Here is a 72,089-nt window from a genome sequence, read left to right as displayed (position 1 = left end):
CAGCCCAGTTTCGGGATCCCACTTGATTTTAATTGTTAAAATCGGCTTGTAAATAATTTATATATATATATGTTTCGGAAATCAATAGTTTTCTGTTTTGACTATCGAATGAAAAATTCGTTTAAAAGTTTGTTTTTACCAAGTTGTAAATCAAAGTGTTAAATGAATTGAAATCAAAATAATTGGGACATGCATAATCAACGTTTTATATGGTTATATTAATCTAAGGATTAATATAAAGATACAAAACGATTAGAAGTAAAATTAGATGAAAGTTAATTTGACGAGTTAATGTGATTAACCTAAATATTACATAAGCCGGTTATGTAATCAACCAATTAAATTTATTTAATTGAGTCTATGCATGTTTGGAGTTATGGACATATTTGAACCCTCTTTTAGTCTTTTGGTATTTTTGAAATAGGGCATGCGCGTCCTGCCTTTCTACTATCTATTGTAATTTCTCATCTCATCTGATTCCCTTCAATTCAATTGAAGTTTTCTTATAGTAGTATAGAAATTAATATGTAATTTCAAGGCGCCATGGAGAAGACGGAGGACCTAAAGAGAAATATGTAATAGTTAGTATTTCCTTAGGTTTGCCCCTTTTATTCCGTCTCTGGCTCGACGGAATAATTTAGATGATATGTCCATAACGCCAATGTATGTATGTCTGATGTATGCTAAAGAAAATCAAGACTAAGTTAGATTATGAGACTTAAATAAAATCCCTCGTTAAAAAGTTAAGTAAATAAGCAAGTTATTAAAATCGGTTCCCCCTCCCTAATATTATAATTCAGCCGGCAGTACTGGGGGCCTTTGGGTTGTTGGGTAAACTCAAGCTCGGGGTCTTATGGTAACACCTGGATTATCGAAAATCGTTCTTTCATGAATATGGGGTAATACTTAAATTAGAGTATGATAATTGGATGGGCAAACTCATGTTGTCATAAACTAATGGGCAAGATGGTTGGGATTAATATGAATGACATATTAGTTACTAATGTGGTTAGTAACCCAATAACCTGGGAATCACATTCGAGATGTGATTGATTGCATGAATCTACCTAACAAATGGGACTAGCTTGTTGGCTAAAGTCAAGGCGAAATCTCAGGAGTTAGGATCCTAGCTCACTAAAGGATTTGTGAAATTCTTCGAATTAATATGGAGGGTTATTAATTTGGCAAAATAGTGGGAGCAATCTGAAATAAATTAAAAGACCTATAATTTTAGATTGATATACTTTAAAGCAAATGAATGACATACGTTTACTCTTTCTCACTCTCAGGTTTTGTTTAAACACACACTCTTAAAATCATGACTAAAACCAATCTGCAAAACATTCTTACCGATAACAAACTGAATGGTTCAAACTTCACCGACTGGTTTCACAACCTCAAAATTGTTTTGAAGTTCGAGAAAATTGGGTATGTACTTAATACATCGATACCCCCTGTCCCTGAAGATGATGCTCCCATCGAGGAAATTGATGCTTATCAGAAGCACAAGGCTGATGACGATCATGCCGGATGCATCATACTTGCATCGATGACATCGGAATTACAAAGGCAATATGAGGAGATGAATGCCTATTCCATCATCATGCACATAAAGGAATTGTTTGGGAAACAAACCAGGTGCGACCGCTACGAGATATCCAAACTGTTATATCGTTGCAGGATGCAAGAGGGCACATCAGTCATGACACATTGTGTCAAGATGATTGGCTACATTACCAAACTTTCTAGTATTGGATTTGCGATGGATAACGAATTAAGTGTTGACTTAATTCTTCAATCCCTCCCAGAAAGTTATTCACAGTTCATTATGAACTATCAGATGAATGACTTGCAAACCTCTCTTGAAGAGCTTGCAAACATGCTCAAGTCAGTTGAGCCCAATATGAAGAAAGACAAGACCATACCGGCTCTTGTAATTGAGGGATCGAAGAAAAGGAAAGGGAATTTTCCCAATCCTAAACATCCCAAGAAAGGTAAGAAAGCTGTGTCCAAGGGAAAGGAAGTGAAGAAGCCCAAAGGAGAATGCCACTTCTGTGGTAAAGACGGGCATTGGAAGAGAAACTGCAAGGAGTATCTAGCCACCCTCAAGAAGGGAAAAGGCGGTGCTTCTACATCTGGTATGTTTTATATTGAAATAAATACAGTTTCACTGTCTGAATCTTGGGTACTTGATACCGGATGTGGATCTCATATTTGTACGAATATGCAGGAGCTAAATCAGACTAAGGAACTAAAGAAAGGAAGCATAAACTTGCGAGTGGGAAATGGAGCAAGAGTTGCCGCCCTCGCAATTGGAGATTATGTTTTACCTTTGCCCTCTGGGCTTGTAATAGAATTAAGGAATTGTTTATACGTTCCTGAGATGTCTCGTAACATTATTTATATTAGCCGTCTTGTTGACGACGGTTTTCATATTTCAATAAAGAACAATAGTTGCAATTTTTATAAAGATTCGATCTTTTATTTTTCAGGAATATCACAAAATGGGATTTATGTGTTAGATGATAAAACTCCTGTTTTTGCAATTGATACCAAAAGACATAAGACAGATAATTCAACTTACTTGTGGCATTGTCGTTTAGGCCATATAAACAAGAGACGCATGCTAAAGCTACATTCAGATGGGCTTATAGATCCAATCGATCATGAATCATTGGAAACATGCGAATCATGTTTAAAAGGTAAAATGACAAAGACACCCTTTAGCAATAAAGGTGAGCGTGTATCAGACACTCTAGGACTTATTCATACAGATGTATGCGGTCCTATGTCAGTCCAAGCAAGAGGAGGATTCAGATACTTCATAAGCTTCATAGATGACCATACCCGATATGGTTACGTCTACTTGATGAAGCACAAATCAGAAGCTTTTGAGAAATTCAAATGCTTCAAGAATGAAGTGGAAAATCAATTAGAAAGGAAAATAAAGACGCTTCGATCCGATCGAGGTGGCGAATATCTTTCAGATGATTTTCTGAATTATCTAACTGAATGTGGGATATGCTCACAATGGACACCTCCCTATGCACCACAACACAATGGTGTATCCGAGAGGAGAAACCGTACCCTATTAGATATGGTACTATCCATGATGAGCATGGCCTTACTTCCAAAGTCGTTCTGGGGCTATGCCTTAGAAACTGCCCTCTTCACCCTGAACCGAGTACCAACTAAATCCGCTAGTTCCACACCATATGAATTGTTCGTTGGTAAGAAACCCGTGTTCTCATTTATGAGAGTATGGGGTTGTTCAGCTTTTGTCAAACGCATTACGTCCGATAAATTAGATTCTAAATCTGATAAATGTTTCTTCATTGGATATCCCAAATAAACCATGGGGTATTACTTCTATCATCCAGATGATCAGAAAGTAATAGTATCCAGATACGCAACCTTTTTAGAGAAAGAGTTTCTCGAAGAAACACAAAAGGGAAGCATGATTGAACTCGACGAATTTCAAGAGGAAGAAACACCGACTGAAACAACAGAAGCGGTTGAGGTACTCGAAGAAGTCCCATTAGATGAGACTCCAGTGGCACCTATTCGTAGATCACGAAGAGTTCGTGAACTCCCAGTTAGATATGGTTTTCTAGTGGGAGATGATAACGAGGTTCCCGTGTTAGACGACGAACCCGAAAACTACGAAGAGGCTCTTACTAGTCCAGATTCTAAAGCATGGCTTGAGGCCATGGATTCTGAAATGGATTCCATGTATACTAACCAAGTGTGGACTTTGGTTGATCCACCCGAAGGGATAATTCCCATTGGGTGCAGGTGGATCTTCAAAAGGAAGACTGACATGGATGGAAAGGTTAGCACCTACAAGGCTAGGTTGGTAGCGAAAGGATATCGTCAGAAACAAGGTGTTGATTATGACGAAACCTTCTCTCCTGTTGCTATGTCCAAATCAATCAGAATCATGCTTGCAATTGCCGCTCATTTTGATTATGAGATTTGGCAAATGGATGTGAAAACAGCTTTCCTAAATGGAAACCTGCTTGAGGATGTATACATGATGCAGCCTGAAGGTTTCATATCGAAGGATGCAAACAAAGTTTGCAAACTTCAGAGATCCATTTATGGACTCAAGCAAGCATCGAGAAGCTGGAATAAGCGTTTTGACGAAACCATAAAACAATTTGGTTTCGAACAAAATTACGAAGAAGCTTGCATTTACAAGAAAGAAAGTGGGAGCTCTATAGCATTTCTCATACTATATGTGGACGATATACTGTTAATGGGAAATGACATTGCTCTATTACAGTCGGTGAAGGTATGGTTATCCGGTAACTTCTCAATGAAGGACCTTGGTGAAGCAGCTTATATACTTGGTATAAAGATCTATAGAAATAGATCGCGAAGACTGCTTGGTCTTTCACAGGCTACATACATTGAAAAGGTGCTAAATCGGTTTAGCATGCTTGAATCGAAACGAGGTAACTTACCCATGGTACATGGAGTAAAGTTAAACAATCATCAATGTCCTAAAACTGATGATGACAAACGACGCATGGCTGTAGTCCCGTACGCTAGCGCGATCGGTTCGATTATGTATGCTATGCTATGCACTAGACCTGACGTAGCGTTCGCGTTATCTGTAACGAGTCGTTAGCAAGGGAATCCGGGAGACGAGCATTGGATTGCCGTCAAGAACATTCTTAAGTACTTGAGAAGGACTAAAGATATGTTCTTAGTGTACGGAGAAGGAGATCTGAAAATTGAAGGATTTTCAGACGCTAGTCATCTCACAGATGAGAATGATTTTAAATCCCAATCAGGATACCTGTTTATCCTGAATGGGGGCGCGGTCAGTTGGAAAAGTTCCAAGCAGGGAAGCGTAGCTTTCTCTACGACCGAGTTAGAGTACATCGCTGATGCGGAAGCAGCAAAGAAAGCAGTTTGGATTAGAAAGTTCATTACAGAACTAGGTGTGGTGCCTGACATTGTCAATCCCATTACTCTGTACTGTGATAACAATGGAGCCATTGCGCAAGCAAAGGAACCACGGTCTCATAATGCATCCAAGCACTACCTAAAGCGATACCACATCATTAGAGAGATTGTGGCTAGAGGAGATGTGAGAATAGAAAGAGTACCTACAGAGGACAACGTTGCAGATCCGTTGACAAAGCCTTTAACCCAGAAAGTACATGATCATCATTTAACTTCTACTGGGATAAGTTTTAGAAACAATTGGCTTTAGTCCAAGTGGGAGTATGTTGGGGTTTAGTGTCCTATAGACAATTGTTGCAGGATACAAACTTAATGTAAATGAATTGTTCTTTATATCATTTGTTTTAATGAGATATATGTTTTATAACTATATAAAGGCAATCCCTTTTAAAGCACTAAATAAAGTCTAATAAAAGGAAATCCGTAAGTTTGTTTAAAGTGATTATAAAGTGTTCATACAAGCATGAAGTGAGACAAAACTTTATAATAAACTAATAAACTTAAAACCACCCCAAGTCAAGTGATATGTTTAGGATTGATATATCACTGTTGAGACTTGTATGTAACAATGTCTTCTGTCCGACAGAAAGCTGATCTCACAAACTTCATATATATAGATATCTGGACAGTTACATAGATCCGATGAAACGTCGTTCATTAGGATTGGGGATCCGATTTGAGATAACAGGATGGATAGATTCATCCTTGTCACCTGTTCATCTCATTGGTATTAATAGGTATAAGTAATCCTCAGACTCAAAGGAATGTTAATTGGTCATCCTGAATTACTGAATGTGAGACTTTGATCCTGCGGTCCCACGATCCTTAACAGAGATGACTCTGGGGTGTGAACTGCAAAGGTTGGGTGTCACAGGAAGTAATGTCAGGGTAGTTATATATTGGATTGAGCATTTATCACTCCCGATTAATGGGAGATATATCCAAGGATCGCTTGTGGAAGACTCGACTCTAAATCCTTGCAAGGTGATAGCTTAAGACTTGAAATACAGATTTCACTTAACCTATCTATTTGAGTTGACTCGACCTGTACAAGTAAAACGAACGTCTCGCTATATGTGACTTGACATCATCCATAGTCATAAGATTCAGTTCAAGGATATAGTTGATAAAGGATCGAATTATACTGTAACTAATATGGAAGGGTTAACGACAGAATCAACCTGTCTTCTTAACGGACTCTGGGGGAATGATTACAGACTTACCAATAACATACTCAGTACATCATTCCGTTATGCAAGGATTAAATATAATTCTTGAAGAAATTAATTTAATAGTTGCATATAGCCAGAAGTAGTAAGAACCTAATGGATCACACATAAGACTTGGAACCAAAAGAGAGATGGATGTCATTAATAGATGGAAGCCCAAATGAGCCCAGTAAGGCCCATTTAATTAGGGGAGGCCGAAATTTGTATATAATAAGTTAGGAATTATTTTAATTCCCTTAATCCTAATTTGATTAGGTTTGTGAACTAAATTAATTAAGAGAGATAATTAAATTAGGAGTTTTAATTAGATTAATATACTCCTATTATTATCCAATTAGGTTATTTATTATTATCCTAAATATATTAGATATATTATAAGATAATAATTAGGAATCCTATTCCGAATTGAATTCCTATTAAGTAACCTATTCCTATCTAACTAGGGTTTAGATACAAGTTATTATATATACCCCCCTAATGTGTGAATTTCGACTAATCCCTAACCCTCCCCTCTATGTGACTTTCGAAACCTACATCTAGAGAGAGAAAAAGAATTCGCATCCCCTAGTTCGTGGACAAGAATTCATACGGCTTCCGTCGATTGATTAATTTCATTCATCTCCTTTTCTCTTTGATCTTGTGTTGGTTAATTAGAGGCAATCTATTTTGGTTGCATCTCATAAGGGTTGATTCTATCTTAACCTCACCGTGTTATACTTCGTGCTTGGGATCTCGGAGAAGAATTGTGGGCGCTTCTTTAACAACGGTAGATTGTTCTTCAAAAGGTATTCCTTCTTATCCCTCTTTATATGAAATAACGATTAACGGATCCTATGGTTAAAAGGAAGTAGGCTAAAATTTTTATATTTCCGCTGCTATACCTTAGCCTAATTTCCAACAATCCCCCCCTTGGAACTAACTTGTCACGTTATAAGGGACCAACAAGTGGTATCAGAGCCTAAAAGCTCACTGTGCAAGGTTTAACTACCTTGAGCTGATCCCCACTATGGCTAAGAACAGCACTCGGTTTCTCCCAGGAAATCTGACAACTCAGATTTTGCCTGAGGGTCTGTCCATAACTCGACCTCCTCTATTCTTCGGGTCTAACTATACCTTTTGGAAGAATAGAATGAAAAATTTCATTCAGGCAACAAATATGAGTGCATGGCTATCTATAGTCCAAGGCCCATTTGTTCCTGTTGAAACTATTGATGGCCAAACGGTTGTCAAAGCTGAGACTAGATGGACAGAGGATGATCTCAAGAAGCTACAAAATCATGCTTCGGCTATAAACATGCTTCACTGTGCTTTAGATGCTGCAGAATACAACAAGATTTCAGGTTGTGAGTCAGCGCAGGAGATTTGGAAGAAGCTGGAGGTCACCTATGAAGGAACCAACAAGGTGAAGGAATCCAAGGTCAACCAGCACATGAGGTTGTATGAGCTGTTTGAAATGAATGATGATGAAGGAATCTCTGACATGAACGCAAGGTTCACAAACATCATCAAAGAGCTCAAGAGACTTGGAAAGATCTTCACTGAGGAAGAGCAAGTCAAGAAGATTCTTAGGAGTCTTCCTAAAAGCTGGCAAGCAAAGAAAACTGTTATTGAGGAAGCTCAAGACTTAACCACCTACAAGTATGATGAACTCATTGGCTCGCTGCTGACCCACGAGATATCAATGAAGAACTTCGAGGTGAAGGAGAAGTCTGAAGACAAGAAGCAAAAGTCTCTCGTCATGAAAGCTGACTCCACTGATGGGAGCTCAACAGATGATGAAGAAATGGCTATGTTCACTAGAAAGATGAAGAGGCTGTTTAGAAAGAACGACAAATATTCTAAGAAGCCTTATAAGAAGTTTGATAAGTACAAAGCTGAGTCCAGCGACAACAAGTACAAGAAGGACAACTCAAAGCCCATTACATGCTTTGAATGTCATCAAACTGGCCATATCAAGTCAAGCTGTCCCACGCTGAGGAAAGAAAGAAAGAACAGTAAGAAGGCAATGGTGGCAACTTGGAGCGACAGTGATGAGTCTTCATCATCAGAAGCTGATGCCACTGAGTCAGCAAAGATTTGTTTCATGGCTGACGAACTTGCTGAGCCATGTGTTTCTGAGCATGCTGACCCCTCCATTGCATCTGACGATGAGGAACACTCAACTGAGGTAATGTCACTACCCTTGCTCAGAAATGAAATGGTTAATGCCCTGAGTGACCTCTACACACTTGTCAAAAAGTGTAATAAAAAGGTTAGAGTACTCAACAGGCGATGTGACGAGGTTGAGGAGGTCAAACTGAGTGACCTTCGATATATTCTCCAGGACACTTCAATTTTGCATAGTAATGTAGACATTATGCAAAAGTTTGTCTCTGAGGTCCAATCAGATTCTAAGAAACTGAGAAAGGATGTCACATCAATTCAGAACCAACTTAAGGTTCCAAATAAAAGAAATATTCCTCTAAACACTGAGTACCGAAGTACTAGTCAGCAGAGATGGAATCCTCAGCGGAATGTCCAGTGTGACTTCTGTGGGAAGAAAGGACACACCATAAAGGTGTGCTAGCACGCTCAGCACTGGGGTGCTGACCAGTCAGTGAGACATCCTAAACGGAAGGTTAGCTGTGACTTCTGTGGAAAGAATGGACACACTGTCCAAGTATGTCATCATAAAATGAAATATGATGCTTTACCTGTTGAACCTAACAAGCAAGGACCCAAAAAGAATTGGGTACCTAAAAGCAACTAGCTATATTGCAGGTAAGCCTGAGGTGTGCTGAGAAGTCAAAGATGTGGTACATTGACAGCGCATGCTCGAGGCATATGACTGGTGATGAAACTCAGTTCATCACGTTTGTGCGTAAACAAGGAGGAAGTGTAAGTTTTGGAGACAATAAGAAGGGTAAGATAGTAGGGTCAGGAACTATTGGTGGTAATCCTACTATTGAGTCAGTCTCCCTAGTCAGCGGACTCAAATATAACTTACTCAGCGTAGCTCAACTATGTGACAATGGGAGAAAAGTTATATTTGATGACACTGGATGTAAAATATTCGAGGGTAAAATGAATGAGTTAATTTTAACTGCCCCTCGTATTGATAATGTCTTTATGCTGAACTTAGAAAAGAAGTTTTCAAAAACCGTATGCTTAGTGTCAAAGGAAGAAAATTCCTGGCTATGGCACAGGAGACTTGGTCATGTAAGCATGGACCTCCTGGCCAAACTAGCAAGAAAGAAATTGGTTGAGGGACTGCCAGAACTTAAGTTTGAAAAAGATCAATTATGCCACGCTTGCCAAGTGATGCGCCTTCGGTAAAGAAGACTCACTAAGGGATAAGTGTACCCCGTCGTTATCAAGTAATAAATCTGGAAAGTCCAGGTATCGAATCCACAGGACTTATTTACCACAAGTATCGAGTTACTTGGTCTCAGGTGTTATCTAGGCTTTGTGGGTTTTGAGTTTGTTTGTTTAAGTTAATCTACTCCTAGGTTGAATTACGCTACTCCTAACTAAGTTATACTAGTTCTAACTAAGTTATTCTATGCCTAATTAAGTTAAACTACTCCTAATTGATCTTTCATTAATGCAATTACCCAAAGGAACATGGTATGAACGATAATAATGAAGTTAGGTTATTAGGTCTATTGATTAAAAACCTAACCTAAGTCACTTGTATTCAAGGCGATTAACCCTACTTACCCTCCTGAAGTTCCTAGTGCGTGATTCCCTTGTAAGGCCGAAACTAGGTCTAAGGCTCAGCAATTTGGGCTTAATCAACTAAGAGGTCGTCAATCTCCTAGGCTCTGACTAGGTCAGATTCAGCTCACAATATGTGCCTACTCGATTTTAGGGCTTTTGAATGAGTTAAACCAATTGAATAAAGCGTAAGACAAAGATTAAATCAATAAGCATAGAACAAAATAAGAGCTAAAGTATTATTAAAGATGAAGAGTAATGTCACAGGATACAATTAGCCTAGGATTCATAGATTGTATCAAAGAGTACAAACAAAGTAAAGTAAAAGGAGATACGAAAATCCCTTTCAAGGAACCTGTATACTCTGCAATCGGCTTCCTAGGTCTTAAGGACGGACCTTGAATATTCCTCGAGAACAGCTTTGAAGGAGCTTCAATGGAGGTCGAAGAAGATGGAGGAGATGGAGAGGAAATTCAAGGGGAAAGCTAAAGTAATTTACAAAAAATGAAAGATGTCTAATTACATTGGAAAAATCCTATTTATAGGCGTGGCTCGGGCCTTTTGCTTGACCTATTTCGTGTCCTTATGCAGGTAGGAAGTCGTGGGGTCCATCGTGGCATCGTGGGGGCGGAATTGGTCTTTTTGACCAATTCCCGCAGGTCTGCTCGCCGAGCAGGGCGAGCTGCTCGGCGAGCAAGCCTACGAAGGCCAGCTCGCCGCGAGCTGGCCGCGCCAGCTCGCCCGAGCAGGCCCCTGAGGGCCTGTTCGGTGAGCTGGCATAGCCAGTTCGTTGAGCAGTCTAGCCCGATGCGCCCCCACGCGGTTGCCGAGTGCCAATAACGTGTTTTTCGCCCGAACTTATCCCTGCGCATGCACAAAAACTCCAGATAACATTAGTCCAAAGGCTAAATTGACCCGCCAATCGCTTATTTGAGCAAACGCTTCGTTTGGTGCGACTTTTGATGGATCAATTAGCTTTAAAAGGTAACGGAATTATAATATGCATGCCATTTTGGCCGTATTTGCCTAAATTGATCATAAAACGAGCCTAAACAACGAAAAGTAAATAAAACATTTCCAATTTCTAACTAACTCACACAAAAGCATTTAAATGCGAGAATTGCTCGCTTATTAACTAAATAACGCTAAAACCCGTCCTAAAACCGTACCCAAAGATAGGGGTTTTTGACCCCTATCAAACCTCCTCGCACTTAAAACTTTACTTGTCCCCAAGTAAACTAAAAAACTAAACCCGCAATCACAAGCAAGCTAGAAAACCTCCCGGTTTGACTAGGTGCTTGACACAATTTCGAGCATCTGTAATTACATGCATTCGGAAATACAAAGTAGAGACATGATATCCAAAAGCCGCATTTCAATTATCATAGGTCATATGTTTTAAGAAAAAGGACACATGTTCAATTAAACGAGCTTGAGGGGATTGCTAAGTAAAGCACCTCACCATAGGTAGTTCACTCATTTCACACAATTTTGGTGGCTAAGGTGTTTATGTTCTTGCTTAGGATTACGTTGATTTTGCACGTTCATCCGAGTTCCTCTACTATGCTATATAACTCCGATGATATCAAAAACAGCCTCTAATTGGGGTTGTAATGTGGTTAGAGGGTTAAAGGTACAACAAGGGTTAATAGTTCTAGCGCTAGAAAAACAAAGTTCAAATGGCTTTAGCAAAAAATGAAGTGACTGAGCTTTTTATTCATTCATTATTCACTTTTGAAGACGTTTTCTTAAGACGTTTTGATTTTAAGAACTGGGGAATGAAGTTCTCCCCTTTTTGTTCGTCTATTTTCTTTTCTTTTTCTGTTTTTCCTCTTCTTTTTTTTGGGATAGCGATGCTCATTCACTTTTTAGCCTTTTGGCTTGCTACTATGATGCCATAAACAAAGATAATGCGCTAGAAACGAAAAAGGCTCGATATGAGCTTTGCAAAAACTTAGGGTTAAGTAGCAAACCAAATGATGGTTTGCAAAAAATTGGGTTAGAACGAAAGAAAAATCTATAAACTACAAAAATATAGGCTCAAAGGGGCTTCCTAGAGTGGATGAAAAAGAGAAAATAAGGTAAAGAAAAGGGTTAATTCTAATGAGGCTGATTCATCGTTTACCATCTTAAATCATTGCATGTAGGTTCAACACAGTATTAGGTGCAAAATCTGTAACCTCTCCACAAGTCAAAGCATTCACACAAAAAAATGTCAAGAAAAAGAGCTTTTTGATGTTTGCTCTTAGGCTCAAATTCAACTCACAATTCTTTGGGTTTCAATTTTGTGTTTACTAGTTTTCCCCAAACTCAAGTTTAACATCACATGCCTTCAATTCTTAAGTTATCTACCTAAGTAATGATTTTAGCATTTCTTCAAAAGTAGGGTCTAAATGCAAACTTTATCTCATACTTTTACAGATACAAGGATTGTGTCCTGCACCTAAACTTGTTGTCATGCAATCTTAGATTCGGTTCCCAGCCCTCAAGGACAAATAACGAAGTTTAGATTCGAAGGAGGTTCACGATTTTAGGTCCTAAACATGCAAAACATAAATAAAACCCGAAAAACGCAAAACTAAACTAGACACGACGCAACAAAAATTTAAAAATTATACAATTTTTGTAAGTTTGTCTACCCCTCCTCCTCACACTAAAAATATGCAATAAGTTCCAACATTGCATCACAAATCATGAAGAACAAGTGTAAAAAGTTAGGGTGGAGAAGACAACTCACTGATCGGCCGGGGGAGGTGGCCACTGCATGTTGTAGCGCTCACAGTAGTCTGCCGCTACGTATTCAAGGCCCGTGAGCCTTTGGTCCATGTTCTGTTCGAAGGTAGTGAACCGTTGGTCCATTTGTTGAACAGTATTGAAGGTCCGAAGGTTAAGGTCTCTCATTTCTGCCATCATGGTGTTAATGGCGTGGAATTGGGCCTCCGTCCCCGGCCTTTGGTGTTCCGTTTGGTCATCTACTGCTGCAGCTTCTTCTTCCTCAGGTTCGTCGTGCTCTCCCTCTCTTAGTTGTGGTAGGTTTCTTGTCCGTTTTCTTGCTCTCCCACTTGAGCTTGCCCCTCCAGATGAGTTCCTGTTCAAAACTGAATGGAAAATAGATTTTCCCAGAAATGCGGAGTTAAGCAAGGTGGGGTGGAAACCATCTTCCTGAATGTCCAAATCTTTGAATTGGTTATCAAGGAAGTTGGTAACCAAATGTCCAAGGCCAATGGACCCGCGTTTTCTACTTGTTTGGCTTGAAAAGCCTTCAAAGATGGCTTTGATACTATTAACGGGTTTATGGTTGGCCACACACCACAGTATGAGCAATTCTGTCTTTGAGATCTTATTGCTCTCCGTTTTGCCTAACAAGTTGTGAGCCACAAACTTGTGCACAAGGTTTAGCACTGGGTCTAAGAGGTGGATTGGGCTAGCAGTGCGGGAGTCAAATTCTGATAAGCCTGTTAATTGTTCCCAAGCTTTATCTGCTGTCATGGGTTCCTCAAAACCCGAGACTGCCTCTGGATGGTTATAGACTCCCATCAAGGCTGCTAATGTAGTGTCACTGAGACGATAGGGTACACCGTTCAGTCTGAAAGAATGCTTACCACACCCCACAGGCAATTCCTTTTTCAAGGTGGTCAGAAATTCTACAGTGAAATTGTAATACACTAGGGTCCTTTTTGTGGCTAGTCTATGCCAACCGTGGAATTTCAGGATTTCATTGAAATCCTTTTCCAGACCTATAGATGCTAGATATTTCTGGTCAACAATGATTAGAGTGGCAAGTTCTTGCCTAGAAAACCAACGATACAATAGCCCCTCTCTCTCATCGACTAGCCCAAAAGGTGGGTTATACTTAGCTTGCAGAGCGTCACTGAATTCGATGTCAGAGTCGGCTTCATTGTCAACTGTGATCTTGGCCTTGCCTTTCCTTCCCATAGTGCCTGAGAGATAGACCAAACGGACTAATTAGAATTTCTTCACAAACATAAACATAAACCTCCAAATAACCAATAAATAGGTAAAACCATAGTTTAGAAACTTAGGGACCAAAACCATAAGCTTTCAGTCCCTAAGTAATTTACCCGTAATTCTTAAATTCGTGCAAAATTAGAGATGCCCAGTGACTAAAATATGTTAAGAATGTGATCTAAAATTCTATTGGCAAGTTGTCAACTATAAACTGAATAGTTGAACTTTGAGCTAAAATGGAGATTTTACCCAAATTGAGCAATTTCTCCAAATATTCACAAATTAAGAACAAAAATCATACCCAAATCACATATTGATCACAATGTAACTATATATTGCAAGAATATCAAGAATTAAAAGCAAGTAAGAGGTTATTTGAGAAAAAAGATGAAAAACCCAAAACTTAGGTTTTGTCCCAAATCTCAAAAATTAACACCCTAAACTAAAATCTAAACCTAGAAACATGCTAGAAATAAAAAATAGGTAAGAATACATACCTTAGTTGTTGAATTCGGGTTAGTATGGAGGATTTGGGGTTTAGGTTTTGTGAAAAAAAAAAGAAAGAAAGAAGAAAGAAGTGAATAGTAAAAGAAGGAAAGAAAGAAGAAGGCAAGGAAGGGGATGATGAGTCATCCCCTATCCTTTTATTTTTTTTTCATTCATTTTTTTTTTAATTTAGAGAGAGTATGGGGTGCAAAGCTTGACAATATAATAAAGAATACGAATTAAAACTAACAATCAAATTTAACCAAAACAAAAAGAAGGGAAAGAAAGAGGAAAAAATGCAGAAACAATTGTTCAAGCTTTGAATTTAAACCGAGGAGAACTCGATTTCTCCCCCTTACTCAATCCTTTCTCAGGATCTTTGGATTCTTCTCCGTTGTGCTTGGGAGAGAACCCTGCGGCCTTTCCTGCCTGTCCCTATTGATCTGGGCTACCTGATTGCTCAGATCCTTGCAGAAAGCTTCATTGTTGGCAAGCCTAGCCGAGATCTCCTTTAAGAGAGTAACCACCTCATCAGATTCCTTAGGAGGTTGCATTGGTCCTTGGTTCTGCTGTTGATATGGGGGCATACCAAGCCCCTGCTCTCTATGTTCCTGAACAAAACCGCTGGGAGGTCGAAGCACATTCTGATTTGAATTCCCGTAAGATAGGTTCGGGTGCTGAGGCCTCCTATAGTTGTTGTTGTTGTTGTAGGAGTTGTGGTTGTTGGGGTTGTAGTTGTTATAGTTCTGGTTATACCTCGGTTGCCCCCCAACATAATTGACCATCTCCACCCTATCTCCAGCGAAAGGGCTCCCTGCCTGACAGTCCTTTCCATGGTGGTCGTCGCCACAGTGCACACAGGTGGGAGGTTGGCTGAATTTAGCCAACAGGACGTCCATCTTCCTACTTATATCCGCAACACTTGGATTTTGTTCTTGTTCTTCCACAGCAAACACCCGCTGCCTTGTGGGGCCAGCGAGTTTCTCCTATTGCCACTGCACGCTCTTCCTAGCCAGCTCGTTAATCATGTCATACGCCTCTGTTGCTGTCTTCCTAAACAAATCTCCACCCGCTGCGGAGTCTACAATAGCTCTGTTGGTGGGTGTCAGTCCATGATAGAAGACGCTCACCAATTGATGCTTGGGTATGTCATGATGAGGGCACATGCGCAGCATTTTTCTGAATCGGGTCCAAGATGTGTGGAGCGCTTCGTGCTCGGGTTGGTGGAAGGATGTGATCTCACCCCTGAGCATTGCTGTCTTCGAGGGAGGAAAGTAGTAGGACAAGAATTCCTTCTCCAATCCTGCCCAAGTCGTGATTGATCCGGGCTCCAGTGTTCTCAGCCATTCCAAAGCTTGCCCAGTCAGAGAAAACGGGAACAACTTCAGTATAACAGCATCTTGGGGAACCCCATTTGTTCTTGCAGTGTCTGCGCACATTAGAAAGTGATCCAGATGATCATTCGGGCTCTCATGTGCTTCTCCTCCAAACAATCCGGTCTGTTGGATCAAGTGAATTATACCGGACTTGATTTCGTATGTATTAGCCGGAATATTCGGAGCGGCAATGCCAGACAAATGCTGGTGCCGGTGTGGTGCCAGGATCTCACTCATCAGACGAGTGTCATTTTCTGGCCCGGTGTTCTCATTGTTCCGTTCATTGTCAGTCATTTTGATTGGCTCGATGATCTCGTCTTGCTTCAGCTTTTCGATCTGTTTGCTCCTGCGAAGAGTACGTTCAAGTTCAGGGTTAAGAGGGACACACGGTATTTTCGCTGATCTTGTAGGCATATGCTGAGAAGAAATAAATACAAGAAATAAATGAAAGCGGAAAGAAAATTATACACATCATACAAGGTTGCACAGTTTTATACAAGTATTCTTATTATTGACAGATATAGATTGATGTACATGGTACAACTAGTAGAGATAAACAAGTATGTATAAGTATGACCCAGAATATGAACAAACATAAATATAAGAATGAACAAGTATAAAAGGTATAAACAAGCACAGACAAAAAGGTATAGATGAATTTAACAAGTATAGATAGGTCATATGTACTTTTAGGTATAAACGAACAAACAAGTATTTGTACACGTAAGTATGAATATAAACAAGTATATAAACAAGTATAGATGTTATAAACAAAGGGTATTTACAATGAATGCCTAAACTAACAAATCGACCTTTGGTTCGATATTGCAGAAGAAATAAATCCCCGGCAACGGCGCCAAAAACTTGATGCGCCTTCGGTAAAGAAGACTCACTAAGGGATAAGTGTACCCCGTCGTTATCAAGTAATAAATCTGGAAAGTCCAGGTATCGAATCCACAGGACTTATTTACCACAAGTATCGAGTTACTTGGTCTCAGGTGTTATCTAGGCTTTGTGGGTTTTGAGTTTGTTTGTTTAAGTTAATCTACTCCTAGGTTGAATTACGCTACTCCTAACTAAGTTATACTAGTTCTAACTAAGTTATTCTATGCCTAATTAAGTTAAACTACTCCTAATTGATCTTTCACTAATGCAATTACCCGAAGGAACATGGTATGAACGATAATAATGAAGTTAGGTTATTAGGTCTATTGATTAAAAACCTAACCTAAGTCACTTGTATTCAAGGCGATTAACCCTACTTACCCTCCTGAAGTTCCTAGTGCGTGATTCCCTTGTAAGGCCGAAACTAGGTCTAAGGCTCAACAATTTGGGCTTAATCAACTAAGAGGTCGTCAATCTCCTAGGCTCTGACTAGGTCAGATTCAGCTCACAATATGTGCCTACTCGATTTTAGGGCTTTTGAATGAGTTAAACCAATTGAATAAAGCGTAAGACAAAGATTAAATCAATAAGCATAGAACAAAATAAGAGCTAAAGTATTATTAAAGATGAAGAGTAATGTCACAGGATACAATTAGCCTAGGATTCATAGATTGTATCAAAGAGTACAAACAAATTAAAGTAAAAGGAGATACGAAAATCCCTTTCAAGGAACCTGTCTACTCTGCAATCGGCTTCCTAGGTCTTAAGGACGGACCTTGAATATTCCTCGAGAACAGCTTTGAAGGAGCTTCAATGGAGGTCGAAGAAGATGGAGGAGATGGAGAGGAAATTCAAGGGGAAAGCTAAAGTAATTTACAAAAAATGAAAGATGTCTAATTACATTGGAAAAATCCTATTTATAGGCGTGGCTCGGGCCTTTTTCTTGACCTATTTCGTGTCCTTATGCAGGTAGGAAGTCGTGGGGTCCATCGTGGCATCGTGGGGGTGGAATTGGTCTTTTTGACCAATTCCCGCAGGTCTGCTCGGCGAGCAGGGCGAGCTGCTCGGCGAGCAGGCACAGCCTGCTCGGCGAGCTGGCCTACGAAGGCCAGCTCGCCACGAGCTGGCCGCGCCAGCTCACCCGAGCAGGCCCCTGAGGGCCAGTTCGGTGAGCTGGCATAGCCAGTTCGGTGAGCTGGCCTAAAATAGGCCAGTTCGTCGAGCAGTCTAGCCCGATGCGCCCCCGCGCGGTTGCCGAGTGCCAATAACGTGTTTTTCGCCCGAACTTATCCCTGCGCATGCACAAAAACTCTAGATAACATTAGTCCAAAGGCTAAATTGACCCGCCAATCGCTTATTTGAGCAAACGCTTCATTTGGTGTGACTTTTGACGGATCAATTAGCTTTAAAAGGCAACGGAATTATAATATGCATGCCATTTTGGCCGTATTTGCCTAAATTGATCATAAAATGAGCCTAAACAACGAAAAGTAAATAAAACATTTCCAATTTCTAACTAACTCACACAAAAGCATTTAAATGCGAGAATTGCTCGCTTATTAACTAAATAACGCTAAAACCCGTCCTAAAACCGTACCCAAAGATAGGGGTTTTTGACCCCTATCACGAAGCTGGAAAACAAACCAAACAATATTTTCATAGTAAAAACATTGTCTCAACTAAGCGTCCATTAGAGTTACTACACTTGGATCTCTTCGGTCCAGTCCAACCGTTGAGCTTGGGTGGAAGAAGATTTTCCTTGGTCATTGTAGATGACTTTTCTCGGTACACTTGGATCATCTTGCTGAGTAGCAAGGATGAAACTTTTGAGACGTTTTCAAATTTAGTAAGAAAACTTGAAAATGATAAAGACCTTAAGTTAGCTCACATCCGAAGTGATAATGGTGGAGAATTCAAGAACCAACAGTTTGTTGAATTCTGTGAAACCAACGACATTGACCATAATTTCTCTGCTCCTAGAACGCCTCAACAAATGGGGTTGTTGAAAGGAAAAACAGAACCTTGGTTGAAATAGCCAGGACAATGCTGAGTGAGCATAGGCTTCCAAAGTACTTTTGGGGAGAAGCTGTTAACACAGCATGCTACATTCTTAATAGGGCTCTAGTTAGACCTATATTAAAGAAAAACCCCTGCGAACTTTGGAAAGGACGAAAGCCCAACATTGGATACTTTCGTGCCTTTGGTTGTAAATGTTTTATCTTAAATACCAAAGACATCCTAGCTAAGTTTGACTCAAAAGCTGATGAGGCTATCTTTTTAGGCTACTCAACAAACAGCAAAGCATACAGAGTTTTCAATAAACGAACTCAAGTCTTAGAAGAGTCAATACATGTTGATTTCGATGAAACCAACCCTGCAGGAAGATACCAGGCGCTGACCGAGGATGATCCACACTCAGCACCCGCTGACCAAGAAACTGCCGCTGAGTCATTTCCTTAAGGGCTGACCAAAGGTAAAAGTGAAACTCAAATTACTTTCACTGACCAATCTACACCTGCAAAGATTGTTGAAACACAACCAGCGCAAGACATCAATCTACCAAAGGAGATTAGGATACCAAGAGGTCACTCAGAGAGTGCCATTCTTGATGCCGCTGAGAATACCCTGATGACGAGGAATCAACTCAGGAGATACCTCAGCAACGTAGCATTCGTCTCTATGCAGGAGCCAAAGAATTTCGCTGAAGCTGAGTATGATGAATTCTGGATGAATGCAATGCAAGAAGAACTTGATCAGTTCAGACGAAATGAAGTATGGGATCTAGTGCCAAAACCAAGAAGCCAGAAGACCATAGGAACAAGATGGGTCTTCCGCAACAAACTGGATGAACAAGGGAACGTGGTCAGAAACAAAGCAAGACTTGTAGCTCAGGGCTACAGTCAGCAAGAAGGTATTGACTACGGTGAGACCTTTGCCCCAGTGGCAAGGCTAGAGGCTATTAGAATTTTATATGCATATGCAAGCTATATGAACTTTAAAATGTTTCAAATGGATGTTAAGAGTGCATTCCTTAATGGAGTTATAAACGAGAAAGTTTATGTTAATCAGCCTTCAGGGTTTGAGGATCCTAAATTTCCAAACCACGTTTATAAGCTCAAAAAGGCTCAAGCAAGCACCACGTGCTTGGTATGAGAGGCTGACCAGTTTCCTGCTGACTAGAAATTATGTCAGAGGTAAAGCTAATACAACCTTATTCATTAAGAGGAAGGGTAAAGATACCCTACTGGCTCAAATATATGTTGATGACATTATTTTTGGTGCCACTAACGAGTCAATGTGCAAGGAATTTAGTAAGCAGATGCAGACTGAGTTTGAAATGTCAATGATGGGAGAACTCAATTTCTTCCTTGGACTTCAAATCAAACAAGGGAAAAATGGCATCTTCATCAGTCAAACTAAGTATGCTAATGAGATATTGAAGAAGTATGAACTTGAGAATTGTAAGTCAATATCTACCCCAATGGGCACTGACACTGTCCTCTGCGCTGATGGGAATGGTAAGTCAGTAGACAGCAGATTGTACCGAGGTATGATTGGTTCTCTACTTTACTTAACTGCTAGTAGGCCGGACATTCAGTTCTCGGTATGTTATTGTGCTAGATATCAATCTAACCCTAAGGAATCTCATTACATAGCTGTAAAAAGAATCCTTAGATATTTGCAAGGCTCAGTGAATGCAGGTTTGTGGTATCCCAATACTCATGACTTCACACTCATTGGATACACTGACGCTGACTACGGACGAGACAAGCTTGAACGAAAAAGCACCTCAGGAGGATGCCACTTCCTTGGGAGCAGTCTTGTGTCCTGGTTCAGCAAGAAGCAGGCGTCAGTAGCCCTGTCAACCACTAAAGCTGAGTACGTTGCTGCTGGAAGCTGTGTTGCTCAAGTCCTATGGATTAAGCAACAGCTTGAAGATTATGGCGTTCAGACCAAAACAATTGAAGTCAAATGTGACAACAAAAGTGTTGGAAATTAGGCTAAGGTATAGGAGCGGAAATATAAAATTTTTAACCTATTTCCATTAACCCTAGGATCCGTTAATCGTTATTTCATATAAAGAGGGATAAGAAGAATTACCTTTTGATGATCAATCTACCGTTGTTAATGAAGTGCCCACAACTCTTCTCCGAGTTCCCAAGCACAAAATAAAACACAGGAAGATTAAGTTAGAATCAATCGTTGAGTAGCAACCAAAATAGATTGCCTCTAATTAATCAACACAAGATCAAGGATAAAAGAAATAGATGAAATCAATTGATCGGAAGGAAGCCGTGAAAATCTCATCCTCAAACTGGGGGTCGAAATTCTCTCTCTTGCTCTTAGGGATGGATTTCGAAAATCACTTAGGGTTAGCCTTTAGTGTGTTGGCCGAAATTCCTATATAGGGGGGTATTTATAATCTCTTGTATCTAATCCCTAGTTAGATAGAATTAGGTTACTGAATAGGAATTCAATTCGGAATAGAATTCCTAATTATTATCTCATTATATATATCTAATATATTTAAGGATAATAATAATAACCTTATTGGATAATAATAGGAGTATTATAATCTAATTAAAACTCCTAACTTATTTATCTTTTAATTAATTTAATTCATAATCCTAATCTAATTAGGATTGATTAAAATCAAATTAATCATTCATGTATTATACATGAATTTCGACCCCCCCTTATGGTCCATGGGCCTAATTGGGCTTCCATCAATTAATTAACATCTATCTCTCTTTTAGGTTCCAAGTCTTATGTGTGACCCATTAGGTTCCTATTACTTCTGGCCGTATGCAACTATTAAATTAATTTTCAAAGAATTATATTTAATCTTTGCATAACGGAATGACGTACAGAGTATGTGATTAGCAAGTCTGTAATCATTCCCCTAGAGTCATAAGAAGACAGGTTGATTCTGTCGTTAACCTTTCCGTATTAGTTACAGTATAATTCGATCCTTTATCAACTACATCCTTGAACTGAATCTTATGACTATGGATGATGTCAAGTCACATATAGCGAGACGTTCGTTTTACTTGTACAGGCCGAGTCAACTCAAATAGATAGGTTAAGTGAAATCTGTATTTCAAGTCTTAAGCTATCACCTTGCAAGGATTTAGAGTCGAGTCTTCCACAAGCGATCCTTGGATGTATCTCCCATTTATCGGGAGTGATAAATGCTCAATCCAACGTATAACTATCCTGAAATTACCTCATGTGACACCCAACCTTTATTGTTCACACCCCAGAGTCATCTCTGTTAAGGATCGTGTTACAACAGGATCAAAGTCTCACATTCAGTAATTCAGAATGACCAATTAACATTCCTTTGAGTCTGAGGATTAGTTATACCTATTAATACCAATGAGATGAATAGGTGACAAGGATGAATCTACCCATCCTGTTATCTCAAATCGGATCCCCAATCCTAATAAACTCCCTTTCATTGGATCCACGTAACTATCCAGATATCTATATATATATGAAGCTTGTGAGATCAGCTTTCTGTCGGACAGAAGACATTATTACATGCAAGTCTCAACAGTGATATGTCAATCCTGGGCATATCACTTGACTTGGGGTGGTTTTAAGTTTATTAGTTTATCATAAAGTTTAGTCTCACTTCATGCTTGTATGAAAACTTTATGATCACTTTAAACAAACTTACGGATTTCCTTTTATTAGACTTTATTTAGTGCTTAAAAGGGATTGCCTTTATATAGTTATAAAACATATATCTCATTAAAACAAATGATATAAAGAACACTTCATTTACATTAAGTTTGTATCCTAGAACAATTGTCTATAGGACACTAAACCCCAACATACTCCCACTTGGACTAAAGCCAATTGTTTCTAAAACTTATCCCAGTAGAAGTTAGATGATGATCATGTACTCTCTGGGTTAAGGGCTTTGTCAACGGATCTGCAACGTTGTCCTCTGTAGGTACTCTTTCTATTCTCACATCTCCTCTAGCCACAATCTCTCTTATGATGTGGTATCACTTTAGGTAATGCTTGGATGCATTATGAGACCGTGGTTCCTTTGCTTGCGCAATGGCTCCATTGTTATCACAATACAGTGTAATGGGATTTACAATGTCAGGCACCACACAAAGTTCTGTAATGAACTTTCTAATCCAAACCGCTTCCTTTGCTGCTTCCGCAGCTGCGATATACTCAGACTCGGTCGTAGAGAAAGCTACGCTTCCCTGCTTGGAACTCTTCCAACTGACCGCGCCCCCATTCAAGATAAACAGGTATCCTGATTGGGATTTAAAATCATTCTCATCTGTGAGATGACTTGCGTTTGAAAATCCTTCTATTTTCAGATCACCTTCTCCGTACACTAGGAACATATCTTTAGTTCTTCTCAAGTACTTAAGAATGTTCTTGACGGTAATCCAATGCTCGTCTCCCAGATTTCCTTGGTAACGACTCGTTATACTTAACGCGAACGCTACGTCAGGTCTAGTGCATAGCATAGTATACATAATCGAACCGATTACGCTGGCGTACGGGACTACAGCCATGCGCCTTTTGTCATCATCGGTTTTAGGACATTGATGATTGTTTAACTTTACTCCATGTAGCATGGGTAAGTTACCTCGTTTCGATTCAAGCATGCTAAATCGATTTAGCACCTTTTCAATGTATGTAGCCTGTGAAAGACCAAGCAGTCTTTTCGATCTATCTCTGTAGATCTTTATACCAAGTATATAAGCTGCTTCACCAAGGTCTTTCATAGAGAAGTAACCAGATAACCATACTTTTACCGACTGTAGTAGAGCAATGTCATTTCCCATTAATAATATATCGTCCACATATAGTATGAGAAATGCTATAGAGCTCCCACTTGCTTTCTTGTAAATGCAAGCTTCTTCGCAATTTTGTTCGAAACCAAATTGTTTTATGGTTTCGTCAAAACGCTTATTCCAGCTTCTCGATGCTTGCTTGAGTCCATAAATGGATCTCTGAAGTTTGCAAACTTTGTTTGCATCCTTTGATATGAAACCTTCAGGTTACATCATATATACATCCTCAAGCAGGTTTCCGTTTAGGAAAGCTGTTTTCACATCCATTTGCCAAATCTCATAATCGTAGTGAGCGGCAATAGCAAGCATGATTCTGATTGATTTGGACATAGCCACAGGAGAGAAAGTTTCGTCATAATCAATTCCTTGCTTCTGACGATATCCTTTCGCTACTAACCTAGCTTTGTAGGTGCTAACCTTTCCATCCACGTCAGTCTTCTTTTTGAAGATCCACCTGAACCCAATGGGTTTTATCCCTTCGCGTGGATCAACCAAAGTCCACACTTGGTTAGTATACATGGAATCTATTTCAGAATCCATGGCCTCAAGCCATGCTTTAGAATCTGGACTAGTAAGAGCCTCTTCGTAGTTTTCGGGTTCGTCGTCTAACACGGGAACCTCATTATCATCTCCCACTAGAAAACCATATCTAACTGGGAGTTCATGAACTCTTTGTGATCTACGAATAGGTGGCACTAGAGTCTCATCTAATGGGACTACTTCGGGTACCTCAACCGCCTCTGTTGTTTCAGTCGGTGTTTCTTCTTCTTGAACTTCGTCAAGTTCAATCATGCTTCCTTTTTGTGTTTCTTCAAGAAACTCTTTCTCTAAGAAGGTTGCGTGCTTGGATACTATTACTTTCTGATCATCTGGATGATAGAAGTAATATCCCATAGTTTCCTTAGGGTATCCAATGAAGAAACATTTATCAGATTTCGAATCTAGTTTGTCGGACGCAATGCGTTTGACAAATGCTGAACAACCCCATACTCTCATAAATGAAAACACGGGTTTCCTACCAACGAACAATTCATATGGTGTGGAACTAGCGGATTTAGTTGGTACTCGGTTTAAGGTGAAGAGGGCAGTTTCTAAGGCATAGCCCCAAAACGTCTTTGGAAGTAAGGCCATGCTCATCATGGATCGTACCATATCTAGTAGGGTACGGTTTCTCCTCTCGGATACACCATTGTGTTGTGGTGTATAGGGAGGTGTCCATTGTGAGCATATCCCACATTCAGTTAGATAATTCAGAAAATCATCTGAAAGATATTCGCCACCTCGATCGGATCGAAGCGTCTTTATTTTCCTTTCTAATTGATTTTCCACTTCATTCTTGAAGCATTTGAATTTCTCAAAAGCTTCTGATTTGTGCTTCATCAAGTAGACGTAACCATATCGGGTATGGTCATCTATGAAGCTTATGAAGTATCTGAATCCTCCTCTTGCTTGGACTGACATAGGACCGCATACATCTGTATGAATAAGTCCTAGAGTGTCTGATACACGCTCACCTTTATTGCTAAAGGGTGTCTTTGTCATTTTACCTTTTAAACATGATTCGCATGTTTCCAATGATTCAGGATCGATTGGATCTATAAGCCCATCTGAATGTAGCTTTAGCATGCGTCTCTTGTTTATATGGCCTAAACGACAATGCCACAAGTAAGTTGAATTATCTAGCTTATGTCTTTTGGTATCAATTGCGAAAACAGAAATTTTGTCATCTAACACATAAATCCCATTTTGTGATATTCTTGAAAAATAAAAGGTCGAATCTTTATAAAAATCGCAATGTTTGTCTTTTATTGAAATATGAAAACCGTCGTCAACAAGACGGCTAATAGAAATAATGTTGCGAGACATTTGTGGAACATACAAATAGTTCCTTAATTCTATTACAAGCCCAGAGGGCAAATTCAAAACATAATCTCCAATTGCGAGGGCGACAACTCTTGCTCCATTTCCTACTCGCAAGTTTATGCTTCCTTTCTTTAGTTCCTTAGTCTGTTTTAGCTCCTGCATATTTGTACAAATATGAGATCCACATCCGGTATCAACTACCCAAGATTCAGACTGTGAAACTGTATTTATTTCAATATAAAACATACCAGATGTTGAAGCACCGCCATTTCCCTTCTTGAGGGAGGTTAGGTACTTCATGCAGAGCCTCTTCCAATGCCCCAAGTCGCCACAATAGTAGCACTTTCCTTTGGGCTTCTTTAATTCCTTTCCCTTCGTTTAGGTGAGCACAGCCTCCTTGCCTTTATCAAGATGGTTTGGATCGGGAGAGATCCCTTTCCTTTTCCTTGATCCTTCAATAGCAAGGGCCAGTATCTCCTCGTTTTCTTTTATAATGGGCTCGACTGACTCGAGCATATGTGCAAGCTCTACAAGAGAGGTTTGCAAGCCACTCATTTGGTAGTTCATGATGAACTGTGAGTAACTCTCGGGGAGGGACTGAAGAAGTAAGTTTTCACTTAGTTCATGGTCCATCGCATCTCTAATACTAGAAAACTTGGTGATAAGGCTGATCATCTTGGCACAGTGTGCCATTACAGATGTGCCCATCTGCATCTTGCTTTTATATAACTCCTTTGTTATTTCGAAGCGCTCGCACCGAGTTTCATTCACAAATAACTCTTTTAGGTGCTTGACCATGGAATAGGCATCCATATCTGAATGTAGTTGCCTTTTTACTTCCGGTGTCAAGGATGCAAGTATGATGTCTCATGCTTGATCGTCATCAGCTTTATGCTTCAAGTAAGCATAAAATTCTTGGTAGGGAGCATCATCCGTTGGGTAAGGGGGTATCGGTGTATCAAGTACATACCCTTTCCTCTCGAACTTCAAAACAATTTTGAGATTGCGATACCAGTCGGTGAAATTTGAACCATTCAATTTGTTATCAGTAAGTATGTTTTGCAGATTGGTGTTAGTCATGATTTTAAGAGTGTGTTTAATTAAACCTGAGAGTGAGAAAGAGTAAACGTATGTCATTCATTTGCTTAAAGTGTATCAATCTAAAATTATAGGCCTTTTAGTTTATTTTAGATTGCTCCCACTATTTTGCCAAATTAATAGCCCTCCATATTAATTCGAAGAATTTCACAAATCCTTTAGTGAGCTAGGATCCTAACTCCTGAGATTTCGCCTTGAGTTTACTCAACAAGCTAGTCTCATTCATTAGGTAGATTCATGTAATCAATCACATCCTTAATGTGATTCCTAGGTTATTGGGTTACTAACCACATTAGTAACTAATATGCTATTCATATTAATCCCAACCATATTGCCCATTAGTTTATGACAACATGAGTTTACTCATCCAATTATCATAATCTAATTTAAGTATTATCCCATATTCATGAAAAATGATTTTCGATAATTCAGGTGTTACCGTAAGACCCCGAGCTTGAGTTTACTCAACAACCCAAAGGCCCTCAGTACTGCCGGCTGAATTATAATATTAGGAAGGGGCAACCGATTTTAATAACTTGCTTATTTACTTAACTTTTTAATGAGGAATTTTATTTTAGGTCTCATAATCTAACTTAGTCTTGATTTGCTTTAGCATACATCAGACACATACATTCACATACATTGGCGTTATGGACATATCATCTAAATTATTCCGTCGAGCCAGAGACGGAATAAAAGGGCAAACCTAAGGAAATACTAACTATTACATATTTCTCTTTAGGTCCTCCGTCTTCTCTATGGCGCCTTGAAATTACATATTAATTTCTATACTACTAAAGAAAACTTCAATTGAATTGAAGGGAATTAGATGAGAGGAGAAATTACAATAGATAGTAGAAAGGCAGGACTCGCATGCCCTATTTCAAAAATACCAAAAGACTAAAAGAGGGTCCAAATATGTCCATAACTCCAAACATGCATAGACTCAATTAAATAAATTTAATTGGTTGATTACATAACTATTTTATGTAATGTTTAGGTTAATCACATTAACTTATTAAATTAACTTTCATCCAATTTTACTTCTAATAGTTTCATATCTTTATATTAATCCTTAGATTAATATAACTATACAAAACGTCAATTATGCACGTCCCAATTATTTTGATTTCAATTCATTTAATATTTTGATTTACAAATTAGTAAAACAAACTTTTAAACAAATTTTCATTCGATAATCAAAACAGAAAACTATCAATTTCCGAAACATATATATTTAAAATATATTTAAAACTAATTTTAACTAATTAAAATTAAGTGGGTTTCGGGCCGGGGCCCGGGGTCGGACTGCTGCCGTTTGGCAGCAGCCCTCTGGCGGCTGAAAACGTCGCTGCCTTGCGGCAGCGACGGCCCAGACGCTGCACGCGGCTGCTGCCGCGAGACAGCAGCCGTGCGACAGCGGCTGGTCGCGCCGCGAGGCGCGACCCGAGCCGCTGTCGTATTTTTTTTAAAAAATAATTTTAAATATACATATATCAGTTTTAAAACGGTTTTAAAACGATTTCAGAAAATAGGAAAAACTACTATAGATTTCCGTTTTATCTTTAGAATTAATTAAACTGATTTTATCAACCTAACTATAAAACTAATAGATTTTGTTATGATGATTATCAACCAAAATAATTAGGAACATACGCATAATCTATTTTAATTAACAATTAATTAAAACTTATTTATCTTTAGAATTAATTAATCAAAACAATTTGTTAATTAATCCTAACTATAAATATTCATTCAATCCTATTGAAAAACTTCTAAATTTTCATATATGAAATAACGGATTTAACGATGGCTCTGATACCACTGTTGGAAATTAGGCTAAGGTATAGGAGCGGAAATATAAATTTTTTAACCTATTTCCATTAACCCTGGGATCCGTTAATCGTTATTTCATATAAAGAGGGATAAGAAGAATTAACTTTTGATGATCAATCTACCGTTGTTAATGAAGTGCCCACAACTCTTCTCCGAGTTCCCAAGCACAAAATAAAACACAGGAAGATTAAGTTTGATAACATTGTGATATTATCCTAAGGATCAAAAGGGATATTCGCCTAAAACGCCACGTGTTGATCACCTGATACCGGAGTATCACGGCGTATTGAGCAAAAGGATCCGACAGGCGGATCACCAATGCCTCACCACTAGAGATCCGCGGGCGAACCTGTGAGGCGAATCGCCATAAACATTCAATCCGCTATTGAAACAGCTGAGCCGATCCCGCAATAAAGACCATTAATAAGCAATCAATTTCCTAACGGACATGCTTAAAGGAAATCCGTAACCGCCATTAATGGAGCATTAATGGAGACTTTCTAGTTACTAAAGGTTACAACTTCATGACTATATATAGCTAGTATCTCGAGCTATCAAGGTACACATTCACTCACCCTTTGTCAATTCAGTTTGCTCTCTTGTTCTTCTATACTGACTTTGGCATCGGAGCTTCCCCCCGTCGAACCCAACGATGCCCCCACAGAGACGGAAGTCAATCGGAAATTCTCCACTAGTCATCAATTGGTGCGGTGATCGTGGAATCCTTAATCAAATAAAGGGTTTTCGTTCACATTAAAAAGATATGACGAATGGAGAACAGAACCCCTCCTCGGGGGTTGAAACATCATCGGTAACACCATCAAGTCAACCTCAAACAAGCGCTGGACGCGTTGATATGAGCACTCATGTGACGCAGGATGGAAGGAGTATGTCGCCGGATACATTCATTGAAACATGTGCGGGATCCATAGGAAGAGCGTTTGGCCCTGAGATGGAAAGACGCCTAAGGTCGTTCATGATAGTACTAGAGCTTCGGCGCATAAATCCTACGTCATCTCTATGGCAACAGGCCGCTATAGGATCAAACGCTCATGATTCTTCATTCTTCCAAATTCAACCCACAGATTCCATGGTGACTACTACTGTAGCAGGCAATAACCCGCCACTCAATCAGCAATTATTTTCTGACGGAGCAGGAGGAAGTCGTGGGAATAACCAAACTCCCCCTAGGGGATCCGCAGGCCAAGGGATAAATCTGGGTGGATCAGGTAACCCAAGCTGCCCACGGTCGAATCTCCCCAAAGGCGGATTAGAAGGTCGAAGGCACAAAAAGCGGAGAAAGGGGAAAAGCAGGCAGTCGAAATCACCTTCGCCCCCGAGACAAAGATCTTCCCATCGGGGTAGATCACCCCCATCTACTGGTCGTAGACAAAGCAAGAGGCCAGTAGAGACGCCTCGATCGGATAGGCCACCGCCACCACCAAACCAAGGAGAGGATAGAAACGTTCCTTCGGGAGACCACGGAGGGGATAACGGCCAAGCTCCTCCTGGAGGACAGGGTGGTGGAGGTGGGCATTCACCATCAGATCCATCGTCCGGGTCAAGCTCCTCATCTTCTCCAAGTAGATCTCCCCCTAGAAGACCGCCGAGGGCGGGTCCGGAGAATTTTGATGATCGTGTTAGAGCTGCGGTGCTTCGTATTAATGAAGAGAATGCCCGACATAATCCATTCGCTAATCGTGATTCGCCCTTTACAGCATGGATCGAAGCTGAAGAAACGGAGAGGCATTTTAAAATACCTAATATACCCGTTTACATGGGTGCGGACAACCCAGAGGCCCATGCAAGAAAGTACCGAATGTTGCTCAGCCTTAACCGTGCAAGTGAGGCGGTCTTATTCCGGATGTTTATCACCACCTTAGGAGGCCCCGCCTATGATTGGTTCCAATCTTTACCTCCTGGATCAATCGACAGTTGGGGTCAATTGAGTAGAGAGTTTTGTGCTAAATTCGCCGGATGTATTCCTCCAGTGGTCAAGTCACGGAAGCTTTTTGAATTAAAGCAGAAGGCGAATGAACCCCTTCGAGAGTATCTAAACAATTTCAACAAATTGTGTATACGAATTGTCGATGTGGATGTCTCCATGGCAGCGGAGGCTCTAGCGAAAAACACCACGTGTAAAAGCTTGTAGGAAGATTTAATTCGAAAGAAGCCCAGAAGCATGGCGAAATTAATTGAAAGATGCAAGGACTTTATGGAGGTAGATGACATTCGCAGGGAGTCATTGTCTCCGCCCAAGAAGGACAGAGGCGAATCTCGCCATCGAGATAAGGAGAAAGACAAGCACCAGGACTCATCCTCTAGAGGTCGGCGAAGAGGCTCTAAGAACAAATCGGCATTTGTGTCGTCATTTACTCCGCTCAATGCCTCTAAAAGCGAAGTGCTCATGTGGATTGAGAACAGTCAGCACAAGCGGAGCATTTCATACCCCGAACCAAAAGGGGGGGAGTACACCAACACTGGGAAAAATCCCAAAAATTATTTTAAATACCACAGGAAGAATGGCCATGACACTGACGCATGCTGGGAATTAGCCAGAGAGATAGAAAGGCTTATCGAAAGAGGAAAGTTGGACCGGTTCGTCCAAAATGATGGCAAGAAGGGAGATGGTGATAGATCCAGAGATGATCAGAAGAAGAAGGCAAAGGGGACCATCAATGTCATAGCAGGCGGACCTGGGTACCAACCTGTGTTGAAAAAGGCAAAAACCACTGCTCTAGATAGGGCATCACTTAATCGCCCTTTTGCGGATACCGGTCCGGAGATCTCTCCACATGCAGATGCTCTGGTCATTACTATGATGGTGGAAGGTGGGAGATGAAAAGAGTGATGATTGATACTGGGAGTTCATGCAATGTCATCACAAGAGGAGCATTTGCCAAACTCATGGTCGACCCAATCCAAGTGGAAACCACCATAGTGGACATTCTGGGAGTAACAGGACACAACGTCCAAACAAAAGGCCAGGTAACATTAGATTGTGAGTTAGCAGATGAAGATCAAATCTGGAAAGGCGATCTGGAATTCTCCATCCTGGATGGCCAGTTAGCTTACAATATCAACCTTGGGCGACCCTTTATCTCTGAGGCAGCAGCTCTTATCTCCATACGCCACTTAACTCTTTACATCCCCACGGCCAAGGGAGGTGTAATGATCAGAGGAAGCCAAAAAGTGGCTCAGGAGACGTATTCAGCATCGTTAATGATTCGCCCACAGTCTAAGGATGAGGACGAGGAAGAGCTCGTCACAATGGCCTTGGGTGAAACAGAGATGTACCTCATGGCGGATGAAAAGCAGGTACAGATGGCTAAAGGGCTAAAGGGAGAAATTAAGGAAGCTATCACCAAGGTTCTCCATGAGTCAGAAGATGTCTTTACATGGAAAGATGAAATTCTCCCCGGGATTAGTCCAGATGTGATCACTCACAAACTCAACATTGACAAAGACGCGGTACCGGTGGCCCAAAAACGAAGAAACCATGGCCCTGAGAGGCAGAAGGTGATAGAAGAAGAGATCACCAAGCTCATACGGGCGGATGCCATCGAAGAGGTACTTTATACACAATGGCTGGCGAATGTGGTTCTAGTCAAGAAAGCGGGCGGATCATACCGCATGTGTATTGACTTTACAGATCTCAACAAAGCTTGTCCCAAAGACAACTACCCCTTGCCATGTATTGATATCCTAGTAGATGGAACCGCAGGACACGCCATGTACTCCTTCATTGACGTGAAGTCGAGTTATCACCAGATCCCAATGGAGCCTTCGGATAGGATCAAAACTTCGTTCGTGACTCACCAAGCCATATATTGCTTCAAAGTCATGCCCTTTGGGCTTAAGAACGTGGGTGCAACCTATCAACGGATGATGAACAAAATATTCGCAGAAAGCAAAGGTGAAAACTTTTATGTCTATGTGGACGATATGATCATCAAAAGTACCACTATGGAGAAACATGCGGATGACATAAAGGAGGTACTGGGCGTACTCCGACATCACAACATTAAGTTGAACCCGGAGAAATGTACCTTTGGGGCGACATATGAAAAGTTCTTGGGGTTCATGATTAGCCAGAAGGGAGTGAGCCCAAACCCTGATAAAATCAAAGCAGTTTTGGAGATGAAAGCGCCACAGAATATTAGGAAAGTGCAACGTCTTAATGGGCGTATCGTAGCCTTGGGCAGGTTTATCTCATGTTTAGCCCGACGATGCCAGCCCTTTTATGAAGTAATCAAGAAGCAAAAGGCATTTGAATGGAGCGAGGACTGCGAGAAAGCTTTCCAGGGGATCAAACGGTTTCTCACGGAACCACCCCTTATGAGTCATCCCTTAAAAGGTGAGAATCTCTACATGTATGTTTCAGTTACAGATAAGGTTGTTTGCACTGTTATGATAAAGGAAGAAGAGGGCCAGCAATATCCTATCTATTACGTGAGCAAAGTCTTAATATTGGGGCTGCGCCTGCTAAAAGAAATCACTCCCGAGCGGATTGTGATCTATAGTGATTCCAAGTTAATGGTCAACCAGGTGATCAAAAATTACGAGGTAAAAGATGATGTTTTGGCCAAATACGTTGCTGAGGTCAAAAAATTGCTGGATCACCTTGAAGCCAAAGAAACTAAGTGGGAACTGATTCATGTACCTCGAGGATCAAACACAGAAGCGGATCACCTAGCTAAAATGGCTTCCAGCAAGGAGAACTGGGCGGATCCACAATGCCCATTCGAAGTCAAAGCAGCTCCCGCATTCGCCTTGGAGGAGGTATCCATACTCACAACAGTAGAAAATGATTGGAGATCTACAATCCGCCAGTATCTGATAGATGGAGCTCTACCTATGGACAAGGAAGAAGCTCGGCGGATAGTCAGGAAGGCGGCCTATTTCTCCATGATAAATGGTTGCCTCTACAGAAAGTCTTTTAGCCACCCTTGGTTAAAATGCATTTTGCCAGAAGAGGGATAACAAGTGCTCAAGGAGCTGCATGAAGGAACATGTGGAGCCCATGAGGCATCCGCTTCCATCTTAAAGAAATCCAGGTTAGCAGGATTTTATTGGCCCACAGCGGAACTTGATGCACAAAAATTGGTGGAGTCTTGCCATAATTGTCAGATTCATGCAAATGAATCACACACCGCTAAACACCTTCAAAGGCCCATCATCGAAGGTCGACCCTTTGCGGCCTGGGGTATTGACATAGTTGGACCATTTCCTCCCACCAGAAGACAAAGGAAGTATGTTGTAGTGGCTGTGGATCATTTCACCAAATGGGTAGAGGCTGAGGCTGTCTCCTCTATCAATGCTGAACGAATGGTGGAGTTCGTCAAAGATAACATCGTAGGAAGGTATGGAGTTCCTCATACGATTATCACTGACAATGGAATGCAATTCAACTGTGCAGAGTTCAAAACTTTCTGTGAAGAATTGGGCATTCTGAACAGATTCGCCTCAGTTTATTATCCTCAGTCAAACGGTATGACCGAAGTTACGAACCGAACGATCGTTAAAGGAATAAAGAAAAGATTGGGAGAGCATGAAAAGAAATGGGCGGATCAGTTAACGAGCGTCCTATGGGCGTATCGTACCACTCCCAGAACAGCCACAGGCGAGACGCCGTTCGCCCTTTGTCACGGTGTCGAAGCTGTAATTCCAGTCGAAATACAGGTCCCAAGTGACAGAGTTGCATTCTATTACGAGGATGAAAACAGCCAAAAGTTGAAAGAAAGTCTTGATCAAGTGGAGGAAAGGCGAGAAAAGGCATACGTACGCATGGCAGCTTACAAGCAGCGGATCACAGCTTATCATGACAAGAATGCCAAACTTGTAAACTTGAATGTGGGAGACCTCATCCTCCGTAAAGTAGACAAAATCCAATCCAAAGAAGGAAAAGGAAAGCTGGGACTCACCTGGACAGGCCCGTACAGAATAATCGACAAGATTGGGTTCGCCACATTTAAGATTCAAGACATGGAGGGAAACACGCTGCCGCGTACATGGAATTTCCAAAATCTCCGCAAATATTTCGCCCGAAAATAGAATGTAAACAAGGTCTTGAGTACTCTTTTTCCTTTAGTAAGCTTTTTTCCCATGAGGTTTTTCTTATTAAAGGTTTTAATGAGGCTCACATATAAGACCCGCTTGCTGTAATAAAGCGTATCTCCAATCAATAAAAAGCAATTATTCTATTGTCAATATTCTTTTTAAGTATTTTCTTGCAGCAATATAAATATTCCAGTCTAAAAAAGAAGGGGGGCACCCAACGCTTCCCACAACAAAAAGTACTGCTATCACATAGCTACTTTTTCTCCTCAAAAATAGGAGATCAATCTCATGGGCGAATCAATCCTTAATTGATCACCATTAGAGATAGAGTTAAAACATTTCTCGGACGCGAGATCTTTACACTCTCTTACATCCTTCCCAAAGAAGGGTTCACAAGTCCTAAAGGCAGATCGATTCACCTTAAATATAGGTAGCAAGACGATCCCTAAGGCAGCTTAACTTCCTCTAAAGGAATAAAACAGCTTCAAACCTTCACAAAGGTTCGCACAATGGAGTATGGCTGGCCACCTACTTCAAAACAAATCCTGAAAGCCTATAAATTTACTTACGCAAACGTAAAAGTAAAATAAATAATAGCAAGGATTAAACAACTGTACTTAAGTTTTACAAACAAAATTAAACATTAACAGGAGCATCCTCCTTAACATTCTTCTCGCCTGATGCGCCTTCTTGTGGGGCTTCCTTCTCAACGGCTTTGAATACGCCCAACAAAGAGATTTCCTTTTCCACAGAAGTGGTTCCCTCAACAGGAAGAGTGCCATCAGTTATCAGCTCCTCACCCGCCTTTGGAGGTACTTCTTCAAGGTCCACCAGCTTGATGCTAGCAGAAAGTTTGCTTTCTTCGGCGGATCCCTTCATCCATTTCCGAACGTGATCACGGATGTAATCCTTGACGTCCGGGATTTTGCGATATTTGTGGACAACATCCGGATCAGGAACGGCGAACTCCGGATCTGAAAAATCAATCTCGGGATACGCCAGTTGGACATATGCCATGATCCATTCGCCGTAAAAGAAAGCTTGCTCCCCCGCCATGAATTCAGCATCTGCTAAGGCATCCTCATGCTACTTAGCATCCGCTTCGATCTTTTCCTTCAGCTTTTGGTTCTCAGCATCCTTGAGGGCAATGGCGGACACGGCATTCGCGTTAGCATCAGCGACTTCTTTCTCCAACTTTTCTATAGTGGCCTTATCCGCCACACCTTGAAGGAGCTCCGCTTCCATAGCACGCAAGCGAGTATACATCTATCAAGGCAAACAGTTCATTCAAACGAAAGAACAATAGCAAAACTCTCCCCAAAGGAGATCACTTATTCATCCAAACAATAACAAAAGGACAGAAGGAACTTACCGTTAGAAGCTCCGTCTTTCCCATTTGGACATGGGCTGATCCTGGGATCTGGTTTTGGTTCTTCTGCACCTCGCCCAACTGACCAAGAGCCTCATCCAGGTCATTGATGACAGACTCATTCTCTAAGGATCCCTTAATACCATGTTTGGCGGACCAGTAACCGCCCAAGTCAGGCTTCGCCATCTGCACAAAGATGAGAAGATCGGAACTTAGATTCAAAATATGGCAAGAGGAAAAGGTAAAACAGCTCACTTGTTCCTTCTCCACCAAGGGCCTTACGGATTTCATGGCATCCGCCATAAACTTTTGTCCGCCAGAAGCTGTAGGCTTCCTCTTCTTCTGAGGCGGATCGGCCATTATATCCGCAGGACGTTTCCCTGCACCCTTTTGAGGATCCGCTGCCTGCCCTTTCTTTCGAGCCTCATCCTCCTTCAGTTTCTTGCGCATCTCTACAAGAGCGTGATTGGCCTTAGATAAACCCCTGACAAAGGAACAATAAAGTAATCAAGGTTCAAAGAAAAGAACAAAGTTACCTTGGTCAGATTCTGCAAACTTTGAGTAAATGAACTTGTCCCCTTCTCTGCGAATCAAGGGAATGTCATTCATCATGAAGTCCAAGGCGTCAGCGTATGTCCAAGCATCCGCCTTGACACTCTTCATGAGTTCCGCCATTACCTCATCACTATCTGTCAAAATGCGCATATCTCCCACCATATGCAGAGGTTTGGCATTCCAGTACGATGGAAAGCCTAAAGACTCACCCTCTTGAATCTTTACGTAAAAGAATTTTTTGTCCCAAAGATGGACGTTGGACATCTTGCCGCTAAACGGCGAATATACTCCAAACTTTGCAAAAGTGAGGAAAGACTCAGACTTTCGCTTTGACGGTTTATGAAACGATCGAAAGACACGAGGGGTGCACACTACCCCTAAGTTTGAAGCTAGGTAACAATCTAAAGCTAGATCTAACCAGCCATTTGGATGTAACTGGCTGGCAGTGATGTCAAAGTAAGCAAGGATGTTCGCCATCATCTTTGGAAGAGGAAGTCGGAACCCTCTTTCTACATGGCTACTATACACAGACAGATATCCTCTTGGCGGACAGGCGGGTCGTTGATGGGCAGCCGCCAACTGGGTCTCATAGTTATTTATCCACGGAAAGCGATTCGCCAGATCCGCTAGATCCGCGGCGCTCATGCGAGACGGAGTAGACTCCGCACGAGGCGCCTTTTTCCTAGACGGGGCAGAAGAAAAAGCCACCATCCCGGAAAATCGCCTAAAATCTATTACCGGAGCAGTACCAGTAAAGGGGGTGGAAAGGTTTTGAATTTTACTTGAACGAGTTCGACCACTATTACGCGCCGAGTTACGCAACTCAGCTAAATTAGAGCTAACTGTATCTTCGGAGGAATGAGAATTTTCCGACGAAGAGGTAGTCCAGCTAACTACGATTTTAGAGGAAGAGGTCAAATTAAAAAGTTCGAAGGTCGATTCGGAGGATGAAGAAGAGCTCCTAAACATTCAGAAAAAATAGAATGAAAGAGATGAACTTACATGAAAGTAAAAGCTTGGAGGACTCTGAAACTCCGGGAAAAACTTTGGGCAAAGAAAACGCAAAGAAAATTGGAGAAGACGAGCAAATGAGGAAGAAAGAGAAAGAGAAAAAGGAAGAAGGCGTTTTCTCTTTTCTCGAGTGGCGCGCCCACAACACGTGTCACCCATCGATTGGTATCGAACAGAGTGACCATTAATGCAGGTAATCATGACGGTGCGCGAAGAAGCTCAAAAGCCCTAAAGGGCTTTAAAGGAACTTTAGGGGGGCTTCTGATAACATTGTGATATTATCCCAAGGATCAAAAGGGATATTCGCCTAAAACGCCACGTGTTGATCACCTGATACCGGAGTATCACGGCGTATTGAGCAAAAGGATCCGACAGGCGGATCACCAATACCTCACCACTAGAGATCCGCGGGCGAACCTGTGAGGCGAATCGCCATAAACATTCAATCCGCTATTGAAACAGCTGAGCTGATCCCGTAATAAAGACCATTAATAAGCAATCAATTTCCTAACGGACATGCTTAAAGGAAATCCGTAACCGCCATTAATGGAGCATTAATGGAGACTTTCTAGTTACTAAAGGTTACAACTTCATGACTATATATAGCTAGTATCTCGAGCTATCAAGGTACACATTCACTCACCCTTTGTCAATTCAGTTTGCTCTCTTATTCTTCTATACTAACTTTGGCATCGGAGCTTCCCCCCGTCGAACCCAACGACGCCCCCACAGAGACGGAAGTCAATCGGAAATTCTCCACTAGTCATCAAAGTTAGAATCAACCGTTGAGTAGCAACCAAAATAGATTGCCTCTAATTAATCAACACAAGATCAAGGATAAAAGAAATAGATGAAATCAATTGATCGGAAGGAAGCCGTGAAAATCTCGTCCTCAAACTGGGGGTCGAAATTCTCTCTCTTGCTCTTAGGGATGGATTTCGAAAATCACTTAGGGTTAGCCTTTAGTGTGTTGGCCGAAATTCCTATATAGGGGGGTATTTATAATCTCTTGTATCTAATCCCTAGTTAGATAGAATTAGGTTACTGAATAGGAATTCAATTCGGAATAGAATTCCTAATTATTATCTCATTATATATATCTAATATATTTAAGGATAATAATAATAACCTTATTGGATAATAATAGGAGTATTATAATCTAATTAAAACTCCTAACTTATTTATCTTTTAATTAATTTAATTCATAATCCTAATCTAATTAGGATTGATTAAAATCAAATTAATCATTCATGTATTATACATGAATTTCGACCCCCCTTATGGTCCATGGGCCTAATTGGGCTTCCATCAATTAATTAACATCTATCTCTCTTTTAGGTTCCAAGTCTTATGTGTGACCCATTAGGTTCCTATTACTTCTGGCCGTATGCAACTATTAAATTAATTTTCAAAGAATTATATTTAATCTTTGCATAACGGAATGATGTACAGAGTATGTGATTAGCAAGTCTGTAATCATTCCCCCAGAGCCATAAGAAGACAGGTTGATTCTGTCGTTAACCTTTCCGTATTAGTTACAGTATAATTCGATCCTTTATCAACTACATCCTTGAACTGAATCTTATGACTATGGATGATGTCAAGTCACATATAGCGAGACGTTCGTTTTACTTGTACAGGCCGAGTCAACTCAAATAGATAGGTTAAGTGAAATCTGTATTTCAAGTCTTAAGCTATCACCTTGCAAGGATTTAGAGTCGAGTCTTCCACAAGCGATCCTTGGATGTATCTCCCATTTATCGGGAGTGATAAATGCTCAATCCAACGTATAACTATCCTGAAATTACCTCATGTGACACCCAACCTTTGTTGTTCACACCCCAGAGTCATCTCTGTTAAGGATCGTGTTACAACAGGATCAAAGTCTCACATTCAGTAATTCAGAATGACCAATTAACATTCCTTTGAGTCTGAGGATTAGTTATACCTATTAATACCAATGAGATGAATAGGTGACAAGGATGAATCTACCCATCCTGTTATCTCAAATCGGATCCCCAATCCTAATAAACTCCCTTTCATTGGATCCACGTAACTGTCGAGATATCTATATATATATGAAGCTTGTGAGATCAGCTTTCTGTCGGACAGAAGACATTATTACATGCAAGTCTCAACAGTGATATATCAATCCTGGGCATATCACTTGACTTGGGGTGGTTTTAAGTTTATTAGTTTATCATAAAGTTTAGTCTCACTTCATGCTTGTATGAACACTTTATGATCATTTTAAACAAACTTACGGATTTCCTTTTATTAGACTTTATTTAGTGCTTAAAAGGGATTGCCTTTATATAGTTATAAAACATATATCTCATTAAAACAAATGATATAAAGAATACTTCATTTACATTAAGTTTGTATCCTAGAACAATTGTCTATAGGACACTAAACCCCAATAAAAAGTGCCATTGACTTATCAAAGAACCCAATCCAGCACAGCAGGATGAAGCATGTCAGCATAAGACATCACTTCATTAGAGATCACGTACTCAAGGGAGAGATCAAGCTGACCTATGTCCCAACGGATGAGCAGCTTGCTGATATCTTCACAAAGCCACTGGCTCGTGAGCAATTCAACATACTTAGAGAAGCCATTGGTATGTTTAATCCTCTTCAATAAATTTCAAGTATAGTATGCATGCTGAGTGAATTACCATGCTGAATGATTTATGCTATTGCATGCTGTGTGTTTATCTTAAGCTGAGCAACTAAGCATAAGAATTATTCCTTTGCATAACACTAACTACTCAGAATTTTAAACGCTTGAAATTCTTAACATTTAGTGAAGAGCCGTTGAAAACTTTAATGCAAAGCACGCGAATTAAATAGCCACCTAGGATGACGTATAGGCTATAATTAGAAAATACACGCGCCGTATGTGTCATAAATTCTAGAATCTTTGTCGATTGAGAATCTCGAGGTAAAACGGACAACCCAATGCCTTGGATTAACTCAACATCTCTATAAATAGTGGATGAATTCGCACTTTTATTTCTTTACGCTTAGAAATCTTTAGCATTCATACTCTCTCTCTAAAAATTCCCAAACTTCCCAAAAACTTCTCTGAGAATATGACGAACGGTTCTCTAAATATCTCCGGTGCCGGTTTACCCAGCAACCGCTCCGATGCAAACCCCAAATCTCCTACCCAGCGTGACCACGCCAAGGTCACAACACCGAGCAAGAAAGCTCAAGCTGTCCAAGCCACCTCTTCGAAGGGAAACCAACAGCAAAAGGACAAGGGCAAGAAAGTTGTGGAACGCACCTACTCTCAGGTTTTCGAGAGTGTGAGGGGGTGGAAGATTGATCACTCACGATGGTTTCAAGAGGATTCGTGGACGCCGAGCAACCCTTTTGTGAGTGGATCAAGAATAATGGTTGGACCGAGCTGTTCTCAGTTCGTGATGCTACTTACCGTGAGTTGGTAAGAGAATTCTACGCCAACCTAAAGATCGCCAATGATGATCGGAACTACCTAGCTTCTCATGTTCGAGGAAAGGACATCTTCATCAACCCTGCATATCTTGCCTCACTGTTCAAGCTGAAAAACGAAGGAGCTATACTTCGTAAATCTGGTGACCATGAGAAAACCGATTACGTTCAGACCTTCTGTAAACCTGAGGGTCATGTAGGTGAAATCTCGAGCACTTCCATGGGTCGGCATCAAAAGATGGCCCATTACATACTGACCAATTTCCTTTTCCCTAAAATCAACTGCACCAACTCAGCAACCAACTTTGAGCAGTGTTTTATATGGCACATGCTGACCTACACGCCGATAAATATGCCTGTCTTCATAATCGGTGGGTTTCTATGAAGTACAGGAACCCTTAGGCTGGGCTCCTTCATCATCCGAATCCTTAAGGATCACAATGTGGACATGATTACGGAAATCCAAGTTCGGGGAACCGAGATTACAGCTGCTTCCTTATTCGGTTTGGCATATGATCAACCTATTGTGCTGAAGAAAGGAAAAGGGGAAGCTGTCCAGAACGTTGAGGGGGCGGTGACTCGAAAGGGAAGAACTCAAAGAAAGAGGAAGGTTGTCCAGAGCACCTCTAAAGCTGCTGCTTCTGCCCCAAAGAAGGTTAAATTTGTATGTGGAGGAACTAAGCCTCAGATTCAACAAGGATAGGGTGGATCTAGGTCAGCTGAGAAAAGACCTAGGCAAGCTGAACCTGAGACAGAAGAAAGAGAGATTGATGACCAACCATTAAGGAAGAGGAAGAAGTAGCTCAATTTTGAGTTGAGACCTATCGATGCACTACCAACTGATGTCGTCCTTCCTCCTAACTCACACTATGTACAAAGTCAAGACGTTGGCGCTGAGCAACAATTAGATGCTCAGGAAGAACAAGACCAACTGGGCGGTCAGTTTGTCGAGGAAGAACTGGAGGAACAGTTTGAGGAAGAAGAACTGGATGATGAGTCTGAAGAAGAAGAAAGTGGTCAGGATGACACTGAAGTAATAGCTGATGATGAGCACCTTGAACCAATCAACACTGAGTTGGTTGACGAAGAAGAAACTGAGCACACAGCAAATGCTCCCACTGTTCAAAGGGAAGCTTCACCCACTGACTCCATTGAATCCATTCCTTGTGACCCTACTCCTCCAAAGCTAAAGAGACTGAGGAAGAAGAAGGATTTTCGAGCACCCATCATTGACCTCATGGGTGACTCACCGTTAAGGGATGAGATCTCTGACCTTACAGATGTACATCTTCGATACTTCTCAATCCCTCCTGAGTCTCAACCAAAGCAACAAGAAAATCAAGCCTCTGTTTCTCAGCCGAAGGAACATGCCGACTTAAATGCTTCTGCCAACCAAAGTAATACCGAGCAAGTGCTCGAAGATTCCGCCTGAACCTGAGCAAGCAACACTTTCTGCCGATCCTCCACTTCCACAACTCAATGTGCAGAATCAAATCCAGTCAGTTTCTACTGACAATCCAAATTCCAGGCCAGCCGCTGACAATGTTGGGCCTTCTAATGATGAGCAGAACCAAACACCGCCTTCATTCGGTTCTACTCCTCCTCCGGCATCTAGGTCAACAAATGATGGATCCTTAAGCTATTTGAATGCCTCTGAGTCTGGTCGAAGAATCGTTGACTCAGCTCAAGCTCTTATCCAGGACCTCCATCAAACCAGTACCAATGCCGCTGGGTCTACTAATGTTGAGACAACTCCACTTTCGTCTGTCACTCAGCTTCTAACTGAGATCAAAGGTCTGAAGGATCTTCTGAGTGTCATGACTTCATTACAATCTCAACAGCCTAGGCAGGACTCTATAACAAAGCTGGCCGAACTCCAGCTGACCATGGTAAACCACATGAACTCACTACAAGGGCAGATTCATCAATTGTCAGCTGCGAACTCAGCATATGCCACTTCTGCCGAAGTCCATCATCTTTTCAGCTAGCTTCATTCTGAGCAGGAGAAAACAAATCACCAACTTTCCACCTCGTCCCAATGCTCCATTGAGCAAATTAGCGAGGTTGTGCGTCTGCTGAACTTAAACAGGCAAGAGATGGCAACTGACGAGCTTAAAACCAACGAGATTCTGAAGTATTCTCGAGTGACCTTCAACCATGTGCGCCAAATCAATGGTCAGCGTGAGTATTTTGATTCATCTTTGCTAAAGATGTTTCATCAAGCTTTTGCAATGCTCACCGAAACCATACACTGGGTTGGGAAGTCTCAAGCCTATGTTTTGAGTATGCTGAGTTCTGCATCTATCGGTATTCCTCAAGCTATTATGGATGACGGTGTCCCAATCTTTGATGGAATGAATGAAAGCACAAGAAGGCTAAAGGTATTTTCTAAACGCCTAACTCAAGCTTCCATTGAAGAAACCTTCATTGCCAAAACCGATGCTGGCAAAACGGGGGAGAAAGAACAAGCCCCACGAACTCAGCAATCTGAAGAAGCTTCAGGAAGTTAGCAAAGACACAAGGGAAAGGGTAAGCTAAAATAGCATGAAGCCCAACTCAACTACAAGAAGAAATAGCTTTAGCTTTACTTACTAGGACTGACTAGATTTCTTATTGCTAAAACTTGTAGTCCTTTCCTTGTGTATTTTTTTTTGTGCTGACCTGAATACAAAACCTTGATGCATCTATCCTTTTAAATTAACCAATCTTATGTGATGCTTACTTATGTTTTGTATTGAATAGTAAATCGCATCTTCACTAAATCAACCCTGTCTACATTGCTTTATGACTGCATGCTGTGTTGACCGCTTTTACATGTCTTCTTAAACACACTGAACAAAGAAATACTCAGCGCTTTCTGATATATAAATCTTCCGCATAAAACTGAGTTAAATAGAATATGTTCCATGAGCTGACCTATTTCTGAAAACTGACCTTAGACTTACTCGATTAAACCTTAAAATGTTTAGTGTAAAACTAAGTCAGCCGCTCAACCCTTACGGGGGAGTTATTTGATAAAATTAGGTCAACTATCATGGGGGAGCTCAACACTGAGTTCTTCAACTGAATATTTTTGCCAACATCAAAATGAGGGAGTTTGTTAAAACACCTTTCCACATGATTTTGATTTGACAAAATTATTTAAGTGATGATAAAAATATTCTAACACATTAAATTTAAATGATTTGATTTATTACACTAATGTGTTTGTTCAATGTTGAGTTTAATTGTTTATAAGACATTGAGATTAAAAAGCCCAAAGGCCCATAAAGTGGAAGTCAAGCCCAAATCAACACATCAAGACCATTCGGCTCAAGAGTTCAAAACGAAGCCGTATCAAGTAAAACGACGACTCAGCAAGAGAAGGATCGAGAAGCCTTCGAGGCAAAAGCTTCAAGTGGAAGCTACTGAGTTGGACGACAATGCAGTCTGGACAGCGGCAGACAATGTTCAACTTCTAGACAAAGTATTTCTACTTTGGGAAAAGTTCAGAAGGCGCAGGAAGCTGTCTCGTGGACTTTTCCTTAAATGTCGAAACATTCTGCCGAAGACTGACGAAGACAGAAGATGCGTGAATCCTATTGGCCAACGACGCTGAGCACGCCCAGAGTGATAACGACAGGAAGCCGTGTCCCTCCAACGGTTATTTCGAAATTCGAAATGACCAGGTGCCTCAAGTGTCACTATATAAAGGCCATCCATTTGCTTCAATCGATGCAGATCTTCAACTAGTCGAAACGCTGACCAAATTCATACTTGAAGTTTCTGTGAGAAAAGCAAAGCAAATACCTTACACCAATTCTTAATCTTTGTGTAAAAGTCTAGAGTGATTTCCAATCATCTAAAGTGTCTTAGCAATCATTGTTTAGGACAAACACTTTATCATTTCTAGAAGAATAGAAAGGAGAGGCTGAGTACTCGGTTATAGTACTCAGCGTAGATATAGAAGTGAGTAGAGGTATAGAGGAAGGTACTCTTGGTATACTCAGCTTCTATCTGTAAAAGGTTTCGTGCTCTACCTTTAAAGAGCTCAGTAGAGGATTCAAAAAGCTCGGAACGAGTTCCGGGGACTGGACATAGGCGGAGAGGCCGAACCAGGATAAGTCTGCTGAGTAATATCTTTCTAACCCTTAAACTCCTTTAATTTATATTGCTTGCTATAAAACTGACTAAGTAAAGAACTCACGCTGAGTTAAGTTTACTAAGAAGCTGAGTTCAGGAATAGACTCTAAGTGATATTTCCTGATTCAAGTAAAGAAGCAGACTTAGTCACAAATTGACTAAGCTTGTGTCTTGAATCTACTTAGTGACGCTGTGTAAACCTTTTCATAAGAAAAGAAGTCAGCCTCAACGGACAAATTTTTAAATAGTTCCTATCCCCCCCATTGGAACTAACTTGTCACGTTATAAGGGACCAACAACATGAAGCGATCATTGACGGGGGAAGTCAAGATAACATCCTTAGTAGAGCCACCTTAAGCAAGTTTGGCTTGATACCCGAACCACACCCATTCCCGTATCAGGTTGGTTGGATCAAAGATGGGGAGAAACTTAATGTCACTCATCGGTGTAAGGTTCCTATCTCCCTTAGGGCTTACCAAGATGATGTTATGTGTGATGTGGTTGAGATGGACGTGTACCATTTGCTCCTAGGGAGACTTTGGCAATTCGATCGAAATGGAACGCATGCCGGAAGACTTAATACTTACACCATATTCAAGGATGGGGTCAAGTACGTTCTTACACCTTTGAGGAGTTCTTCTAGTGGGGAAAAGAAAGCCACGTTGATTGTTTGTCCAACCCAGGAACCGGTACCGGAATGGAATGCAATGACTTGGTAAGTCCTCGACCCGGTGGTAAAGGGTAATGCAATTCAAAGTGAAGCTAGTTATGATGGAGTGAGTAAGACATACCACGCTATGTTGGCTCCGAGGGATGGATTCACTAGTTCTCTATCAATGTTGCCCCATAGACCAGACATTGACCCCAACACAAGTAAGAAATTGTTGACTCAAGCCTCCTATCAGGTAATTTCCACACTAATTATTGTATATTTTGTTAACTCACTCAAATTGAGAGCTATAATAGGCTTGTTAAGAAGAAATTCATTTTATGTTCCTATTATAAAGTATCACCTCATAAAGAGTAGCTTGAGGTTCGGAAAGTGTACCGAGAAGGACATCATTATGTGGAGCAAAGAGGGAGATTATCGGAAAGCCCGGGATCGGTTGACCCCAAACCATGATGGAATTATGGGGGATTCGGAAATGATATAAGCTTATAGTACAACACTTGGGTAATGGCAGAGAACCTAAATGGAGAAACAAATTGTGAGATAAAGTGACATGGTTGAGTCGATGGAGGCAGCAAAGAGCCAGTGGCGGTGACAAGTGTATATGCTGACTGATGATCACTGGAAGAGGCTGCAGAAGCGGATGGCATGACGATAGAGAGGACGAAAGGCGCAGGGGCTGCGACGGCCTAATGCGCGGCAGTAGTAAAAGGTTCGATTATGTTTAAACCGAAGAGGGCTAGAGCTGCGGCGACACGGAAGACGATTTTGTTCGAACCAAGGTGGTAGCCGCAATGAAGAAGGCAGAGGTTGAGTGGTTGCTGGAATTTTGAGGGAAGGAGGATGGAGAGTTAGGCTCTGATTCCATGTTAATATTAAAGAGATTGGAGTATAATTGGTATTCCTTTAATTAGAGTTTGTATTAAAGAGATATATATGTATATTATATACTTACAAGAGTCCTAGGCTAACTAATAATAGTAGTAGATAAATAAAAGAAATAAAAAAGTATTGCTATTTACTGCTCCTAAATTACTTATCACCGCCTCCATTGGACAATTTTGCCCTTGGCATAAAAAAATTCGAAATTGGGAAAAAAAATTGAGAGAAAATTCAAAATTTAGCCTAAACGGATGCGGCATACCATTCGACCCATGGCGGGAACGGATACCGCATCCGTTCCCACCATGGGTCGAGCGGTATGCCGCATTCGTTCCCGCCATGGGTCGAGCGGTATGCCGCATCCATTCCCACCATGGGTCGGGCGGTACGTCGCATCTGTTCCCGCCATGGGCCGAGCGGTACGCCGCATCCGTTCCCACCATGTGTCGGGTGGTATGCCGCATCCGTTTAGGCCAAATTTTGAAATATGCAAAATTGTAAAAAATTTAGTGACGAAAAATACTAAATCATTCAATTTTTTGTGACGAAAAATGCAAAATCGTCATGAAAAATATATATTATTTTCATGAATTCTTTGATAAAAAGATGTAAATCTTAATGTTTCCGACTCGTAATCATCCATTTTCAGGGTTCAGATTGTCACACATCAATTATTTTCATAATTTCAATTATTATTGTTCGGGTTTATGATTTTGGAGAGAGAATTTTTAGTTTTTGATCAAAATTATGATAATGGCAAAAAAGTCCAAAAGAGGCGGTGATAAGTAATTTGGGAGCGGTATTTAGCAGTTGACAAATAAAAACAATTATCTTCAACTACCTATCATATGAATACAATTTAAACTAATAAATAACCGAAAATAATTAAGAATAATTATCTGTAACATTAACTTTGTGCTTTCCTTTCGAGATTGCAATCAAAATATTATAAAAAAAGAAAAAAAAAATTAAAAAATCATTTGTGTTTATTTTTATTTTTTACTTTTCTTGTTAGCTATTTGTGAGCTGGTTAACTTTTTTTATAAGTGAAGTTAGGAATCCAAGAGAGATTTTTTCAGTCATTGAATCCTTCGTCAATCATTTCATTTATTAGAAGTTAAGTTTTAAGCACAATTATTTTCTTAAAAATACTAAAAATCATTTGAAAATTAACTTCCCTAGTATGCATGCATCATACTGACACGTGTTAAAATTGAAATTAGGATATTATGAAAATATCACTAACAATTCATCTTAATATTTATTATTTTACCTTTACTAAATCAAATTAACTTTTAAAATTAACTTTAAGTGGTTATGAAGCTCAAATAATATTTAGAGATTTTGAATTTGACTTGAGAAAATTTTAATTGAAAATAGATCCATCAAAACTTCAAAAAACGAGTAATTAAATAAATTATTAGAAAAAATAATCTCACCTTAAATCAATAATTTGTTTATATATAATTTAGCACTAAATAAAAACCTTCCTCTGGAAATGGCTTAATGCTGTTTTTGCTGAGTTCTGTACGGGGATTGGCTTGGAGGTGGGTAATGGGAGATCCATTAGTTTCTGGTATGACACCTGGATTGGTGACAAACCGTTGATTGAGGTGTGCATCGCCCCTCCGCCGAATGATCTCCTCTCCTGGAGAATTGCTGATGTGGTGGACTCGGAGGGAGACTGGATCTGGTCTAAGTTCGACTCCTTTCTTAGCCTAGAGACCCTCCTTAATATTAGAGGTGTGAAGATTAGTAATCAGGAGGAGGATAAGGACAGACACTGCTGGGCCTTGACTAATAATGGTTCTTATTCTTGCAAATCGGCCTATGAAGCTTTTACCCCTAATAGGGCTGATCCTCCCTTGGAAATTTGGAAGTCCATTTGGGCTCTCAAAGTCCCCTACCGCATTAGGAGTTTCCTATGGCTAGGAGTCAAAGACAGGCTCCTCAAGAATGCAGATAGACACAGAAGGCACTTGGCTGTATCTGGTGCCTGTAGCAGATGCAGCGGCCATGTGAAAACCTTGTGCCATGCTTTGAGCGATTGTCCGAATAGTAGAAAGGTTTGGGAAGGGGTCCTTCCTCACCACATCCTTCCTTCCTTTATGGGGTTCTCTGATATTGACTGGTTCTCTGAAGGCATTAATGGGAATTTGTTGGCCAGTATGGAGCACGGGGCTATTCTCTTCGCTATTATTTGTCACCAAATGTGGAAATGGAGGAATGAAGAGTTATTTGCTGAGAAGACTGTCTTTATTCCTGACCTCCGGTTTTACTTCTCGAAAAAACTCTCTGTTATTACAAAGAGTTTTGAAGGAGAGCCCCTGGTTCACCCCTCCCCGGTTAAAGAGGTCCAGTTAGTTGGTTGGAAGAAGCCCAGGGAAGGGGTTGTCAAGTTGAATACGGATGGCTCCTGCCTTAGTAATGGCAGAATTGCTGCTGGTGGAGTTCTTCGGGATGCTGGTGGCGCCTGGCTGGCTGGGTTTACCCATAACTTAGGTACGGGCTCCTCCTTTACTGCGGAGCTCTGGGGGATCTTGTCTGGCATTAAACTCGCCATTCGCATGGGTGTTAAAAGACTTTCGGTGGAGTCTGACAATTTGGAGGCTATCAACAGGATTTCGGATAGACAGGCTGTTTGTCTTAAGAGTCAGAATCTCATTAAAGCCATCTTGAGGCTTCGTCCTGCCTTCGATTCTCTTACCTTCTCCCATATTTATAGGGAGCAAAACCGCGTGGCGGATCGCTTGGCAGCTGCTGGGCATGGGGGGATGTTAGGTGTTTCTACCCTTTCCGTTCCTCCTTCTTTTCTGTTACATTCTCTTCTTGAGGATAGGATTTGGGTCAGTCTTCCTAGACTGATCCCGGGTTAGGTTTTTGTTTGTTTGTTTTTTTTCTTCCCTTCTTACCTAAAAAAAAAAGGGTAAATAATTTATAAGTTCCTGTGATTTTATATATTATACTAGTTAGTCCTTATAGTTTTCAAAATAATTATATGGTCCCTAAGTTTTGTTTCTATCAACTCTTTAGTTCTTTTTTAGAGTCAATGGTCAAATTAAACTAAATAATGACAAAACTACCCTTTATTTTGTAATGATAAAACATGTATTTTTTTCTATTTTCTATTTTCCCCCATAATTTCTCTAAATATATAGTATTTGATTTAATAAAAAAAATTCATAGAAGTTTAATTTAGTGGTATAAATTTTGTTTTCATTAAAAAAATGAATGAAAATATCTTAAAAATTATAAAATCAAGAGTATAATTATATAAAACAAGAGTATAGTTATATAAAATTATAAACGTGAATATTTTATCTTTAATAAACTTCATGGATAAAATAAAATGAAATATGAGTTTGAAATAATTATCAAGATTTTTAATAATATTTAATGTTAGTTAAAAATATTATATTAAATAATAAATAAAATGAGAACAAAAATTAAGAAAATAAATAATATTTTTATATATATATTTAATATGTATAAATATAAAAACGTTAATGTATATATATTATATAAATTTAATACAAATATTTTGATTAAATTTAAAAAATAAAAGACAAGTTTTTTACTTATATAATTAAGGGTATTTTATACTTTAATATCGAAAAATAAGAGGGACTAAACAATTGATTAATACAAAACTTAAGGACCTTAAAATATATGTGTGGATTAACTAGTGTATTAGATAAAAATATAGGGAATAATTAATTATTTACCCTATTAAAGACTAGTTCCATTAGTGGTTATCATATTCTAAAAAAGAGCATGAGATTAGATTCAATTCTTTTAAAGAAGAAAGTTAAGAAAATATTTTAAATTTGAAAATTTATATTACATGTTTTAAATTTTACAAATATATACAAAATCTTTATGTTTTTTTTATTGAAAACCACCGCAAAATTGATTTGGACATAAATCGTTGACAAATTAAAAGAACATGCTGATATTGTTAATTCTACCATTTTATTGCAAATTCAATATGCTACTTGGCTGCTGAACCAAATATGCTACTCAGCTGCAGAACCAGATATTTACATATAGGGTTAATTTTAGTCTGGCACTATTTTTAGTCTTGCAACTACTGCCGGAGACCTATTTATAGAATTGGAAATAATTTTCTAAAGCTGTTAGGAATTTTTTTTTTTTTTTTTTTTTTTGTGCCTCTAGTACCATAAAATTCCATGGTTTTAGTGTATTTGAAGCAAAAAATTAAAAATACTTAGCTTTAAAAAAAATATCTTTAATATTTTATAATTTCAACACTAATTTTTTAAAAATTATACAATTTTTATTTATTTTTAATTATAAAATTTTTAAAATTTTAATAAATAATAATTTGATTCAAAAATTAAATTTCATGAATCTCTAAAAAAAAAAGTTAATTTTGAAAAAAAAAAGTTCAAAGGATTAAAAACATAAAAAGTGTATAGAAAAACATTAAATTTAGACCTAATACACAAATAACCACCTAAACTTGTCCAAATATTACAACTTCCCCCCTCAACTTTCAATTGTAACAACTTACCCCTTAAACTTGTCCAATCGTAAAACATAACCCCAGATTGGGAATTTTTTTACCCCGTACTTGGAGCAACCGTAAAAACGTTTCCCTAGATTCGTATCACGCCAAAGATCTGATTACCAGACTCCACGAACGTTGCAGCTTTTGTATTTTACGTGTTTTTTCAATTTCAGTCCATATCAGCGATTTGGAATTATGTTTCACAATTGATCAAGTTTAAGGGTTAACGTTTTACAATTGGACAAGTTTAAAAGGTAAATTATTACAATTGAAAGCTGAGGGGGGCAGTTGTAACGTTTGAACAAATTCAAAGGTTATTTGTGTATTAGGCTTTAAATTTATACTAATTTTATACGTTATGGCTAATCAAATTTGACCTTTATCCCATTATTTTTTCAAGCTAAATACTTAGCCAACACATCCATCCGATCAAATAATGTCACATATTCATTTTTTTAACATGTATATCTCTCATGAATTGGTATCCATCATTCTTTTGATTGGTTGGGTGTATTAAACCATCATTCTTTTGATTGGTCGGGTGTATTAAACGGGTAAGTTAGTGATGAAATTAGAATATTGGCAATTTGCCCTTCAATCTCACATATTTAGATAGTTATAAGCATTTTACATTTGCTATAAACGTCTAAATTCAAAATGGAAAACACACAAACTGGGTAAAATATTCCTTTAACATAATAATTTCCATTAACAAACTATACAGCCAACTGAGACAAAAATGAAATCATTGTTGATATCTCTTACAAACTAACCATGAACTCACAGATCTTGAACAGTCAAACCTGGAGGGAGAGATTGTTTCAATTTGTCTGCCTTCTCAGAGTCGAACACGCAAAGGGTGTATAGGTACTTGGAGCAACGGACTTTGAATTTGACAACATCTTTGCTCCTCTTGATCTTCACTGAGCGTGCATCTTTCCTTCTTGCAGTTATAAGGAAATCTTTGATCTCGTGAATTTGCTTTGGCTGAAAAAAAGCAAATGCCAGAGCAATAAGCAGCAATTGGAGAAATATAACAATTTTTAGCTACTGCTTTACCAAATTAAACATTCAAAATTCAAATCAAACCAAACTTACTCAATTTCTGATATGTTCTTAAAAGTTGCATTAATGTGTACATCAAAGTTCTCAAGGGGAACATATTGTGCTCACAAAACATATGTACTAAAGTTGAAAGTTTTTAGAACTCAGTCCCTTAGATGTTCTAAAAAGTTGCGATCATCACCGCAAATCATTACAGGTCTGTAGGACTCATCATTGTTCTGTCAATATTTTATCTAAATTTGAAAAGCAGATGGGAAAATAAAAAATTAAATGCAATTTCCCGCGATGAGCAAAGGGAAAATTAGAAGAAATTTTTTTAAAACTTAAAAGTGATGACCTCTTCTAATCTAACATGTAATTCTTTGTCAAAGCATGACCTTAACTCCTACAAATTTATAGCCATGGGCAAGAGAATGTAGTCTCCCGACGTCCAAATGCAACAGAAAATTCAACCTTGGATAGCGAGGGAAACAATTTCTTTTGGCTTCCATGTATCAGCATTAACTAATTAATTTAGTTTAAAGCTGCAATACCAAAATAAAGATTGCAATGAAAGCCTTATATGTACAAGAAACTCAGTCCCTTAGATGTTCTTAGACTTGCGATCATTTCCACAAATCATTACAGGTCTGTAGGACTCATCACAGTTCCATCTAACAAATCATGCTAAGAAATTGTACTTTTCGAACAAAAAATAAGAAATATAGTTGCTCCAGCAATGATGCCCCCAACTCAACAATGAGATGGGGAAGATATACTAAGAACAACACAAACACTATTGCTTCAAGGGAACGAGCCAAGAGGGAATCAAAGTCCACAATGACTAGATAATGAAGCATTTGACAGCCCATATGTATATAACTAAAGGTCCATATAATCACAATACAGAGTAAAACATTTTGCAGCCTGTGTTACAAGTAAATCGAACAAACGCAATAAAATCAAGTGTTTCATTTCCAGTATTTCAGATCAAATAGCATAAATTAAACATTGCATCAAGGCATAATGAATATTCTCTTCAGAAAACAGAATAAATCAGAGTAAATACTTCTAGGGTTTTGGATCTTCCATGAAATCAATCATCATCTCAACTTCAGTATTCAACGAAATAACATACTAAGAAAAATAACTACGAAAAGCACTAGTACGACTGAGAAAATGCGACTTCAAAAACGAGGATTCTATGAACAAATCTGGCAAATAAATGAAGTAATATCACGGAATATAGAACATGTAAATAAACATTACTAGTAGACTACCATTTTTAATGAGTTTTGCAAGCTCTGTTTCAGCACAAGTGCCCAGCCCCCAATCCCAAGCTTAGCGATCTGCAGATATATATAGTCGAGTGCTGTTTTTAAACCCTAGTAATTTTGTTAGCCGTATTTCCCTTTATACCCCTATATTTGGATTCTTATTACACAAGAGTTTATAGTATGAGTTTTCTCTTTTATGGCTGCCTTGTTTTATTTTATTTTTATCATTTGTATTTTTTTTTCTCATTAATTCTACTTATGGTTTTTCTTTTTCAATTTTGATTTTCTTTATTAAGGACAAAAAACGTATATTAAGGGCCCATTTGTTTTACCTACTGTTTGCGGTTGTTGTTTGCCGTTTGTTGTTGCTATTTGCTGTTTGCTTTTGGAAAATGTTGCTTTTCCTAAAAGCAGAAATTCTCTTTTGTAAAATGCTGCTTTTCAGGTGTGAAAAGCAAACAGGAGGTCACTAACCAAACATCTAATGATGCTTTTCAGATTTAAAAGGTAAACAGGAGGTCACTAACCAAACACCTAAAACTCTTCATTTTGAAATGAAAAAGCAAACATAAGCATGAGAAGGAGCAACTAAACGGGCCCTAACCCTATGAGTGGCTATTTATGATCTTTTATACATACATGGAATCTCCTTGTTTAAGTGTAGCATTTTTTATTTTCTAAAAGACGGGACGAGAAAGCGATTTAATGGTTGAGGTGTTCGATTTTTATCAAATCTGGACCAGCATATTCTTATTAAGTCTTTTTCTCAAGCTTTACCAAATTTTTACATTAGTACGTTTCTGCCACGACATTCTATTTGTGATGAGTTTCACAAAATGATGAATTCTTCTTGGTGGGGTTCGAAGAGCAATGAAAAGAAAAGTTTTCATGGGTTTGATTGCTCGAACATCTATGTAAGAACGATCGATGAGATTAGGTTATAGAGATTTACATAATTTTAACCTTTTTCTTCTTCATAAACATGGTTTGAAGTGAAGTTCGTTTTTAGTCTTACACCTTGGTTAATAAAATCTTGAAAGCTAAACACTATATTTGTGACACTTTTTTTTCTTTCAAATCATGCAATAATTCTAGTTTTATTTAGAGGAGTGTGTGAAACTCTATTAATGTATTTTGTTTGGGTTAGCAATGGTGTATATAAGATGATAATAGTATTCGGGTTTGGAAGGATTATTGGTGTTTGAAGACGAGGCAAGCAAAATTCATGATACGTTGGTTTCTAATTATTCAATGCAAAAAAAATCTGATCTGGAAATACACTTCCAATGGCACCTACTCTTCTAAGTATAGCTATTTATGGATTGGATCAGGCTGGTCTGATTGGATCTAATCAGATTTGATATCTAATTATTTTGTCCAAACTTAAGTTCGTATTTGATTTACAACCGGTTCGAATCGGACTGGGTCAAGCTGGAAAAACTAATTTCCAAGTCTAATCCAGTCCGGTCTAATCCATCCAATTTATTTATTTATTTTAAAAATAAATTAAAAATTAAAATAATGGCAAAATGATTAAAAATTAAATTTATTCATGATATATTGGTGCACATTACTTGTTGCCCGCCTGCCTTGGTAGCTCTAAATGGTGTCACATATAGCCTCCAATAATCGAATTTATCATCAATGATGTTTCAAAAATATAAAGTAAAGTAAAGTTATAAAAATAAATTAAAAATTATCAATAATGATAGACCGATAAAAACTAGATATGCAGTGTAATTTAACAAAATGATGTATAAGAAGTATCAAGCAGGGGCGGAGCCAGAGCCCTGCTCGGGGGCTCCGGGCCACCCCGCTGTCGGCTCCACCCTTGTGAAAAATTTGTTCGGTAGTTAATAGCCCTCCATAATTATAGTATGTTAATGCCTGTTTGTAATGTTATAACAATATGTTGAAATGGTTGGTTGGTTAAGTGGTTTGTTTTGTTGTAAAAGGTCATGAGTTCAAACCCCTTCAACCTTATTATTTATCTAATTGATTTTTTCCCTACAACTCTTTTAAACTTTTTTTTTTCAAATATAATTTTTAAGCAATTAATGTTGGATTTATAAAACATTAAATATTTCTTATTTTTTTAGGCCTAATACTTTTAATTTTTTTTAGCATTCAACACATCAAAATGACGAAAATTTAGGTGTTTTTGTTTAGAAAATCAACATTAGACATATAAAAAAACTAAATAAGTTTACGACTTTTCACTTTAGCCAAAATGAAGCCGTTTTATCATGTTATAGGCTAAAAAAAATTGCCCAACCCTAACGGGTAAGCCTTGAAAAAAATCACCGCAAATTACACAACTAAAATTAGCCCCCCAAACCTCAAATTCTGGCTCCGTCACTGAGTATCAGTAGAATTTGATAGTTATAATTAATTATCAGTTGATTGAAATTTTAGGATAGGAATTATACAATAATTAAAAATGCTATTGTAAATTGTATATGCAAAGTAAAATACTAAGTACAATTTAAAATTTATAACATTTTATATAAGGGTGAGTCGGACCGAGTTGGGTCTGAGTTTTAAGATAAATCTCAAGTCCCCCATTTTATGCTTAGTCTCTGATAGGGTTGGGCCACATATAATATATGCATGTCCAAGTCTGACCCAAAAAAGATGGGGTTGGTCAGATTGGATTAGCCAACCAGCTTTTAAATAGGTCTAACTTGGAGTGGAACACAGGGTAGAAGAAATTATATTGCTACTATGGACAAATGTACGTTGGCAGTGTTGGCTAAACCAATCGATAGGTTCATAAAATTTAATGTTGATGGCGCAATTTTTCTGTCTGATTGAAAGTGCAGTGTCGAGGCTGTAATTCGCAAGGATAATGGTAATATGCTTACTTGTAGCAGCTCGACTCGACTATATATGACATCAATGCGCTTAGATAGTGAAAGCTATTATCTAAAAGGCTTAAAGCATTATTTGGCCACTGATTTATCTAAAATTGTGTCATTTGGCTCCTGACCTATTATTTGGTCACATTTGGCCCTTGACCTATTCCATTTGGTGAAATTTCACCCAATTTGTGTGAATACTTAACGGAATCGGTATCTCATTGATAAGTAACGATATTTTGACACTTAAACTTGAAACGTGATATTTCTTAAAGGGTTTTTTTCCACATTATGTGTAAATAATTAATTAGATTAAAAAAGAAAAAAACAGAAAACAAATCCTAAACTAAAATCAATTAAGTTCAAGTGTCAAAATATCGTTACTTATCAATGAGATAATGATTCGGTTAAGTTTGAATCCAAATTGGGTGAAAGTTCACCAATTTAGGATAGATCGGGGGCCAAATGTGACCAAATAATAGGTCAGAGGCCAAATGATAAAATTTTAGATATATCAAGGGCTAAATAGTGCTTTAAGTCTATCTAAAATAATATTCAAACTCAATTTTTTTTATTAGTCCTAACGTTAATTTTTAGTAGTTTGCATATATTTTTTACTTTTAAATTTATGGTGTATGCATTTTGTGAAAATTTAGTATATATTTCTTTTTTTTTGGTTCGTAAGGGTATCCACCGTCGACAACAGTGACTATCCCTTTTGCAGATGGTTTGCACCTCTATGAGTGGGACTGCTGGCCACGGAAATTCTTTCCATTCCCAAATACGAGGATCGAACCCTGGACCTTTGGTTAAGGGAGGAGGAGCCTTTGCCACGGAAATTTAGTATATATTTCTTGTCTTTATTTTTTATTTTAAAAATATTTTTATGCTTTTTAAATTTTCAAAAATGTAATTTAAAAAAAAAATTAATTTAAATTTGACGCTTTATATTCTTTAGGGTTAAGGTGCAAAAATACCCCTAACGTTTTGGGTCAGGAGTAATTTTACCCCTAACGTCTAAAATGGTGCAATTTTACCCCTAACATTTATAACCAAGAGCAATTTTACCCCTAACGTTGATAAATTGGATCAATTTGATAAATAATTTATCAGTCTTCTCAGCCATGAATCTTGTCATCTACACTTCACACGCATGTCATTTTATCAGTAACAAATACAAACATATGTTGGAATGTGAAAAAAATAAACAAATATACTGTCTTTTGTACGAATTAGACAAAAAAAATCAAAAAATTCACCAAATTTATAAATATTAATCTTCAATTCTATTATTAAATTACAAAAAACATGAAATCCTTTTTTTAGAATGAATTGATATGCAATTGGTGCAAAATAAAAAACAAAAATGTATGTGTTTTAATGTCTGAAATTGACCCAAATTACCAACGTTAGGGGTAAAATTGCTCTTGGTTACAAACGATATGGGTAAAATTGCATCATTTTAGACGTTAGGGGTAAAATGGCTCCTCACCCAAAACGTTAGGGGTATTTTTGCACCTTAACCCTATTCTTTATTATAATTCAAAGTTATAAATTATTATTGCAAGCGCTCCTCTCCTTTTCCTCCATTTCATCTCTTCTATTCTCTTTCCATTTTCGGTCAAAGTGCTTCAAATCTTCCTCTTTTGTAGATCTACTTTAAGAAGGAAGAAGGAATTTCCTTCTTTCTCCTTCCACCGAGTTAAATTTACTATATTTTTCTTTATTATATTTTCTTTTTAGTCACTGTTTATATATTTTATCAGATCTCTCTATCCGTTTGAACTGTATCAAATCTCTCTATATATTTTTATCAGATCTCTCTATCCGTTTGAACTGTTTATACCTTTTTCGGATTTAGCAAGAGCGGAAATGATTTATTTTATCCGTGAATCAATATATCTAAATGGTGAAGATTTGATTGCGGCTGCTTTTCTGCGGATTTGGATTTCCATGAAATATATACATTTTATGGTTCTTTTGTGTGGTTTATACCTTTTATGGTTTTTTTATGATTTTGTAGCCATTTTCGTCCCTATGTGGATTTTGTAAGATTGTAAGGCCGCGGTTTGAGCTGTTGCTTGCCTTTTTCGAGCCTCTCCGATGATGGACAGCTTAATACCCTTGCCCTTAGGAAGAGAAACCCATGGTTTAGTGCCTTTACCGATGGTGAACACATTGCCCAACTAGAAACCAAATGCTTATGTGCATTTATAGAAAGCCATTAGCAATAATGACATTCATAGATGATCACTAGCTGCACAAGTTCAGGAAACAAGTATAAACATACACACATTCCAAGTTCCTATTACCCACAAATACAAAAAATTAATTTATATTTAACAACTTCAATAACCTCTTCGCTAATTTAGAATGTCTATATGTGTTTACACATACACATGCACATGGAGAGCAGTTTGCAAGCAGGACTGCTGCACACCTACATCACTTGATAATCAGAGACAAAGCTGATTAATCCATGACATGATATTTGCTTATTTTATACTGAAATTTATTCGACATTGCATCATACAAATAACAAGAAATTGCTAAGGAGCAACCTCAATCAACATATTATTGAACTACTGCTTTACCAATAAAAACATGATTAATGGGATTATAGATTTGGACAAACATTAATCTCCTCCAGAAGTATAAAGAAAGTACTGATAATACATCCTAGCATTATTTGACGTAAATAAGAAATAAGATCACTTGAGAATCAAGAATATACAGAAGATGGAGTGTTACTGCCAATAAATATATCAATAAAAGAATTATCACCATCCAACTAAGGTCACCACGAAAGGAAAGTCAAGAGTATATAGCTCAGATGCACAAGGTAAAGCCAAACTTCAAAACCATAATATTTATGCCCAAAAATTATCACAGCAAAAAAGACAAAGGAAACAAGCCACTCAAAAATAAATAAAGGTAAGGTGATCCCAAGAACAATTTAATTGTATCAAGATAATATATACCAATTCATGTTTTCAGACTCTGCACTGTTCTTTAAAATCCACTTTGACACAGTTCCGCAGTCCACAGGACGGTGAGCTTCTTCCGTGCAATGCAATAACCCAATGGCACTTGCTACTTAGTTTCATAATACTAAAACACATAAAAAGCTATTAAATCTATGGAGAGATAGATTTAAATAGAACTGTGAGAGTATGACTTGTGAATCGAAATCCACATTTTGTGAATAGTGACTCGTGAATCGAATCATAAGATTCAGTTCAACTTCATAATATTATAAAAAAATAAAATATTCACAATGTTAAACTCAAAATATTAATCTAAAAATGCAATTTTAATGTCAAAAAGAAAAATCATATCAACCGAGTACTTATAATTCAAATCTAATTCAAATGCAATCCAATCAAACTAATTCACAAATAGAACTATGTGTAACAACTTAGCGGAGATCGAGAGTTTGAGCTTGTGACTTTTTTTTGCTTTGTTGTCAACTTGATAATGATGGAACGAAACTAGAGCTGAATCGAATCAAATAGTATGATTCGAATTCAATTCGTAAGATTCTGTTACAATTTAGATTCACCCTATAGCTTCGGCTCGAAATAAAGTTGAATCGAGTCGTGATTCGAATTGTAAATCGTAAGATTCTAACAACAGTGATGCACTCACAAATAAACTTGAAGATAAGACAATGTTAGACAATATTCAAACAAAAAGGAAAGAAACAGAGGCAAAAGAATGCCTCTTGATTTTAGAAGATATTTTAGGACATCATCACCCTACCATTGATCACTAAGCATCTTCAGATCTTAAATTTTTTAGGGTGGTCGTAATAAATCCAGTACATTTGGCTGAATGGTATGATGTCCTTATTTTTGGACTTCCCCATAGTTGAAATCCTCATTGAACAATTATGATAAAATGAAAATGCTGGCATTAATTTCGGTTCATGCCAACAAATTCCATAAATCAGTTGCAATATAATGATATTTTTAACAGACTTAGTGAAAAGAAAAGAAAAAATGAGTAAAATATCAAAAAGGCCAACTGGAAAATGGCAATATTTTTTTAATATCTTCATTTTACTCGCAGATAAATATCAATAGTGAAAAACTAGAAATAACTGTATATTGCCTATGAGCACTATAACAAAACTTACATTCCAGCAAAAGCTATAGGCACATTTGCATGAAACGTCAAAGCTTCCACCAGCTGCAGCAAAATCAACAGCATACTCACACCCAGTTAGACTTTATTAAAATGCAAATTAGACTTTATTATTTTAACAGTGATGGATAATTTAGCTAAAACAAGATTAAAGTTCTAGGCTTTTTTTTCCTATTTGAAATTAAAACAATTTGTAACATAGGAGATAAAAACACGATTTACAAACTAACTCAATTTGTGATCATCATTTTTTTACCTCATATATCTATACATACATAGAGATAATGTAACACAATAGAACTTAATTACTATCCCCAATAAAAATCTCCAAAACCTCTAATTGGAGTTCCTGTTGTTCCCGTCCTTATGCCACCCTTATCCTCCCCGTTTACCAAGTACCAACTAACAGTTAGGAATACTGGTGATTTGAATATGTTGCTTGAGACCAAATCTTTAAGCAACACATAAGTTCTCTGATAAGCACACTATATATTGTTCAAAATTGTGTCCATAAATGAAAACAAATGAAAAACATTTCAGAATTTCATGCACCTAAACATAAACCAACTACCTCTCATCAGATGTGTTCAACATAAACTTCAGCACAAAAAAAAAGAACTTAAAATACTTCTTAAGCGGCTGTTTGAGCTGCAGCTTGCCTTTTCCTGGCCTCTTCAATGATGGACAGCTTAATACCCTTGCCCTTAGGAAGAGAAACCCATGGTTTAGTGCCTTTACCAATGGTGAACACATTGCCCAATCGAGTTGCAAACTCGTGCCCAGTTGCATCTTGGATGTGAACAGTTTCAAAACTTCCCTTATGCTTTTCCCTATTTTTAAGCACTCCAACTCTTCCTCTGTTCCTCCCTCCAGTGACCATGACAACATTTCCTACATCAAATTTGATAAATTCGGTGATCTTGTTGCTCTCCAGGTCAAGCTTGATGGTATCATTTGCCTTGATGAGGGGATCCGGGTAGCGAATTGTACGGCCATCGTATGTATTCAGGTAAGGAATGCCCTTTTGACCAAATTGAATAGATCGGACTTTGCAGAGCTTAAACTGCACAGTATTATTCCACAATTCAACACATATTAGTACCATATTGAAATTTAACATCTAAAGATTAAACAGTGCAAATCGTACAAGATTTCAATAAACTAAACCCCTTGATCAAAAGATGCAGACAAACCTTTGACTCATCATCCCTGACGGAGTGCAGCCGAAACCGGCCTTTAGTGTCATAAAGGAGACGGAAGTTCTCATTCGTCTTAGGAATTGACACAACATCTGTTAAAGCAGAAATAAAGAAAAATGAATAATAGTCCAAATACCGTATGAATGTCACTTCCTTTGAGGAAGAGAGCGCTCAAAACAATCAAGATAGTGCAACAAGCTAGATATTGCTACTCAAATTCAATTCCAATCATAAGAAGGCTTGCTACTTGGATAAGTATCATTAAGTGCTTGCAAAAGACAATATATATATATATAAATATTTGTATTCAACAATAATTTTATCCGGTTAAACAACATAGCAGCAAAAGGCCTAGGCCAGCTATCCACAACCATTCAATATTAAATGAACACAATTTAAAAAAGAACATTTTGAAGTAACAAAGTGAGGACAACATACCCATGAAACCAGCAGGATATGTTTTATCCGTCCTAACCTTCCCATCGACAAGAATATGTCGCTGCATCAGAATAGAAATCACTTCACGATATGTGAGAGCATACTTCAGCCTGTTGCGCAGAATTAGGATCAACGGCAAACACTCACGAGACTTGTGAGGTCCAGATGATGGCTTGGGAGCCTAATGCCATAGCAGAGAAAAAAAACACATAAATTAAGGAAATACTCCATGACAAGATTTTTGTAAGAAATACAAAGTCATCGATTGCTAACTTACAAAAGCACCTCCAAGTTTTTTAAGCATCCAATGATTTGGGGCATTGAGCCTCTTCAAGTGTTTCTTCAAGCCTCTTGCCTGCAATGCACCATAAAAACCCGGTGTCACTAGACAAAATATTAACAAGCATATTAATATTCCAACAAATGCATTTTTTCTGCTGCTATGCTATATAAGAGACTGCAGTAACAGTTACAATTCAAGAACCTATGACATAACAAAACTCAATTATGCTACATTTATTCAACAAAAGAGATGTAGTTTCCAGATGTCAAAATGCAACAGAGGAAATTTAACAATGGATAGCGAGGGAAGCAATGTTTTAGGCTTCCATAACAGCAGCAGTAACTAAATAAACATAGTGTAAAGCAAAATCGCAACGAAGCCTTTAGAGTTTGCATACGGATCTCAGAACATAAAAAAAATAAGAATTAAGACTATGTACAAGGAACACATTCCACTACATGTTCTTAAAAGACTTGCTATCATTTCTGCAAATCATTACAGGTCTGTACGACTCATCACAGTTCTGTCAATATTTTATCTGAATTTGAAAAGAAAATGAAAAATAAAAAAAATAAAAATAAATGTAATTTCCCTGATGGAGAAGGGGAAAAAAGGATAAATTTTTTAAAACTTAAAAGTGATATCTTCTAATGTAACTTGTATTCCTTTGTCAAAGCATGACCTTAAGTCCTGCAAATCGCATTGCAGGATATGTAGAATCCTTAACTAAAAACATTTGTAGCAATGGGCAAGAGAATATAGTTTCCCGACGTCCAAATGCAACAGAAAATTCAACCTTGGATAGCGAGGGAAACAAAAAAAATTTAGGCTTCCATACAGCAGCATTAACTAATTAAACTTAGTGTAAAGCTGCAATCTCAAAATAAAGACTGCAATGAAAGCCACGACAGTTTGCCAAATCAACATCAAAGCACAAAGATAAAAACCAAAAAAAAAAAACTGTGACCTCGTACAAGAAACTCAGTCCCTTAGATGTTCTAAGACTTGCGATCATTTCCGCAAATCATTACAGGTCTGTAGGAATCATCACAGTTCCATCTAACAAATTATGCTAAGAGATTGTACTTTTCGAAGAAAAAAATAAGAAATATAGTTGCTCCAGCAATTATGCCCCCAACTCAACAATGAGATGAGGAAGAAATAAGAACAACACAAACACTATTGCTTTAAGGGATGCAGTCAACCGGGAATCGAAGTCCACACTTCTAGATAGCGAAGCATTTGACAGTCTATATATAACTAAAGGTCCATATAATCAATATATGGTGTAAAACATTTTAACAGAACAAATTCATTTATTATACTTTAATGAAATCTCCCAAGAGTAGCTCTAAAAATGAAGAGTCGCATTTCAAAGCATACATATTAGATTTCAAGGGTCAGAAGGCCAATTCAAGGTTTCTAACCCTAAACAACTGGCCTAATCGATAGACAAAGTTCAGTATAACAGAACTAAACTAAGATCACCTATGCTACAAAAATCCAGTGATTCATTTACTATTTTCAAAATCAAATAGCATAAAACAAACACTGCATAAAAACATAATATTCATATCAGATCTGACACTGTCTTTCGAAACGGGATAAATCAGAGTAAATGCTCGTAAACTTTTGGTTGGATCTGCTATGAAATACATCTTGCTCTCAAGCTCAGTATTCAACGAATAAGAACAAAAAAAATACCAGAGAAGCTAAAAACATAGGATTACAGATGACGAAACAAAGGTAAAAATAAAAAAAACTAGAGATATTAAATCAGACACATGATAAATATTCACGTCGGATCTCACACTGTCCGTCAAAACGTAATAAATCAGAGTAAATACATGTAGACTTTTGGTTGGATCTGCTATGAAATCCATTTTGGTCTCAAACCAAGTATTCAACGAGTTAAGAACAAAATAGAAATACCAGAGAAACAAAAAAGATAGGACTCCAGATGACGATACAACGGTAAAACTAAAAAACTAGAGATATTAAGAAAATCATATACGCGAAGCATTCTATGAACAAATCTCACATATGAACGAAATGATATTACAAATCTAAAAGACGAGAATAAGAAATAGTGCTACTATACCATTTTGAATCAGTCCCTGTCTGCGACGGCTCCTCCGGTTTCAGCAGAAGTGACCAGCCCCCAAAACCCTAGCTTAGGTTTCTCTCTCTCTCTACACTACTATATATATATATATATATATATAAGCCAATTTTCTGAATTTTGATTTTTTATTAATGTAGTTTAAAAACAATTATTAAAATACGAGTATTTTTTTCTCTCACTCCCTAAAGTATTAATGTAGCAGTACTTGAGTGGGTGAGCCGAGAGTTGAAGTGTGAGTGGTGTGAGTTGAGAGCCCTCTTGTTACTTGTAGTTTGAAAGAAAAAATCAAAAAATTGTCTCCTTGGTTGTATAAATAGCTTCTTTATTTTAAGGGTTAATTTCAAATATAATTCATGTGGTTTCAAATTTTGGCAAATAAATACCTGTGGTTTGATTTCGAGCAAATAAATACCTGTGGTATGCTCCGTTTTCCAAAAACGCGGAAATAATGAAGACACGGGTATTTACCTAAATTAAGCGTTTGTTTATGACTTGTTATTACAAAAACATCCAAACCACGAGTATCTATTTGTAAAATATTCAAACCACATGGTACCTATTTATAAAAACACGCAAACCACAATAATTTATTTGAAAAACAGAGTGTACCATAGGTATTTATTTGCTCGAAATTAAACCACGAGTATTTATTTGTCATAACTTAAAACCACATGGGTTATATTTGAAATTAACTCTTATTTTAATACATCTTTTGCCCATGGACTTTCAAAGTGGCCCGATATCCCATCAATTTTCATAAAATATTCAATTAGTATCCTGAATTTACGTAAAATATAATCAATTGATCACTTGGTTGCAAAAAAAAAGTAAATTAAATGCGCAAAATGTATTTCACGCATCTTAAAATGTTATTACATAATTCAAAAATATATTTAGAAAAGTTATTATTTGCTCTACTATAAAACTCATCTTCTCTAATATTAGAACTGCATATTCTGATCTTCATTGTTTTACCTTTTTTTTAAGACTCGTGCGATATACTTTCCGCATTTAACTTTTTTTTTTTTGCAACCGAGTAATCAATTGATTACATTTTGCGTAAATTTATGGGAATAACTAAACATTTTATATAAGTTGATGGGGCTATTAGAATGCTTTGAAAGTTCAGGAGCCCAATCAAGATTTTTGGACAAGTTGAGGAGCAAATGATATATTAAGCCTTTTTATTTTGAAGAGATGTTTATTCCCAAATTTGGGAAAAGTTCAAGGTCAAATACATGAATATCATAATTAAGAAAAAAATTACAACTAAATCATATTAACAAATTTAATAATTAACATGTCACTATTCTTTATATATTATGATTTTACACCATAATTTAAAAATTCTAGATTTCAATTCATAAATCATAAACCCTAAAAAAAAAATTTAGACTTCTAATTTATAAATTATAATTCTTAAAATATATTAAAAATACTGATTTTACTAATTTAACATAATACAAAATTATAGCTTAACATAATTATAAATAGTTTTTAAAAAAATGAACTTCTGTATAACTTTCCCAAAGTTCAAGTAGTTTTATAATTTGACATTTTGAGAAATGCCGAATTTCTTTTTAATAAGATGATATTTGTAGAGTCTCTCCTTTTGGAGTGTTTCTCGGTCTCCTCTTTTGAGTTGTGTTACCTGCTTTTCGTCTCCCTCGCCTGGTTCTCTGTCCAAATCTCTTCGTTGTGCTCTAATTCTTCATAATCTTCACTAATCGCTGCTCATCGCTGGCTTTGGTGACTATTTTTTCTTGATTTTTGAGGTTTTTTGGCTTCAAGACCGCTGTCATCGTTTCGAGTTGGAGTTTCTTGGTGAGGGTTTTGAATTCTGCTTCGTTTTCCTCTCTGCTCAATTGCTTTTGGCTTGGTTCCGGTGGATGTTTGCCGATCGTTTTTCTTGCCTCGATTCCGGCTTCTGGAAAGGGTTTGCGATGTTTCCATCGGCGTTTTCCGCTGAGGGGATTTAGCTGGTGAGTCTTTTATACCTCTGGTTAATCACTTTCCTTTCTGCTTAATTGATGATTGTGGGGATCTTGGTGGCTGTAGAATCCAATTGATTACTGAGTTTGATCCCATGGATACTTCTCTGTTTTAGCTGTGTATCTTTGTTGGTCTTCCCTTTTGGTTTAGCTTTGTGGAAGGGAATAGAGGTATTGTGGAGGAGTACGCAAGGCTTAATTTGGAGGATGAATCCGTGGAAGGTATTGAAATTGGAGAGGAGGTTTTACATTTGGAAGAAGCACAAAACTATTTCTTTTTAGTTGGCCAATTCTTGTTAGCAAAACAGACACATTTTGAATCAATGAAAAATACTTTGGCCTCAATTTGGAGACCAGTTAAAGGAGTCACTATTACATAATCTGACATGGAGGGGAGATATTTGTTCCAATTCTACCATGAGAAGGACATTACTCGTGTGCTTAATGATGGTCCATGGACGTTTAATCAGAATGTGCTAATTTTGAGGAGGCTGGATGTTCTTGAGCAAGCTACTCAAGTGGAGCTAAGGAACTTGACTATTTGGGTTCAGATTTCGGATTTGCCTATTGGGTTTCAAACTGAAGAAGTATGTGCTATACTTGGGAACAAATTAGGGGTATATATGGAGTCGGATTCGAGGAATTTTACTGGCCTTAGGAGGAATTATTTTCGAATTAAGGTGGCTATTGACATCTATAAGCCTCTGCAGTTGGGGCAAAAATTGAAGAGAAGTGGAGGAAGCTGGCTTTGGGTGAGTTATAGATATGAGAGAGTGCCACAATTCTGCTTTTATTGTGGTATTATTGGTCATGCTGACAAATTCTGTTCTAGTCTTTTTGATAATCCGGCAAACCCTGTGGATAGAATGTATGGTAGTTTTCTTCATGCGGTAATCAGGAAACCTGGTATCCAAGTGGGGAAGCAGTGGCTTCATCAACCTTCTGATGTGTTTGAAGACAGTGAGGATGGCGTTTCTGAGTCTGATATACCTGAGATGATTCTAAGGCAGGAGGCCAATAAAACAGGGTCTTCTAACATTACAGGTAAGTATATTAGTGGGGTGCAGAAGGTTTTTGTGGCAAGGGGTGAGGGGTTGATTTTGGATCCCAAAAGACCGCGACTAGATTTGGAATCCATGGAAGTGGAAATTACTAATGACGCCCAGTCAAAAAAGGGAACGGAGGTGGGTCCTGTATCTCAGGCCCACCGGGGCCATGAGTGTTCTAAGTTGGAACTGCCGTGGTTTGGGCAATCCACGGACAGTTAGTGTCCTTAAGGACGTAATAAGTATCCATCGCCCATCAATAATTTTTCTCATGGAAACTATGGTAAAACAAAATAATGTAAGTAATGTGTGTAGGAAGCTTGGTTTTGATAATTTTTTTGTGATTGATTGCATTGGCCATGGGGGTGGTCTTGCGTTGCTGTGGACTGATAAGGTAACTGTGAATATTCTATCTTCTTCTCAGAATTTTATAAATGCCTCCATTACTGTACATCAGTTTCCCTCGTGGAGACTCACGGGTTTTTATGGTTTTCCTGAAAGAAGCAGAAGTAGGGATTCTTGGGCTCTTCTTATGTCGCTTGCTGATCCTCGGGATGAGCCTTGGTGTTGTATTGGTGACTTTAATGACCTTCTTAGCATTTCTGACAAACGCGGCGGCAATAGACATCCAAGTTGGCTACTATCCGGGTTTCAAGAGACTATTGAGAATTGTGGTTTGTTTAGTTTGCCTATGCAAGGACACCAATTTACTTGGGAGGTCGGTAGAGGTACTGATAGGTGGATTGAGGAGTGATTAGACAGAGGGTTTGTCAATTTGCGTTGGAAGGAGTTGTTTGTTAACTCCAGGCTGCGAAATTTAAGCACAATTTGCTCGAATCATTCGGCTTTACTGTTATCTGTTCAAGCATGGGTTCCTGTTAATAAGGTGAGGAGATTTAGATTCGAGAATTGCTGGTTACGTGAGCATTCATGCAGCTCTGTGGTCCAACAAGCTTGGGGAAATTCTGTTACAACCTCCATTTCTGAAAAGATTCATGATTGCGCCAAGGCGTTGTCAATATGGAGTAGCGGCCTTGATGGTAACTTCAGGAAAATGTTGACTAGCCTCCGTTCTAAAATAAAAGCATTAAGAGGTAGGAAGGATAGATACAGCATGGATCAGTTTTCTAGAGCTTCATCTGAATATGGGAAAATTCTTATGCAACAGGAGGATTTTTGGCGTCAAAGAGCAAAGTTGTTTTGGCTCTGTGACGGTGATTCCAACACGAAGTATTTTCACACTATGGCTTCGGCTCGAAAACGCAATAACTCCTTTGTTGAGCTTAAAAACAATAATGGTGAGCTGTGTGGGTGGGACAGCGGGTTGGGTATGTTGATTGAAGATTATTTTTCTGAAATTTTCTCAAGTTCGGGTTGTGATGCTAATCAGATTATTCCGCACATTCCTATGAGGGTTACTAAGGAAATTAATGAACAGCTATTGGCACCCCTGAGGAAGTTCGGATTGCTTGCTTTTCAATGTGTCCTGATAAAAGCCCGGGTCTGGATGGGCTGAATCCTACGTTTTACCAACGGTTCTGGAATATCATTGGGGCTGATGTTATCAAGGCTTGTTTAGATATACTGGATCAGGTTTGTCTTCCTCCCAATTTAAATGATACTTTGATTGTCCTTATACCTAAAAAGTTGAATGTGGAGCTTATCACTGATTTAAGGCCGATCGCCTTATGTAACGTACTTTTCAAAATTGTGTCGAAGATGTTGGCAAATAGGTTCAAACCTGTCCTTCCGTTGGTTATTTCAAGTTCACAAAGTGCATTTATTTCGGGAAGGTTGATCACGGACAACATTATTGTGGCATATGAGGTGGTTCATAAATTGAAGAATAAGAGACAAGGGAAGAATGGGGTTGCTGCTTTAAAGTTAGACATGAGTAAGGCTTATGATAGAGTCGAGTGGGATTTCTTGAGGCAAGTTTTGGCAAAAATGGGTTTCAGTCAGCGATGGATTTCTTTACTCATGATGGGGGTAACTTCGGTTTCGTATATGATTACTCATGGTGGTAGAGAAATTGGTCCTATGATTCCATCGCGAGGGCTCCGTCAAGGTGATCCCATCTCCCCTTTTCTTTTTTTGGTTTGTGCCGAGGGTCTTTCTTCTCTCTTGAGGGCTAATGAGGGTGCTGGCAGAATTCACAGGTGTCAGGTTGCTCGTCTTGCTCCATGTATTTCCCACCTATTTTTTGCAGACGACAGTTATTTGTTTTTCAGGGCTAATGTTAAGGAGGCTGGGGTGATTAGGGATTGTTTGGTGTCTTATGAGCGTGCTTCTGGACAATGCATTAATTTTTAAAAGTCTTCTATTCTGTTTAGCAAGAATGCGGATTCTACCAAGATGGCGGATGTGTGCTCAATTTTGGGAGTTCGTCAAGTTGAGGATATGGGGTTTTACCTTGGTGCACCAATTGCTGTTGGCAGGAATAAAATGGCGACCTTTAGCTATGTTAAGGATAGGATTTGGAAGTGTATTAATGGGTGGAAGGAGAAATGTTTGTCAAGAGCGGGTAGAGAATTCCTCATTAAGGCTGTTCTTCAATCCATTCCTACTTATATGCTAAGTGTTTTCTTGATGCCTAATCAATTCTGTGATGACATTAATAAATTGTTGAATAGGTTTTGGTGGAAATCTTCAAACTCATCTCAAAACAGCATACATTGGCAGAGTTGGGACAAGTTATGCCGTCCAAAATGTTTGGGTGGCTTAGGCTTTCGGAGTCTTCATGAGTTTAACATGGCTCTTCTTGCGAAGCAAGGATGGCGTATTTTGCAAGATCCGGAGTCTTTGGTTGCCAGGGTTCTCAAAGCCAGGTACTTTCCTTCCTATTCTTTTCTTAGTGCGGAACTTGGTCATTGTCCATCTTATATTTGGCGTAGTATGTTGGCTGGGCGGGATGTGTTAGTACATGGGCTGTGTAGGAAGATTGGTAATGGGCAGACTTCTAATATATGGGATAGCCCTTGGCTTCCGGTTGCGGTTAACCCGATTTCGTCGCCTGCTGTCCTAACTGTTCTTCCTACAGGGAAGGTGTGTGATCTGCTTCAACCTGATGGGAGATGGAATTTACAGTTAGTTGATTTGTGCTTTCATTTGAGTGATCGCCTGAGTATTTTATCTTTGCCTAGGAGGAACCTTAATATAGAAGATGGTTGGTATTGGTTCTTTGATAAATTTGGTAAATACTTTGTGAAAAGTGGTTATAAGGTGCTTCGGAACATTTTGGATATTAATGTTTCTTCCTCTACTCTTTTTTCGGTTGAGTGGAATAGAATTTGGAGTTTAAAAATTCCGCCAAAAGTGAAAAATTATATTTGGAAGATCTTTTCACGCTGTCTGCCAACTTTGGCAAATTTAGCTCAACGTCATTCCACTTTACCTAATGTATGTCCGATTTGTCAAATTGGGGGGGAGGATGAAAATCATATTTTTCTTCATTGCCCTTTTGCGAAGGAAGTGTGGCTGATTGTCTTTGGTGATTCTAGAATGAATGGGGTGGGGGATTTTGTGCATTGGTTTAATCAATCTTTATTGTTGACTGCTGTGGATAAGGTGGAAGAAATTGCTGGGATTATTTGGGGTATTTGGAGACATAGGAACTCGATTGTGTGGGAGGGGAAATGGTTGCAGCCGTGGGGATTGATTGAAGGCGTTAGGAACGAATTAAGAGCTTGGAGAGAGGCTAAAAGTTTTGGGGCTGATCGGGGTGGTCTGTGCTGTTCCGTGTCTGTTAGGTGGATTCCTCCATTGGAGGGGCGGTTTGCTTATAACGTTGATGCGGGTGTTTTTGCCGAGGCAGGCTACTGTTCTGCGGGGTTCGTGATTAGAGATCATTATGGAGCTTTCCAATGGGATGTCCAGAAGGCTTTTGTGGGCTCTTTTGAACCAATTTTTGCGGAGGCAATGGCGATTAAGGAGGCGTTATCGTGGGTAAAGGCTGCTGGTCTTCGGATGGTGGACTTTAGATCTGATTGTTTGTCTGTTGTTCAAGCCATCCAACATCCTATTTTTTCATTATCTTACCTTGCGGATATAGTTAGTGATTGTGTGATAATATTGAGAGATTTAGATGATTGTTCGATCTTATTTGTAAAGCGGACAGCGAACTCTGTTGCTCATTATCTTGCAAGAGCGGCTAGTTCTGAGTCTGTCTATAGGGAGTGGTCGGTTCCACCTCCGTTTCTTATTAACATTTTGGCTGATGATTTAGTTCAATAATAGTGTTCGGTTTGCTTCAAAAAAAAAAAGATGATATTTGTAGTTTTTTTTATGTTAGCAAAAAGAAGTTTTTTTTACCGACATAGTTAAAGTTAGAGAAGACCTTTTTTTTTGGTAGAATAGCAACAAAAGTTACAACAGCAAAAGAAACAGCGGGTAAATTTTATCAATGGTGTACAACATTTGTCCCATTTCACACTTTGGTGTACAACCTTCAATTTGTCTCACTAATATATACAAACTTATAGGAAACCTCTCAATTTGGTGTACAGCAGGTAAAAATGACCGGTCAACGTCGGTCAAACGTGACACCTCATCAATTTTCATATTTTAAAAATTAAATATAACCCCACTTATTATTAAATTACTTTTACACCCCTTAATCAAAATATTGTTTCCCTAATTCTCTCGTCATTTTTATTTTTTAAAATTTATTCTCTCTCCTAAGCTTAACTCCTCTCTCTCTCTTAATTTGTCTCTAGAACCAATTTCGAAACAATATTTCCCAAACATCCAGGGATTGAATGAGTTCAGTAATTACCTTCCATAGA

General features: G+C 38.6%; 2 protein-coding genes and 7 non-coding genes across 9 annotated transcripts; all 9 read right to left on the bottom strand.

The window, feature by feature from the left end:
• Positions 1–51,569: 51,569 nt before the first annotated feature.
• Positions 51,570–53,314, bottom strand: LOC136221655 (large ribosomal subunit protein eL38z/eL38y-like). Its single transcript, XM_066009063.1, has 2 exons — positions 53,223–53,314; positions 51,570–51,885 (listed from the first exon to the last, which is right to left on the bottom strand). Exons 1-2 carry the CDS (start codon positions 53,223–53,225, stop codon positions 51,679–51,681), a joined length of 210 nt encoding a protein of 69 aa, XP_065865135.1. The 5' UTR covers positions 53,226–53,314; the 3' UTR covers positions 51,570–51,678.
• LOC136224971 (small nucleolar RNA SNORD25) lies at positions 52,101–52,184 on the bottom strand. Its single transcript, XR_010686713.1, has one exon. It is a non-coding gene; the product is annotated as a small nucleolar RNA SNORD25 (small nucleolar RNA).
• Positions 52,375–52,513, bottom strand: LOC136225320 (small nucleolar RNA snoR136). The gene has a single exon (XR_010687040.1). It is a non-coding gene; the product is annotated as a small nucleolar RNA snoR136 (small nucleolar RNA).
• Positions 52,533–52,615, bottom strand: LOC136225338 (small nucleolar RNA SNORD25). The gene has a single exon (XR_010687056.1). It is a non-coding gene; the product is annotated as a small nucleolar RNA SNORD25 (small nucleolar RNA).
• Positions 53,315–60,645: 7,331 nt separating the features above from the next.
• On the bottom strand, positions 60,646–64,399 carry LOC136222893 (small ribosomal subunit protein eS4x-like). Its single transcript, XM_066010582.1, has 5 exons — positions 64,245–64,399; positions 62,138–62,215; positions 61,861–62,041; positions 61,417–61,514; positions 60,646–61,286 (listed from the first exon to the last, which is right to left on the bottom strand). Exons 1-5 carry the CDS (start codon positions 64,245–64,247, stop codon positions 60,855–60,857), a joined length of 792 nt encoding a protein of 263 aa, XP_065866654.1. The 5' UTR covers positions 64,248–64,399; the 3' UTR covers positions 60,646–60,854.
• LOC136225324 (small nucleolar RNA snoR136) lies at positions 62,391–62,526 on the bottom strand. The gene has a single exon (XR_010687044.1). It is a non-coding gene; the product is annotated as a small nucleolar RNA snoR136 (small nucleolar RNA).
• LOC136224978 (small nucleolar RNA SNORD25) lies at positions 62,584–62,669 on the bottom strand. The gene has a single exon (XR_010686720.1). It is a non-coding gene; the product is annotated as a small nucleolar RNA SNORD25 (small nucleolar RNA).
• Positions 62,898–63,040, bottom strand: LOC136225314 (small nucleolar RNA snoR136). The gene has a single exon (XR_010687034.1). It is a non-coding gene; the product is annotated as a small nucleolar RNA snoR136 (small nucleolar RNA).
• On the bottom strand, positions 63,119–63,201 carry LOC136224974 (small nucleolar RNA SNORD25). The gene has a single exon (XR_010686716.1). It is a non-coding gene; the product is annotated as a small nucleolar RNA SNORD25 (small nucleolar RNA).
• Positions 64,400–72,089: the final 7,690 nt, after the last annotated feature.

The sequence above is a fragment of the Euphorbia lathyris genome, chromosome 3 (assembly GCF_963576675.1).
Source record: "Euphorbia lathyris chromosome 3, ddEupLath1.1, whole genome shotgun sequence".
NCBI lineage: Eukaryota > Viridiplantae > Streptophyta > Magnoliopsida > Malpighiales > Euphorbiaceae > Euphorbia > Euphorbia lathyris.
This window is presented reverse-complemented; position numbering and strand designations above follow the sequence as displayed.

Excerpts from the sequence above, each read along its gene's own strand:
- LOC136222893 (XM_066010582.1), bottom strand. Across the intron at positions 62,042-62,137 it reads AAAAACTTGGAGGTGCTTTT|GCTCCCAAGCCATCATCTGG; the intron begins GTAAGTTAGCAA and ends CTATGGCATTAG. Across the intron at positions 61,287-61,416 it reads TCAGGGATGATGAGTCAAAG|TTTAAGCTCTGCAAAGTCCG; the intron begins GTTTGTCTGCAT and ends AATACTGTGCAG.